The sequence below is a fragment of the Malus domestica genome, chromosome 12, assembly GCF_042453785.1.
Source record: "Malus domestica chromosome 12, GDT2T_hap1".
In the NCBI taxonomy this organism is placed as follows: domain Eukaryota; kingdom Viridiplantae; phylum Streptophyta; class Magnoliopsida; order Rosales; family Rosaceae; genus Malus; species Malus domestica.
The window spans coordinates 20,422,881-20,491,914 of NC_091672.1; the positions used below are offsets into that span (position 1 = coordinate 20,422,881).

At 38.0% G+C, this 69,034-nt stretch overlaps 9 protein-coding genes and 1 non-coding gene across 12 annotated transcripts in view; 4 read left to right on the forward strand and 6 right to left on the reverse strand.

The window, feature by feature from the left end:
* Window positions 1-6,776: 6,776 nt before the first annotated feature.
* On the reverse strand, window positions 6,777-11,458 carry LOC103450196 (ras-related protein RABE1a-like). Of its 2 annotated transcripts, none has more exons than XM_008389506.4 (9): window positions 11,164-11,458; window positions 10,951-11,070; window positions 9,314-9,386; window positions 9,117-9,217; window positions 8,159-8,224; window positions 7,806-7,903; window positions 7,658-7,720; window positions 7,484-7,576; window positions 6,777-7,076 (listed from the first exon to the last, which is right to left on the reverse strand). In XM_008389506.4, the coding sequence occupies exons 2-9, from the start codon at window positions 11,021-11,023 to the stop codon at window positions 6,993-6,995; spliced, it is 651 nt and encodes a 216-aa protein (XP_008387728.1). In that variant the 5' UTR covers window positions 11,024-11,070; window positions 11,164-11,458; the 3' UTR covers window positions 6,777-6,992. The 2 variants fall into 2 exon arrangements, with proteins under 2 accessions (XP_008387728.1, XP_008387729.1); XM_008389507.3 differs by having other exon boundaries at window positions 10,951-11,085; window positions 11,164-11,292.
* A 7,138-nt stretch (window positions 11,459-18,596) lies between these two features.
* On the forward strand, window positions 18,597-22,266 carry LOC103450198 (soluble inorganic pyrophosphatase 4). The gene is made up of 8 exons (XM_008389511.4): window positions 18,597-18,828; window positions 19,940-20,113; window positions 20,214-20,242; window positions 20,646-20,711; window positions 20,795-20,902; window positions 21,248-21,313; window positions 21,385-21,587; window positions 21,819-22,266. Exons 2-8 carry the CDS (start codon window positions 19,942-19,944, stop codon window positions 21,859-21,861), a joined length of 687 nt encoding a protein of 228 aa, XP_008387733.1. The 5' UTR covers window positions 18,597-18,828; window positions 19,940-19,941; the 3' UTR covers window positions 21,862-22,266.
* Window positions 22,267-28,410: 6,144 nt separating this feature from the next.
* On the forward strand, window positions 28,411-30,715 carry LOC103450200 (uncharacterized). The gene is made up of 2 exons (XM_008389513.4): window positions 28,411-29,135; window positions 30,478-30,715. The coding sequence occupies exons 1-2, from the start codon at window positions 28,543-28,545 to the stop codon at window positions 30,485-30,487; spliced, it is 603 nt and encodes a 200-aa protein (XP_008387735.2). The 5' UTR covers window positions 28,411-28,542; the 3' UTR covers window positions 30,488-30,715.
* Window positions 30,716-33,012: 2,297 nt separating this feature from the next.
* On the forward strand, window positions 33,013-33,675 carry LOC103450199 (histone H2B.9-like). The gene has a single exon (XM_008389512.4). It carries the CDS (start codon window positions 33,108-33,110, stop codon window positions 33,525-33,527), a length of 420 nt encoding a protein of 139 aa, XP_008387734.1. The 5' UTR covers window positions 33,013-33,107; the 3' UTR covers window positions 33,528-33,675.
* An 8,203-nt stretch (window positions 33,676-41,878) lies between these two features.
* On the reverse strand, window positions 41,879-41,952 carry TRNAN-GUU (transfer RNA asparagine (anticodon GUU)). Its single transcript has one exon. It is a non-coding gene; the product is annotated as a tRNA-Asn (tRNA).
* An 825-nt stretch (window positions 41,953-42,777) lies between these two features.
* Window positions 42,778-44,778, reverse strand: LOC103406255 (histone H2A). Its single transcript, XM_008345256.4, has 2 exons — window positions 44,301-44,778; window positions 42,778-43,216 (listed from the first exon to the last, which is right to left on the reverse strand). Exons 1-2 carry the CDS (start codon window positions 44,508-44,510, stop codon window positions 42,974-42,976), a joined length of 453 nt encoding a protein of 150 aa, XP_008343478.2. The 5' UTR covers window positions 44,511-44,778; the 3' UTR covers window positions 42,778-42,973.
* A 4,312-nt stretch (window positions 44,779-49,090) lies between these two features.
* LOC103450204 (uncharacterized) lies at window positions 49,091-52,008 on the forward strand. The gene is made up of 3 exons (XM_008389516.4): window positions 49,091-49,898; window positions 50,099-50,710; window positions 51,355-52,008. The coding sequence occupies exons 2-3, from the start codon at window positions 50,114-50,116 to the stop codon at window positions 51,769-51,771; spliced, it is 1,014 nt and encodes a 337-aa protein (XP_008387738.2). The 5' UTR covers window positions 49,091-49,898; window positions 50,099-50,113; the 3' UTR covers window positions 51,772-52,008.
* A 271-nt stretch (window positions 52,009-52,279) lies between these two features.
* Window positions 52,280-56,158, reverse strand: LOC103450205 (arginine biosynthesis bifunctional protein ArgJ, chloroplastic-like). Of its 2 annotated transcripts, XM_029089573.2 has the most exons (16): window positions 55,883-56,158; window positions 55,644-55,767; window positions 55,486-55,559; window positions 55,323-55,367; window positions 55,135-55,185; window positions 54,968-55,036; window positions 54,723-54,781; window positions 54,424-54,493; window positions 53,974-54,054; window positions 53,814-53,900; window positions 53,560-53,679; window positions 53,327-53,389; window positions 53,006-53,083; window positions 52,781-52,926; window positions 52,588-52,658; window positions 52,280-52,434 (listed from the first exon to the last, which is right to left on the reverse strand). In XM_029089573.2, exons 1-16 carry the CDS (start codon window positions 56,048-56,050, stop codon window positions 52,352-52,354), a joined length of 1,389 nt encoding a protein of 462 aa, XP_028945406.1. In that variant the 5' UTR covers window positions 56,051-56,158; the 3' UTR covers window positions 52,280-52,351. The 2 variants fall into 2 exon arrangements, with proteins under 2 accessions (XP_028945406.1, XP_028945407.1); XM_029089574.2 differs by lacking the exon at window positions 54,968-55,036.
* Window positions 56,159-63,193: 7,035 nt separating this feature from the next.
* Window positions 63,194-64,620, reverse strand: LOC103450206 (organelle RRM domain-containing protein 2, mitochondrial-like). Its single transcript, XM_008389517.3, has 3 exons — window positions 64,381-64,620; window positions 63,678-63,746; window positions 63,194-63,578 (listed from the first exon to the last, which is right to left on the reverse strand). Exons 1-3 carry the CDS (start codon window positions 64,496-64,498, stop codon window positions 63,337-63,339), a joined length of 429 nt encoding a protein of 142 aa, XP_008387739.2. The 5' UTR covers window positions 64,499-64,620; the 3' UTR covers window positions 63,194-63,336.
* A 1,194-nt stretch (window positions 64,621-65,814) lies between these two features.
* The window catches only part of LOC103430360 (uncharacterized), a 6,753-nt gene continuing 3,533 nt past the window's right edge, over window positions 65,815-69,034 (reverse strand). The window contains exons 10-19 of the mRNA XM_008368493.4: window positions 69,014-69,034; window positions 68,352-68,535; window positions 68,003-68,060; window positions 67,842-67,898; window positions 67,517-67,762; window positions 67,060-67,121; window positions 66,855-66,911; window positions 66,669-66,762; window positions 66,416-66,556; window positions 65,815-66,235 (exon numbers count right to left, since the gene is read on the reverse strand). The exon at window positions 69,014-69,034 is cut by the window's right edge and continues 158 nt beyond it. Coding sequence (XP_008366715.2) covers window positions 66,152-66,235; window positions 66,416-66,556; window positions 66,669-66,762; window positions 66,855-66,911; window positions 67,060-67,121; window positions 67,517-67,762; window positions 67,842-67,898; window positions 68,003-68,060; window positions 68,352-68,535; window positions 69,014-69,034 — 1,004 coding nt within the window. The 3' untranslated portion in view covers window positions 65,815-66,151. The remainder of the gene's footprint in view (window positions 66,236-66,415; window positions 66,557-66,668; window positions 66,763-66,854; window positions 66,912-67,059; window positions 67,122-67,516; window positions 67,763-67,841; window positions 67,899-68,002; window positions 68,061-68,351; window positions 68,536-69,013) is intronic.

The following is a 69,034-nucleotide window of genomic DNA, read 5'->3' on the forward strand; positions in this document are numbered from 1 at the left end:
CGTGGTCTCTGAGCAGCCCAGCTTTTGAGAAAGCGAGCGCCTCTTCAATTGATTCGGAGAACGATGCCTCTTCGATTTTTGAGAAAGCAATCATGCTGGGGGTCTGGCTCTCGAGATTCGGGGAGCAGTGTCTCTTCGATTTTTGAGAAAGTAATCATGTTGGGAGTCTGGCTCTCGAGATTCGGAGGGCGGTGCCTCTTCGATTTTGGAGCAAGCAATCTTGTTGGGAGTGTTTTCTCGAATGTGAGTAAAGGTTGGGCATGTTTGCTAGTCTACCTTGCCACGAAGCACAGAGGTTGACACACAGGGACTTTCCAATTATCCAGCAATGGTACTGTTCCTTTACCCTCTCTTCGATTTTTGAGAAAGTAGTCATGTTGGGAGTCTGGCTCTCGAGATTCGGAGGACGGTGCCTCTTCGATTTTGGAGCAAGCAATCTTATTGGGAGTGTTTTCTCGAATGTGAGTAAAGGTTGGGCATGTTTGCTAGTCTACCTTGCCACGAGGCACAAAGGTTGACACACAGGGACTTTCCAATTATCCAACAGTGGTACTGTTCCTTTACCCTTGTGGGTAATAATATGGTAGCTAGACCTTCAAAATTTATGGGTCTAAACTTTGTTAGTGCTGTTTCTTTGCTATTCTTTTACCCTTCTTGGTCAGAGCGATGTAGTGGGAGCTGCAAGCTTCACGTGCTCAACTTTGGCAGAGAACTTTGGCAAAGTTATCTGTGGTACCCATGAGCTATTGCTGCGTGTGGGAAGTGGGTGATTGGACAGTAAGATTCATGTGTTTTCTACTTCCCCAGAAGTCTTCGACAGAATACCCATAATTTCCGCAAAGCTGAGTGTGCGTGTGACAGGTGCTGACAAGGCTGGAAAAGTAGGTGCCTCTTCGATTTCTGAGATCGGCCCTCGTGGTCTCTGAGGAGCCCAGCTTTTGAGGAAGCGAGCGCCTCTTCGATTTCTGAGATCGGCTTTCGTGGTCTTTGAGCAGCCCAACTTTTGAGAAAGCAAACACCTCTTCGATTTATGAGATCAACCCTCGTGGTCTCTAAGCAGCCCAGCTTTTGAGAAGGCAAACGCCTCTTCGATTTCTGAGCAGGCGCCTCTTCGATGTCTGAAGCTCCGTCGAGTGCAGCTTTTTATAGGGGCTGGCATTAAGTTCCAAAGCACACTTGAATCTCCACCAGTAGAAGCTCCATTCTTGCACTTCTAAGATCTTGATTTGTCCGACCTCTTCTCTCTTCAATACCTTTGAAAATGTCTGGCCCCTCCGACCGTCGTTTTGACTTGAACCTTGTTGAAGAGGCAGCCCCGTCTTCTCCAGACAACATATGGCGCCCATCCTTCGTCTCCCCTACTGGTCCTCTTACCGTTGGGGATTCCGTGATGAAGAATGATATGACCGCTGCGGTGGTGGCCAGGAACCTTCTCACTCCCAAAGATAACAGACTACTTTCCAAACGGTCTGATGAGTTAGCTGTTAAGGATTCACTGGCTCTCAGTGTTCAGTGTGCAGGTTCTGTGTCTAATATGGCCCAACGCCTATTTGCTCGAACCCGCCAAGTTGAATCATTGGCGGCCGAAGTGATGAGTCTCAAACAGGAGATTAAAGGGCTCAAGCATGAGAATAAACAGTTGCACCGGCTCGCACATGACTATGCTACAAACATGAAGAGGAAGCTTGACCAGATGAAGGAAACTGATGGTCAGGTTTTACTTGATCATCAGAGATTTGTGGGTTTGTTCCAAAGGCATTTATTGCCTTCGTCTTCTGGGGCTGTACCGCGTAATGAAGCTCCAAATGATCAACCTCTGATGCCTCCTCCTTCTAGGGTTTTGTCCAGTACTGAGGCTCCGAATGATCCCCCTCCGATGCCTTCTCTTTCTGGGGCTCTACCGACTGCTGAGACTTCTCCTAAGCAACCTTTGTGAAGGCTCCATCTTGTTTGTTTATTCTGACTCATGTATATGTACATATTTGTAGCTTATCGGGGATATCAATAAATAAGTTTTCCTTCATTTCAACGTATTGTGTTAAATACACCAAAGCCTTCTTCGCTAAGTTCTTTGAATTTTCTTTTGTTGAAGCTTGTATGTTGACGCTTTCTGAGTGGAGCATGTAGGTTGGGGTAGTGTTCCCTTAATTTTTCGAGTGAGGAAAACTTCTCGGTTGGAGACTTGGAAAATCCAAGTCACTGAGTGGGATCGGCTATATGAATCTTAGAACGCCATTGTGCTCGGTCCTGTGTCATGTCCTTCGTTAGATCCAAGTACTCTAAGTCTTTTCTTAGAGTCTCTTCCAAAGTTTTCCTAGGTCTTCCTCTACCCCTTCGGCCCTGAACCTCTGTCCCATAGTCGCATCTTCTAATCGGAGCGTCAGTAGGCCTTCTTTGCACATGTCCAAACCACCGTAACCGATTTTCTCTCATCTTTCCTTCAATTTCGGCTACTCCTACTTTACCCCGGATATCCTCATTCCTAATCTTATCCTTTCTCGTGTGCCCACACATCCAACGAAGCATCCTCATCTCCGCTACACCCATTTTGTGTACGTGTTGATGCTTCACCGCCCAACATTCTGTGCCATACAGCATCGCCGGCCTTATTGTCGTCCTATAAAATTTTCCCTTGAGCTTCAGTGGCATACGGCGGTCACACAACACGCCAGATGCACTCTTCCACTTCATCCATCCAGCTTGTATTCTATGGTTGAGATCTCCATCTAATTCTCCGTTCTTTTGCAAGATAGATCCTAGGTAACGAAAACGGTCGCTCTTTGGTATTTCTTGATCTCCGATCCTCACCCCTAACTCGTTTTGGCCTCCATCTGCACTGAACTTGCACTCCATATATTCTGTCTTTGATCGGCTTAGGCGAAGACCTTTAGATTCCAACACTTCTCTCCAAAGGTTAAGCTTTGCATTTACCCCTTCCTGAGTTTCATCTATCAACACTAGATCGTCTGCGAAAAGCATACACCAAGGAATATCATCTTGAATATGTCATGTTAACTCATCCATTACCAACGCAAAAAGGTAAGGACTTAAGGATGAGCCTTGATGTAATCCTACAGTTATGGGAAAGCTTTCGGTTTGTCCTTCATGAGTTCTTACGGCAGTCTTTGCTCCTTCATACATATCCTTTATAGCTTGGATATATGCTACTCGTACTCCTTTCTTCTCTAAGATCCTCCAAAGAATGTCTCTTGGGACCCTATCATACGCTTTTTCCAAATCTATAAAGACCATGTGTAAATCCTTTTTCCCATCTCTATATCTTTCCATCAATCTTCGTAAAAGATAGATTGCCTCCATGGTTGAGCGCCCTGGCATGAACCCGAATTGGTTGTCCGAAACCCGTGTCTCTTGCCTCAATCTATGCTCAATGACTCTCTCCCAGAGCTTCATTGTATGACTCATTAACTTAATACCCCTATAGTTCATGCAATTTTGTACGTCGCCCTTATTCTTGTAGATAGGCACCAAAGTGCTCATTCGCCACTCATTTGGCATCTTCTTCGTTTTCAAAATCCTATTGAAAAGGTCAGTGAGCCATGTTATACCTGTCTCTCCCAAAACTTTCCACACTTCGATTGGTATATCGTCTGGGCCTATTGCTTTTCTATGCTTCATCTTCTTCAAAGCTACAACCACTTCTTCCTTCCGGATTCGACGATAAAAAGAGTAGTTTCTACACTCTTCTGAGTTACTCAACTCCCCTAAAGAAGCACTCATTTCATGTCCTTCATTGAAAAGATTATGAAAATAACCTCTCCATCTGTCTTTAACCGCGTTCTCTGTAGCAAGAACCTTTCCATCCTCATCCTTGATGCACCTCACTTGGTTTAGGTCCCTTGTCTTCTTTTCCCTTGCTCTAGCTAGTTTATAGATATCCAACTCTCCTTCTTTGGTATCTAGTCGTTTATACATATCGTCGTAAGCCGCTAACTTAGCTTCTCTGACCGCTTTCTTCGCCTCTTGCTTCGCTTTTCTATACCTTTCACCATTTTCATCGGTCCTCTCCTTGTATAAGGCTTTACAACATTCCTTCTTAGCCTTCACCTTTGTTTGTACCTCCTCATTCCACCACCAAGATTCCTTTTGGTGTGGGGCAAAGCCCTTGGACTCTCCTAATACCTCTTTTGCTACTTTTCGGATACAACTAGCCATGGAATCCCACATTTGGCTAGCTTCCCCCTCTCTATCCCACACACATTGGGTGATTACCTTCTCTTTGAAAATGGCTTGTTTTTCTTCTTTTAGATTCCACCATCTAGTCCTTGGGCACTTCCAAGTCTTGTTCTTTTGTCTCCCTCTTTTGATATGTACATCCATCACCAACAAGCGATGTTGATTAGCCACGCTCTCTCCTGGTATAACTTTGCAATCCTTACAAGTTATACGATCCCCTTTCCTCATTAGAAGAAAATCTATTTGTGTTTTTGACGACCCACTCTTGTAGGTGATCACATGTTCTTCTCTCTTCTTAAAGAAAGTGTTGGCTAAGAAGAGATCATATGCCATTGCAAAATCCAAGATAGCTTCCCCATCCTCGTTTCTCTCCCCAAAACCATGGCCACCATGAAAACCTCCATAGTTGCCTGTCTCCCTGCCCACGTGTCCATTTAGATCTCCTCCTATAAATAACTTCTCCGTCTGAGCAATTCCTTGCACCAAGTCTCCAAGGTCTTCCCAAAATTTCTCCTTCGAACTCGTATCCAACCCTACTTGAGGTGCGTACGCACTAATCACATTGATAAGTTCTTGTCCTATTACAATCTTGATTGCCATGATTCTATCTCCTACCCTCTTGACATCTACAACATCTTGTGTCAAGGTCTTGTCCACGATGATGCCAACACCGTTTCTCGTTCTATTTGTGCCCGAATACCAAAGTTTAAACCCTGAGTTTTCTAGATCCTTTGCCTTACTACCAACCCACTTAGTTTCTTGTAGGCACATAATATTTATCTTTCTCCTCACCATAACTTCCACTACTTCCATAGATTTTCCCGTTAAGGTTCCTATATTCCACGTTCCTAAACGCATTTTGCTCTCTTGAACTCTACCCTTCTGTCCTAGCTTCTTCACCCTCCCCCGTCTAATAGGATCAAAGTACTTCTTTTGTGTGTCCCGTGTAAAGTTGATAGGAGCATATGCTCCCAAACAACTTTGAGTGGAGTCGTTCGAAAAGAAGTTTCTACGGCCCCCTTGCTCATTTAACACTGCATCCGGGTGCCGATGGAGATACAACGACCCTTGCTCACTTATCACTGTGCTCGGGCCACACAGCGCGCCACTTACGGGTGACGCCCTAGCTTTAGCGCGATTTTGTTCTGGATTCATTTTCATAAGGATTCGATGTGATCATGGAGTGCCAGCTGTCGACTACCTGACGCCTTCCCCCTCCTACTCAAAAAAAATTATAATTCTTAAAAACAACTTGGATGAACTTCTTTCAAGAACAATTTTTTTTACAACCCAAAAACTTGTTTGGTATCTAACCTGGAAACTATTTTAAATCTTCAAGGATTTAGGCCATGTAACCCAAAAACTTGTTTGTACAAAACTATTAGGTGGCAATGGCCGAGGGAGGATATTAAGCTTGGGTCGGAATCCGAGAAGCAACCCGGAAAATACTCACCAAGACCCAATATCTTGACGACTTGATTTGGAACTCTCAATTTCACACTTCATACTATGAAGTCATGTTGTCTTCAAATGGGTTTTGTTCACACATATGGTGGTGGGTTGCTAATTTCAAATGCTGCCATTGAAATTGACCAAATTGAGTTTGAAATAAAGCTTTGGTAATGGCGGAGAGGTGAGGTTGGGGCTTGCGGGTGATTAGAGTGAGAGGACGGTGGGTAAGGGATGGTGGGAAGGAAATATCTCAATCATTGGAAAGATCCATGTCATGGTCGCTGGAACATCTATCTCAGTCGCTGGAAACATATCTCTCATCGCCGCCAGTTACTCTCAGTTGATGTTTGGTGACGCAAAGAAGAAGAAAAAAACAGTAAAAACAGACTTTTGTTGTTCTCAGATTTTAGGCTAGTTTTTGAGTTATTTTTTAGTTCAAGTTTTGCAAAACAGGCTTACCAAACAAAGTTTTGAGTTGTGAATTGAGAAACAGTTTTTGAATTAAAAACCTTTAACTCAAATAGAATACCAAACAAGCTCTAAATAATGCAGCTTTTTGGTGTAGCTCTGTGGGCAGCCGCAACATAAGAAGGTATACCCCAACGTCCTCAAAAATCCAAGTAAAGTTTATTCGATCCCAGTTTCGCAGACAAGACTTGTGGCAAACAGCGTCAGGAGAGTACATGTGTGATTCATGCCAAATGCACCAACAAGAGTCTTAACACCACCCGTGAGGCGAACAAAACACGGCCGTGTTTCGGAGCATTTTAGATAAGAAAACATATGTTGGCACAGGGATAGGATGACTTCGCACGCGGCACCTAAACTACTTACGTCCGGAACAAAAACAAACTAACATAAGTATGATGAGATATGCTAGCGTTAGTTGTTAGTTGTCCATGCTCGTACATGACTATAAACCATTGATTAGCATCGCCTTCACTTCCACAGCAATCAATGGTTACCACGAGGAGTAGCAAACCCAAAAGGATCATAAAACGTATGATAGTTGTCCACATAGTCTAATAACTTCACACAAAAAAGTTTAAAACAGAGGGTAGGGAATTTCACACATTTTCTCCAGGAAAATAAAGGAATGAGCGGGAAAGGAGAGAGGATGCTCAAGAAGATAAACCTAAATGAAAAATCAACTAATATATAATTGACTTCCCAAAGTATGAGGATCTACCATTCACACCCAAATCACAAGTACTTATAAAATAATGATAATAGAAAGCGATACAAACACAAGTAACATAGTTGTGACAAATCAGTTTTTCTCCCCAGCGTAGTGGTTGCGTTTGCCTTAAACATTTACCCATCGCATCATGTTCGACAGAGTTTTCCTAAGAACCGCAACACGCTGATTTTTGGGCAGCTTGAGCAGCCCCAGCTCCCTGGTCTGGTTGGTTAATTTTGATTGTCTGAGGCTGCCAAAATCCAACAAAAGTAACCTCAGTATATCATCAGAGCACGAGATGACAGATTGGGTTTAATCAAACAATCGCCAACCAGCTCTAGTTGGTAGCAAAGACTTGATAATGAAAAAAACAATTCGGCACTTTAGAGGGTGACTGACTTCCAACTGATATATGCACCCACTACACACTTTCATTTAATTCTTGAACACAAAGAGTTTCTTTGAGCCAGAAAAGGCACTCTTTTCCATTTAGTTATTAAAAAGAAAGCATTTCTAGAGATAAAAAATGGATACCATATATTTCAAGTATTAAATTAAAAAGATCACATAAGTACCAATAATTTAGTTATAGAAAGGAAATCTAGCTACGTACGTATCAGGAGAAATGTAGTAATATAAGTGACATGGACATTATACCTCAGCCCTCGAGTCAGTATCGGCAAGTCTTTGCTTGATATCCCTAGCTATTGAAAAGAAGACCTCTTCCACATTCAAATTTGTCTTTGCACTCTGTAATTCACAATATCTTTTCAGGAAAATGGGAAAAAACCAAACTACATTGTAAGTAAGAAGACACCATGAGAAACTCACGGTCTCAAAGAATTTGATGCCATATTCGTCAGCAAGGGCTTGACCCTTCGAAGTGGGGACAGCCTGAAAGAGGTCACTTTCGTCAAGACAAGATTGAAGAACCCTGAATCACACTCAAGAAACATACAAAGAAGGGATTGGAACAAACCCTTTTGCTTTCATCCATGTCAGCCTTGTTACCCACAAGGATCTTGTTGACATTGTCAGAAGCATGCTGTTCTATGTTTCGAATCCAATTCCTAATGTCTGAATACAGATAAAAATATAGCTTGATTACCATGTATATGTAATAACCATAACACGTAAAAAATAGACCATAAAAAATCACATATAATTCCAACAGTCCAAGTGTACAACCCCAATATCAAGAGAAATATACCGTCTTTTTTCATATTTTTTGGAAAAGGAGAAATATACTGTCATCAACAGAGATCTAGAAAGCTAGGGAACGGACAAATGATGAATATATGCATAGGGTGATGTAAGTGATGAAGAAGTTACTGTTAAACGATGACTCGTCAGTGACATCATACACGAGCAAAATACCCATGGCTCCACGGTAGTAAGCTGCAGAGACAGAATACAAGGTTATCAAAATTCTTAGGAAATGAAGGCAAGATTCCAAAAACTATCAATCTAAAAGGTAATATGAGATCTCAGCACAATTAACAGCTTTAGATGTATTTTGGAGCCACACTCAAAAAGGCGACCAAATATTATGACTTCATAAACTAAATGTGCTGAAACCCAGTTAAACTAAATGTGCTGAAACCCAGTTCCAACTCTGACCACTTAATGTGCCCACCGGCCTGACCCACAAAAGTTGAAAACTGAGAGAAAATAAGGCCTGCAACTGAACTGGCCCTAGTCATCAGGTTTACATAATTCTTCCATGCACGTCTCACAACTGTAACAAGAAGGCAACAGAGAAGCTCTGGAATTATACAAGACCCTCCACATTCAGATTGCCGCAAGCCAGCAACATAGAAAATATGGAAATATCTTAAGTTTAGACCAAACACCAGCTTATCCAGAGTATTAAGTTTCTTGCTAGTGGTTTGACTCCACTAATCCCAATGGAGTCAAACCAAAAATAGTATCACTATAAACGTACAACACTACAGTGACACCATGCCCCTTTTTTGACAGGAGACTATAGTAGTAACAGCTTCCAACCTACTCTTTAACGCTGAACTTGATCAAATTTACAGCTCCAAATTGAATTTCGGAACCAAATACAAGCCCTGCTGAGCTTGAAGACATTGGGTTGTTCTAACTTAAAAACATTAAGATCCAATTTCGGTTAATACATGCTCCTTCATGAAGATGCATAATTGATAAACGAGCTTGCAAACACAGCTGTAAGAAGCATACAATCAAAACTTCCATTTAGGAGAAAGTTGGACATGGTTACACATTCAAGTTCAATTTAAAAACAATTTGAAGCCACAGAACTAACCAGTTGTAATTGTTCGAAACCGTTCTTGACCAGCAGTATCCCAAATTTGCAATTTAATTCTTTTCCCATCAAGCTCTATGGTCCTTATCTTGAAATCAATACTGTCAAAGAATTACAACCTAGCAAGATTCAGAAAGCGTTGCAGAAAAATAGAGATAACAAAACCTCAATCACATTCAAGCACAAAAATTTCCTACCCGATGGTTGTAATGAAACTAGTTGTAAAGGACCCATCAGAGAAACGCAGAAGAAGGCAACTCTTACCCACACCTGTAAAGTCACATAACAAAGAAAACAAAAAGGAATTAAACTCAAACTAATGGTTGTGGTACATACAAGGACACATAAACCATAATTGTGAACAGGCTCAACATCCTTAATCAATAAAGATACGTCATCTGATCCTAGTAACCCTTGAAAGGCATTTGAAAACAATAAAATCATTGGTTGCCTGACGATTTTAAACAGAACTAATCAACCCAATGCAACAAACATTCCCTTAAATTTGGAAAAAGTCCGAGGTGTTAGATGGAACGACACCTTCAGAAATATCAATGAACTAGCAAATACATGGTTTACAAAACTACTTCATACAGCTAGTGCGTTTAGGCTCAACCATTACTTTATGTTATTAGATTGAAGAGGTGTCTCAAATATGCATAACTTGGCCTATTGGAAACTCCCCAAGGTGTGGGCCCCTAAAAGGAGTCACCCTGTGGAAAAGTTCAATCTTGCAACACTTGCTCAAAATAATGCACTGATGAAAATTTCCTTACAACCGGGAACACATTATCAAAGAAATTACGCTAAGTGGACTCCTAAGAAAGCAGCATTCACTAGATTGACCCGAACATATGCTTCAAACTCCAATAGTCCCGAACCACAACAGGATTACTTTGAAATGCATAAGGACTATACCTCAAAATACAGATACCACATGAAATTCTGACTCAAAGGAAGCTAACTTAGAACTTCAATTAACTAAATCAATCACAAATCTAACAACTCAGACTGCCTATTCAGAACATACGCCATCTGATCCTAGTAACCCTTGAAAGGCATTTCAAACAATCAAATCATCGGTTGCCAGATGATGGTAAATAGAACTACCCAACCGAATGCAACAAACATCCCCTTAAATTTGGAAAAGTCCAAGGATTTCAACGGAACGACACGTTGGGAAAATCAATGAACCAACATACACATGTTTAAGGCACCACATCAAACAGCTAACAGGTTTAGGCTCAACTATTGCAGACTCCCCAATGGTGAAGTTCAAGCTAGCAACACTTGCTGAGAATAATCCACTGGTGAAAATCTCATTATCAAATAGGTAAATTATGCTAAGCGGAGTCCTTAGATAGCGCCATTCGTTTAATACAATAACCCAAACATATGCTCCAAACTCTTATAGTCCCCGAATACAATGAAACTATTTATTTTGAAAATGCATACAAAATATACCTGAAATACACATACCACATGAAATGCTGCTCAAAGGAAGCTAAACTAGAACTTCAACTAACTACATCAATCACAAATCTAACAATTCCAACCGCCTACTCGAACGAAGAGGCTAACCAAACCGCAACCTAAAACTTTCACCTCCAATAAATTACGCACATCAATCATGTACCTGAATTAACAGCAACAAAAAATACGATCTACCAAACAGAAATCGAAATCACAAATATCCTAAATATGCACGTCATTAGCCCTAAATCAACCCTCACATTAGAACCTAAAATTCCCAAACAATATACGATCAAACGACGACGCAATAGCAGATTTCAGTCCAGGAGATCAGAAATTTCCTAGAGATGTAAAATCGTACCGCTGTCGCCGATCAGGAGGAGCTTTATGAGGTAATCGTAATCAGCTCGAGCTCTGGCAGGTGGAGCAGCCATGGCAAGAATCCCAAAGCCACAGAAAAATTACCAGTGACGATAAAACCCTAGAGAGGAAACCGCTGATTGGTGAATAAATTACAGAGAAAATAATAAAAAAATAAAAAGGAGAAATTTGATTCGAGGAAGGAGAGAAATACCAGATCAGGAGAGAGAGTGAGATCTAAGAAAATGTGAGAGAAGGAGGAGGGAAGCGGAAGCAGAGTCCCTGTTACGTCAGCAGACTCAGCAGCACAAGTCGGCCGTTGATTTTTTGTTTTATTTGTTTTGATTTTATTAGCAAGAGAAGTATTGTGGTGGGGTACGAGAGTTCCTGGCCGTTGGATTATAAGGGGAACGAGATCTGAGTAGATGAAAAGCGCGTCATTGTACTCGTGAAGAGCGTCGCAGATGTTATGAATCTTAACAAGAAGTTATTTTGAATGTGCATGATCTGGCTGAATATCAACGATATGGTAAGGACGTTGATATTAAGTAAATATTACATTGATATTTGATTGATACATATGACGTAAATAATTAGTATCAAAACGTTATAAGTTAATAGGACAAGGATTCTCTGTCCTTCCACTTCCGGTGCCCTCTCATGCCCTTCTATTTTGTGTAGTCACGGTTAAGTCACGTCAACATTTTATATTGTTTTTTTATAGAGATAATAAGAAAAAAAATGAATAGTAATATAAAATGTTGACATGGCTTAACCGTGACCACACAAACAGGAGGGCACGGGAGGACACCGGAAGTGAGAGGGCAGACAATCCTTGTCCAAGTTAATATAACGTTGTTGAGATGATATTAATATCGGTTGTCATATCAATAGTTGTGTCATTCACGTCAGATCATGCACAGTCCACGTGAAAATCATGTATATGCATTATGGTATATGATCGATCTCCACCAATTTCTCTTCCTTCTTCATAACAATTAATAATATAACTCACTAAACGCTAATGTTTGGCAAGAAAAAACCATTTGACAATTCTTAAAGAACAACAATCTATATAGAAAATTACAGCAATACCAAACTGACCCCTAAACTAAAGAGTTCCCATCATCTTACTAATCAAAAAAACGAGATGATGTTTCACGAACCTATGGAAGGCCGACCCACCAAAACTAGTTTTGATCATTTGCCCAAAAAGCGAATTTAAACCATATTATTGCTAGTTTATTATGAGGCTTAGCTTACTATCCTACCTCCTCTAATATAAATAATAAGGAAAACTAATGAAAAGGGTTTGAAAACTTTGAGTTTTAATGATAATGACAAAATAAAGGGTAAAGTGAATAGTACCATGATTGACTTTTTAGTGTAAAAATGTGGTTTTTCGTTAAAGTGAACAGTACCGGGTGCTTTTTGTTAAAGTTCCCAATAATATTGTTTCTTAAAAAAAAATCACAATTTGTTGAAACAAACCTTCCCCCTAATCCAAACTTGAGGGCCTTAAGTTTAGGGTTTAAGGGCTCATAGTTTAGGCCTTTCAAGTAATTGGGTTCATCATCTTTTTTGGAGTCCATGCCTTTAACAAAAAGGCTTCTATCAGGTGGCCTGCCCTTGATTTTGGAACAGATACCCTTAACAAAATAACTTCAATTTTTAAGTTTTTATTTTTATTTCTATATAATTTAATCGTCAACTTCAATTTTAAGTTGTTTTATTTTTTTATTTTTTGTGTGCAAAGATCTAGTTGTCATGTATGCCTCCTACCAACTAAGAGTGTAACACGCATTCGCACATTCTAAGAAGATTTCAGATCAAAATCAACATATAAAATATGCCAACTAACTAATAATTTTAAAACAGCCCAAAAATAAATCTCAGGTACCCTTCCACTTGCATTCCAAGGCTTCTGCGCACCTTCCAACTCTTATTAAAATACCAATTATAATAAATTGGCCACCTATGCATTCAGACAGTACGTCCCTTTATATACGTACGTGTGTATATATATTTTTTTTTTTTTTTAAATGCCCGAAATTGGAAAGGGAGAATTTTTTTTTCTTTTAAACAACAGATATTATTTGCACTAAGACTTGTAGAACCATCAAAGAGATAGGCCAAGGGCCTACTTCCTACAACAACTATAGTATCTTCAACTTGATAACTACCACCTGCATGATCTGTCAGGTGTGGATTTTATCACAAAAGATTTCGATGTTAGTTAGAGTGAGATTATGATATTTAAACTATTATTTTTGTTTTTCTAAAACTGATGTAGGATTTAACACACCATCTCACATGAGACCCAAGTACTGAGTCACACATGAAAGATCATACATCAACAAACACGTGGAGCTAAAGGGACTCACCCTACACGCAAGGCAAAAAGACCCACCATCATCGAATGGAGCCAACGGGACCCACACATCATGTGGCAGTACATTACGGGCCCGATCCCTAGCTCTGATAACATGTAGAATTATCAGAGAGACGAGTCATAAGCCCACTTCCAACAACACTGATATTATCCACAACTTGGTAATTACCACCTGCACAATCTATCAGGTGTGGGGTTTTATCACAAAAGACACCTGTATTAGTTGGATGCGGTTCAAATTCGTTTTTGGGTAGAATTGAACCTAAGACCTCTCACTCACAAATGAAGAGGAAAGTGAGGATTTAAACGCAAAGTTATATTGCTATTTAGTAATATGGTTTAGTGGTATTCATCTTCACTTATAAGTGGGAGGTCTTAGACTCGATTATCGCCAGAGACGAATTTAAAACATATTATTATGGCTAGCCTAGTGTAAGGTTGAGTCTCACTCCCCTCACCTCTTTAGCGTAAATAATGTCGTTTGTTTATAAAAAAAATGTACATTAATATTGAACTCATCATCTATATGAAGCAACTTTATTCGTTTACTTACAAATAAAATAAGAAAAGTAATGCTAGAGAGATTAAATTTGCAAACTAAATAATGTGTCATCAATAGGAATGAACACGTTTATCAATGCTTAAGTAATAAACCAATCATCAACTTCCATATCTTTTAGTTTTCAAAATTTAGTTTACAAATTTAATTCCCCAAGCATTACTCAAATAAGAATACAAACAAACTATAAGTTAAAATACTAGCAGTTTTTTAATTATAAATATTTGATACTTAAAACTAAAAGATGATGAGGTGCCATGTGTCAATCCCATCCTTAATTCTGCCAAATATAGAAAATTGATCATCTCTGGATCTCTTCCACCAAATTCACCCAATTACCTAATTCGGGCCCTTAAAATTTGATCTAACGACTAAAATTATTATAACTTTTAAAAGGGCTCTTGTTTGTAGTTGTTGAATCAAATTTTAAAGGTCCAGATTAATTGATTGGTTGAATTTGGTATAAAGGATTCAGACATGATCCATTTCCCTAATATCTGAAAGCCTTCTATCTTCTGGCACTTCCACTTGTAAGTTTGTTTTTATGTGGGAGTTGTGATGGACGGTCGGTTTTCTTACCAGTCAATTTGCTGTGTCGGCTGGCTAGCTCTTTCCAATCATACTTTATTCTTCCGCAATCCGCACAAAGACCCAAAGGCAATTCAAGACGCATTCGCCAATTTATGGAACAATTATCACTTCATCAAAAGGACAATAATTAGAATTGTACTTTAGAAGTTTAGCTGTGTAGTTCAGAAGTTTAGTTGTGGTAAGGTTAGTTGTTTACGCAATTTTTGATCGTTGATGTATGTGAGGTTTGCAGTACATTAACAGTTCGAATTCATCTATATTGTCAATATATAACTGACTAGGTTCACTTATGTACAAGTGGACCATTAAAATTACAATTTTTCTTTAGATTTTAATACGTGACAAATACGTATTTATGTCACTTCCTTTTCATGAATACGATTGATGTTACACATGTAAAACAAGATTCTTAGTGCAATATTTGTTGCCATATGAGAAAGATTCGAGCAAATTTTAATTTTTCTGATTTAAAAAATAAATGAAGAAAAAACGATATGAAATTGGTCAGCATATTTAAAAGCATAGAATTAAAGTGGAATATTGCATGGCGCAGGAATTCCGAAGTATCGATTCTCTAGATGAGGAAAAATCAAAGTTAGAAATTTGCGAGTAAGATTCCTCACCCAAATTCCGATCCCTTTGTTTTTGTATTGATGCAGGCATGTTCAAGTTAAGTTTTTCAAGGAATCCTTCTTCAGACAAATTTGAAATTTATAATCGAATAGATGTCTCAACAGATAACAACTTACACAGAACCAGTTTATTATATTTGTGGCGTCTCTAATATCGCATTGTCATGTAAATAAAAACTTACACATAACAATGAAGTATTGAACTTGAAGACGCCATCTAATAGTAAACTCGTTTCATTTAAGTTTATCTCACTAGCATGGCCACCATTTAGTAACATCATTTTCAGGTAAGTAAGTCAAATGCTATATATGGATCTTCACATCGGTTTCATGGTAACTTTACTACATCAATAAAAATGTCATCTTGACCTAAAGCATGTGATGTGTCGTAGTGTCTGATAAGTAATAAGAGAGCATTTTTCGTTTGGTCACATATTTTGTACCACCATTTGTATCATTTCTATTAGAGGTAGAGAGTCTACTAACACATCTATATCAAAGAAACAATACAAAGGATGGTACAAATAAATGATACAATCAAAATTTTCCCCTTGCTCGTCCTCGAGTGGTGAGTATAGTTGTTGGTATGGCTGCTTATTTCTTTTGCTGAGTTTTTTAGAGGCAAATTAGTGTATTCTTTGCGCATATTAATTTGTTGTTGTGAAATTAGATATTAAATTTAATTTGCTCTCTAGTTAGACACGTATATTTGCATATGTGGATTTATTTATGGCCCTTGTATTTTGTTATGCTGACCGCATAACAGCTGACCTGAACAGCGGATTTGCGAGGTTCATAGTGATTGTAGTGAAGACGATGATCATTTCCTCTACTTGGGCTTCTTTGTCCACTTGACCTACTAACAACTTTTCTTTAAGTTATCTCTTATACTATTTTCTTCTATATGAATGAAGCTTAATTTAGACAAATGAAAAGATGTTTGAGGTGGACATTTGTTGAAGTTAAACGACATCCTAGAAGGTATGAGTTCGATATTCTAAATTGACATTTGTAGTTTGAGTCCAAATCGATAAAATACAAAAGTTCATGCATAATCAAAACAAAATTTAAAAGAGAACAACTTATATAGACAACATAACGGTGCACTCGGCCATGTAAGTATTTCTCAAACCAAAGTGAAGAAGAAGAAAGAAAAAAAAAAAAAAGGACAAATGAACAAACTGGGTACATAATAGTTGGCCACGAAGAAGTCCTTGAGATTGACACGGTCTGTGTTTTATCTTTCCTAAAATCTATTTCTTGAACCATTCGCCAGCAGGTCAATTAAACTGACTTAATTCCAAGAGTCCGAATCTTATGTACCGAAATTCTACCATCATGTCCTGCATCGACCGAATCTATAACGTAAATTTTGACTATTCCACGAAACAGTGGCGAAAGAGTAAATTGTAGTTATAGTTTTTAATTTTAATTTAATTGGAGTAATAGTCTCTCAACTAAAAATTCATTACTATTTGTCCCTCAACTCATCAAAACGTGCAGCTATGGTCCCTTAATTAAACATTTATTACCATTGGTCCATCAACTTTAATTCAACTGAAGAAATTGTCTTCCAACATAACTCGTTTTGACAAAATTTTTGACGTAGTTGATAAAAAGGACCATAATTACACACTTTGATGAGTTGAGGGACCTTAATTATATAAATCGTTATTCCAACATAACTTATTTTGACAAAATTTTGACGAAATTGATGAAAATGACTATAGCTACACATTCTGATAAGCTGAGGGACCAATAGTAATGAATTTTTAGTTAAAGGACTATCACTTTAATTTGATTAAAATTAAAAGACTATTACTACAATTTACTCATATGTGAAATCTATCCAAAGTTATGAATAAAGAAAGAAGAGTGGTTGGTATTAGCAAAATCAAAAGTCAAACCTAACAAAAATGGGGCGTCGGAGCTTTTGGAGCAATGGATAGGCATTCCCACTCATCTCTTACACACCACCCACATGCCTAAGATAGAGGAAACGATGATCCCCCATTGGCTCTAGTTGCTTCTACATCACCTCTTTCATAAATGACTTTTAGCGTTTGACTGTCTCACTGATACATAGTGTTATCAATCAAATTATACATGTATATTTTATTATTTTATGTGTGGCTATTATATCGTTACTACTGTTATTATGATGTGATATGTGAAGCATTCAAGTAGATACATTCATATTTATTGAGATTAAATTTAAAATTATATAGCGGTTACAATCACTTGTCATATTATATAGTAAATAAGGATATGAAAATATTAGGAAGATAATATTTTTGTATCATATGATGTGATAGTGATATATACATGTCACGTCCATTAATGAGTTATTTTCATTAAATGTTAGTTGTATGCATCACTTGCATATGTGATAGTACACTAAATATGTACAAATGTGTGGTCTCTCTAGCAAAACTCATAAAAATATGTACAAATTGCTTTATTCTAAATTACACTAAGTGTTTAAGATATCAATATGTGTGGAAATATTGATATGAAAATTTGCAAAAATAGCGACAGATCAAACATTGGTTTGGACGAAATATAAAAGTTTTTTCGATATTTAACAGACGTGTCAGAAATATCGATGATATCTATCGATTTTAACCTAAACATAAGATTTTCTTCGATATGAGACTTCACCCCCCATTTTTATATCTTTCTCTAATTTTTTTTAACAATATTGACCTTATCGAATAAATTTTAAACACTAATTACACGTGAAGATATAAATTTTATTTATTTATGCCTTATACTAGATTCATACCATATTAACCATGCTGCCCATATCCTTAATATATCAAAGTAAATTATAATCATGCATCATTTTCTATTTTTGCACGCTTTTGTTTATATGGATTGTCAGATTCAATAAATTAAATAAAAATAATGAAGAAAATTAAATAAGAGTATATAGAAAAAGTCATCTACACCGCAATCTTATTATCCGTATTTAGATTTTATCTTTTTATCGTTTTATTTCCTTTTACGATCTCGCAATTTTATCTAATCATCAAAACTATCTACTTTTAGACTACCTTTAAAGATGATCTTTAAAAATAATCAAATAAAAATTTATTTAAGTGATAAATTAGACGTTGTCATATAACTTTTAACGTTTATGATTCTTCTATAACACCTACATCATCTCCTCTCCCACCAATCCAACTCTCCTAGGATTAGCGTGATCCGTCAGCTAGACCATCCCCGATTCCCCACCCACATAATCCCGGATACGTTTTGTCTCATGGAGACTACTCACCGTCCGATTCACGATGTCGCAGCGAACCCAGAAAAAAAGCCCTCACGACCGTTAGGAATACCGTCTCTGTCCGTCTGTGGGACCAAATACCTACCAATAACCACCCGCCACGTAGCACATCGATGCCAGCTGGAAACATGTTAATTTCGGTTGGACAGAATATCCGGATTCCATGAGCACCAAAACTTGGGAAATTTTCACTTTAACTTTTCATTTATTTTATTTTATTTATTTATTTTCCTTTAAATGGGAAAGCACAAAGAGAGCGGGAACACGTACAGCTGCTTCTACCTTTCATATTCTGCTTGAGCGCCCCATTCACCCCCACTTCCTTCCTCTCTTTCAATTTTTTAGATCTGCGCTCTCTTCCTCTCGAAGCTTTCTCCTCGCTCCGCCGACGGATTTTCAGCTCCGTTCCTCCGCCGGTACGTTCTCGCCTAGCTTTTCCGACTCCGTAACCGTCGTTTCGTTCAATATACGCTGCATTTCTCGCTGTTTTTTGCATCGTTTTGGTCAACCTTACTGTCGTTCTAGCTGATTTGATCGTCGTTCTTGTTGTGTTTGTGGATCTGGTTTTGTTCTCTTCGATTTTCCGAGGCAGAATCCGTCGACTTGGTCAAATTTATAATGCATTCGTAGCTTTTTTTTGCCGTCGTTTGGTCAACTGTGCATTCTAGCTGATTTTCGCGTTGTTTTTATTCTGTTCACGGATCTGATTTTTTCTCTTCGATTTCGTTATGCTGCTCGTATGCGTTTGCTTTCGCTGCGCGCGCTCCATGTTTGCGTTTTAATTACTGTTAATCGCCATTTAAAATGAATTATTGTGCCGAATTTATGTAAATTTCAGAGATCAATCTTTCTAGTTGTTAATATCTAAAATTGCTCTTTGTTATCGCTCTGAAATTGTTTATGTTTTCGGCTTCTGGATTAATTGCAATTTTCTTAATTTTTCAGTTAAGTTAAAGAGTTACTGTTTGGCAGGTCTAGACGCGGATTTTCTGTGTATTTAGGTCAAAAAGTTTTCCTTTCCGTTTCCTTTGCTCTTTGAAATAAAACGCTTTGCTGACGCGTTTCTGGAAACGTTTTCCTTCACAGTCAATTTTACGAGGCTATTTTTGGATTATTTTATTGAATTTTATCCTCCGGAATTGAAGAGAAAATTGAGCTTTTACAAAATTTTAGAGCTATGGGCATTTTTGGATTTGTTGTGAGAAAGTAATTCTTTTACTTACTGCCTTTTGTCATTTGGATGATTGGAATCTCATAGCTTCGGACCTTTAAATTGTGAAATGTTGCATTAGTTTCATGTGATCTCGGTCTTTAATTTCGAAGGAAAAGGTTTCAATTTGTTTTAATAATTTAGATTTTCAATCATAACTCATAATCGTATCTGACGGGATATAAATGATTATTCTAGATCTTAGCTTTTGATACTTGTGTTTAGTGCCTGTGTGGCACACTCCATGAAACATTATCGAAAAATCGCATTCAAAATATTTTGTTTTGCTGACTTCATGTGGTTTATGTATCTTGTAGATATGGCTCCACCAATTGAGACAGTTCAGAAAGTTGAGCCTCCTCAAAAAGTTGTGGAATCCCATGTCACCTATCATCATGATCACTCCTCGCATCCACCTCTTAATGAGAGGATACTTTCATCCATGACCAGGAGGTCTATCGCTGCTCACCCATGGCATGACCTTGAAATCGGTAAGCAGTATCTCTGGTAGCCATCTTCGTCGTGCTTCATTTCTTTTATCTTATTACCTGTGTCTAAACTTGTCTTCTTTCTTTTTCCATATCAATGCAGGACCTGGAGCTCCTAAGATTTTCAACTGTGTAAGTATATTGAATCATAATAACTGTTTGATGCATTAAATTTTTTGATGATTTATCTTCAGCTTTGCTCAAATTTTGAATTCTCTGTAGTCTGTACTTAAGTTGAACTTATAGTGATTATATCTTGACCTGAATGACTACCCAATTGAAAAAGGTAACTTAGGAAGTCATATTAGATTAAGTTGAGTTGACCAGCTATCCAGAATCTGGAGACATTCTTGACATTTACTGATATTTAATTAATCTTCCGGAAAATTATTGTTAACATTATTCTCTAAATAATCAGTTTCCATGTTGCAATTCTAATAGTTATGGCATCAATAGTACTTATTCACAAGAGTGTTCAATTGTGTTTGTCATTCTACTGACCATTGTTCTTGTGGAAACATGATTAATCATCCAGGTTATCGAAATCCCAAAAGGAAGCAAGGTGAAATATGAGCTTGACAAGAAAACTGGACTCATCAAGGTAAATATCTGTGCCAGGCTAATCTTCCTGGTAACTTTAGTACGTTGAGTGTGACTGCTTACGGGTGTTTTTTCTATGTGTAGGTTGACCGCATATTGTACTCATCTGTTGTCTACCCCCACAACTATGGCTTCATCCCCCGTACCCTTTGTGAGGACAATGATCCCTTGGATGTCTTGATTATTATGCAGGTATTTTTATGCTTCTTTCTGCTGCAAATGCTATATTGGTACTTTATTTCATGAATATCGGGCAATGAAAACCTGAATATGATATCAACCTGTTGGGCACATACTACCCATGTCCTATCATTCGCTCTGAGACAATCATATGCATGTCTCATTAAATAAATAATAATCAATAAAAAAATTTGGGCTTAATTTGCCATATTTGTAAGGAATCGTGTTTTTGAAAGTTTTGCGTTATCTTTGTAAGTAACTTTACACAGCTTCCAAATCCATTTGGTTTATTTTAAAGCTGATGCTTGTAAGCGGAACCTCAATCTGATTTGTTTTGACACTTGAAAAATCTTACAGGAGCCAGTTGTTCCTGGATGCTTTCTTCGTGCCAAAGCTATTGGCCTGATGCCTATGATTGATCAGGTAAATATGAAGACAGAACGCGTTGTTATCTTAAATTTGTCACAAAGGTTTTTAACTTTTCATTTATTCAGGGTGAGAAAGATGACAAGATCATTGCTGTTTGTGCTGATGATCCTGAGTACCGACACTACAATGACATCAAGGAGCTCCCACCTCACCGTTTGGCTGAGATCCGGCGCTTCTTTGAGGACTACAAGAAAAATGAGAACAAAGAAGTTGCAGTTGACGACTTTCTCCCTGCAGCTACTGCCTTTGACGCAATCCAGCATTCCATGTAAGTGTCAATCCTGTCTGACCTTCGCACACTCATATGACTACCTCTTTGTCTATGAATTAAACTGTCGATAGTCTTACAAGAATGTCGTGGATACAAGTTATGCCTCTGTCTAAATTTCTTTTGACGTCAACCAGTGTCCATGTGTATAACATTACTCATTCTCGTTGGTTTGTTTAGTTCTACGAATGGAGTATAATCTTAATCTCTCTCTTTGTTTCGTTGTGATAGGAACCTCTATGCGGACTACATTGTGGAGAGCCTCAGGCGGTAGTTGTTCGTGCAAGTGATGAAACATGGTGCTATCACTACTCTTATATAGGGAACGTTATGTATTCGTTTCTCTGTTATGAAAAATAACTGTATTATTTGGTTGCTAATGCAGACATTTATGCCTTATGCTCCAGACTCTAGTTGGGATTGCGTCTTAAACCTTTTATATAGTAATGGTATCGACGAAAATGATAGGAGAAAGGAGAAAGGAAAATAGTCTGGGTTGATATATATATTGGTTTATGCCTTTATTTTTTCATTTGGTATGTGACTTTTGAGTTGAGTCTTCCCTTTCTGTTTTTGTTGGAGAAACATGTTTTATTTGCTTTCTTTGTGTCGATGTAACGGAGCAATTCATTTTGTAAAATGCTTAATTTCAAATGTATCATTTGTTACCAATTTCAAATTATGATTTTCCGATGAAATAGTCGGTTCGAGGGAAGGCTTAACTCTTAGCCGAGATTGAATCTCAATATTGACCCTTTCATGTGATCCCATTAGTGTCGTACTTGCCAACTGTGCAGGTTGAATTTTAAACCTTTCATTTGTAAGTAAAGTGGAATATTGAGTAATATCTATTTAGTAGTGAAACGTCTCATGCCAAATGAATTCGTTCAGGTTTGAGATTTTATCTCAAAAAACGGTGATTCTATTAACAACAAAGCATCTACTTAATTTTAGCAATGGTCTTTAACTTTAACTCAATTGAAGCAATGGTCCTTCAACTAAAAATCCATTACTATTAGACATTAGTCTCTCAACTCATCAAAACGTGCATCTATGGTCCTTCAACTAAAAATTCATTACCATTGGTCCCTTAATTTTAATCCAACTGGAGAAACAGTCCCTCAACTTTAACCAAATTGGAGCATTGATCCCTCAACTTTAACTCAATTGTAGCAATGGTCCTTCTAACATAACTCATTTTGACAAAATTCTGACGAAGTTGACGAAAAGGACCATAGCTATATGTTTTGATGAGTTGAGGAACCCCAATTATAGCAATGGTCCTTTGAAGATAACTTATTTTAACAAAATTATGACGAAGTTGACGAAAAGAACCATAGCTACACATTTTGATGAGTTGAGAGACCAATAGTAATGAATTTTTAGTTGAGAGACCATTGCTCAAATTTGATTAAAATTGATGGATCATTGTTATAATTTACTCAAAAAAAAAAAAAACCACTTGTAATAGTATGTCGTGGAATCAAGTCCACCCACATCCGTTACTTGTATCAATCCACACACAAACAACAACAACAACAACAAAGCCTTTTCCCACTAAGTGGGGTCGGCTATATGAATCCTAGAACGCTATTGCGCGCGGTTTTGTGTCATATCCTCCGTTAGATCCAAGTACTCTAAGTCTTTTCTTAGGGTCTCTTCCAAAGTTTTCCTAGGTCTACCTCTACCCCTTCGGCCCTGAACCTCTATCCCGTAGTCACATCTTCGAACCGGAGCGTCAGTAGGTCTTCTTTGTACATGTCCAAACCCATTTGGTGTACATGTTGATGCTTCACTGCCCAACATTCTGTGTCATACAGCATCGTTGGCCTTATTGTCGTCCTATAAAATTTTCCCTTGAGCTTTAGTGGCCTACGACGGTCACACAACACGCCGAAAGCACTCTTCCACTTCATCCATCCAGCTTGTATTCTATGGTTGAGATCTCCATCTAATTCTCCGTTATTTTGCAAGATAGATCCTAGGTAGCGAAAACGGTCGCTCTTTGGTATTTCCTGATCTCCGATCCTCACCCCTAACTCATTTTGGCCTCCATTTGCAATGAACTTGCACTCCATATATTCTGTCTTTGATCGGCTTAGGTGAAAACCTTTAGATTCCAACACTTCTCTCCAAAAGTTAAGCTTCGCATTTACCCCTCATGAGTTTCATCTATCAACACTGTATCGTGTGCAAAAAGCATACACCAAGGAATATCATCTTAAATATGTCCTGTTAACTCATCCATTACCAACGCAAAAAGGTAAGGACTTAAGGATTGTTGATGCACAAAATCAGTGAGGACTTTAGTACAACAGAAAGTATTAAGTTTGTGATATTCGCTAGATTGCTCTGGTCATTAGTGTGGATAAGTATGTAAATGGATAGAGACAGGAAAGCAAACACAAGATGTACGTGGTTCACCCAGATTGGCTACGTCCACGGAGTAGAGGAGTTCTCATTAATTGTGAAGGGTTTACGCAAGTACATAGGTTCAAGTTCTCCTTTAGTGAGTACAAGTGAATGATTTAGTACAAATGGCATAGGTGCAAGCTCTCGTCTTCACTTGCCTTAACTGTCTCATAGGTAGATGTGGCATCTTCTCTGGAAGTACGCTTCCTCCATCCAGGGGTGGTATCTTTAACTGGTGGAGATGCACAAGGTAATGTATCAATTTCACTTGAAGCTTACTTGTAGTTTCAGGCTTGGTCAAGCGCGATACAAACCATGTAGTAGGAGTCCCCCAAGTCGTCGAGCTAGGGGATCTGCTAAAAGAGGTGACAGATAAGGTAAGCAATCAAAGCTCCAAGCAATCAGTCCCAGATCTAGAAGTTTGATTTCGAGTTCCGGCTGATTGTTCTCATTCTCCCTATCTTGCAGGCAGCATGAAGGATAAAGAGAAGAAAATGAGAATAGATGATATGAGATACTTTTGCTTTTGAAGAAGTAACTTTCCACAGGCTTATTCTTGAACTAGGCTGGAGGATTTTCTGGTTTCCTCCAGAGTATAAGGCCGACTGAAGAATTTGAGGGTCAAAACACGTCCATCAAATCTAGAGTACGTTCGACCCTGCTGATATGGGATACTTTTGCTGTTGACAAAGTAGTGGATGTATCGGCACATGTTCTGTTACGCTTGTCTCCACATGCTTCCTTGTATCCTTCTCACTTTCCCTATCTGTTCCTCAGGCAGATGTGGTATCTTCTCTGGAAGCATAAGATGTTGAAGATGGGTACTCGAGAGCAATGCCAGGTAAGTAATCAGGTAAGGGGTTCCAGGCAGTCAGTTCCTGACTGGAAGCTTGATTCCAAGTGCTGACTGATTGCTCTCTTTCTCCTTGTCTTGCAGGTAAGAACAAGGCCAAAGGAAAAGACAGGAAAAAGCATGATATGGGATACTCTTGCTTTTAACCCTGATGATATGAGATATTCTTGCTCTGGTGTAGCTTGTTTGCAGAGGTATTATCGGGGGGAAAGAAAGCTAAGTATTTCGAGAGGCTTCGTTGGGAGTGCCCTCTCAGATATGAGGGAGGGTTGAGCATTTTTACAGGTCTGCCTATCCGTTGAGGATGAAGATTGACATATATAGGAGTTTCCCTAACAACAAGTAGTAATGATATTCCTTTACCTTGTTTGGTCATAGCACGGTAGTGTGAGCTGCCAGCTTCACGTGTGTCAGAGCACTTTGAAAAAGTGGTATGTGGTATCTGGAAAGCTGATGTTGCGTGTGAAGATTACAGACAAGCTTTATCCAAGGAGATCTGGCTCTCGAAGTTGAGAAAGCGGTGCCTCTTCAGTTTTCGTACAAGCAATCTTGTCGAGGATCTGACTCTCGAGATTTGGAAAACGGTGCCTCTTCGATTTTTGAGAGAGCAATCCTGCTGGGAGTCTAGCTCTCGAGATTCGGAGAACGGTGTCTCTTCAATTTTTGAGAAAGTAATCATGTTTGGAGTCTGGCTCTCGAGATTCGAATGACGGTGCCTCTTCGATTTTGGAGCAAACAATCTTGTTGGGAGTGTTTTCTCGAATGTAAGTAAAGGTTGGGCATGTTTGCTAGTCTACCTTGCCACAGAGCACAGAGGTTGACACACAAGGACTTTCCAATTATCCAGCAGCGGTGCTGTTCCTTTACCCTTGTAGGTAATAATATGGTAGCTAGACGTTCAAATTTTATGTGTCTAAACTTTGTTAGTGCTGTTTCTTTGCTATTCTTTTACCCTTCTTGGTCATAGCGATGTAGTGGGAGCTGCAAGCTTCACGTGTCTAAACTTTGTAAGAGATCTTTGGCAAAGTTATATGTGGTACCCCTGAGCTGATGGTGCGTGTGGAAAGTGGATGATTGAACAGTAAGATTCACGTGCTTTCTACTTCACCAGAAATCTTCAACAGAATGCTCATAATTTCAGCAAAGCTGAGTGTGCATGTGACAGGTGCTGACAAGGTTGAAAAAAGCAGGTGCCTCTTCGATTTCTGAGATCGGCCCTCGTGGTCTCTGAGCAGCCCAGCTTTTGAGAAAGCAAGCGCCTCTTCGATTTCTGATATCGGCCTTCGTGGTATTTGAGCAGCCCAGCTTTTGAGAAAGCAAATGCCTCTTTGATTTCTGAGACCGGCCCTCGTGGTCTCTGAGCAGCCCAGCTTTTGAGAAAGCAAACGCTTTTTCGATTTCTGGGCAAGCGCCTCTTCGATTTCTGAAGCTCCGTCGAGTGCAGATTTTTATAGAGGCTGGCATTAAGTTCCAAAGCACACTTGAATCTTCACCAATAGAAGCTCCCTTCTTGCACTTCTAAGATCTTGATTTGTCCGACCTCTTCTCTCTTCAACACCTTTGAAAATGTCTGGCCCCTCTGACCGTCGTTTTGACTTGAACCTCGTTGAAGAGGTAGCCACGCCTTATCCAGACAACATATGGCGCCCATCCTTCTTATCCCCTACTGGTCCGCTTACCGTTGGGGATTCCGTGATAAAGAATGATATGACTACTGCGGTGGTGGCCAGGAACCTTCTCACTCCCAAAGGTAACAGGCTACTTTCCAAACGGTCTGATGAGTTGGCTGTTAAGGATTCTCTGGCTCTAAGTGTTCAGTGTGCAGGTTCTGTGTCTAATATGGCCCAGCGCCTATTTGCTCGAACCCGCCAAGTTGAATCATTAGCGGCTGAAGTGATGAGTCTCAAATAGGAGATTAGAGGGCTCAAGCATGAGAATAAACAGTTGCACCGGCTCGCACATGACTATACTACAAACATGAAGAGGAAGCTTGACCAGATGAAGGAATCTGATGGTCAGGTTTTACTTGATCATCAGCGGTTTGTGGGTTTGTTCCAAAGGCATTTATTGCCTTCGTCTTCTGGGGCTGTATCGCGTAATGATGCTCCAAATGGTCAACCTTCGATGCCTCCTCTTTCTAGGGTTCTGTCAAGTATTGAGGCTCCGAATGATCCCCCTTCGGTGCCTTCTCTTTTTGAGGCTCTACCGACTGCTGAGACTTCTCTTAAGCAACCTTTGTGAAGGCTCATTCTTGTTTGTTTATTTTGACTCATGTATATGTACATATTTGTAACTTATTGGAGATATCAATAAATAAGCTTTGCTATATTTCAACGTATTGTATTAAATACATCAAAGCCTTCTTCACTGAGTGGGGTCGGCTATATGAATCTTAGAACGCCATTGTGCTCGGTCCTGTGTCATGTCATCCGTTAGATCCAAATACTCTAAGTCTTTTCTTAGAGTCTCTTCCAAAGTTTTCCTAGGTCTTCCTCTACCCATCCGGCCCTGAACCTCTGTCCCGTAGTCGCATCTTCTAACCGGAGCGTCAGTAGGCCTTCTTTGCACATGTCCAAACCACCGTAACCGATTTTCTCTCAAATTTCCTACAATTTCGGCTACTCCTACTTTACCTCGGATATCCTCATTCCTAATCTTATCCTTTCTCGTGTGCCCACACATCCAACGAAGCATCCTCATCTCCGCTACACCCATTTTGTGTACGTGTTGATGCTTCACCGTCTAAGCTGTCTGCAAATTGGCATCCCAAATAAACAGTCAAACTTCAGAATTAGTACTCATCGGTAATATATTACCATGTCTTCCTTTCTGCACTTCAATTTTCTAACATTGATGCCAACGTGTTTTAGGGCAACCAGTCTCCGTTCAACACCCTTACTCTCACCGTACTAACAATGTTGTGCAAATGCTCGAATTGGACGATATAACTTTGTATGTAATCATCATGCTTTCATTGTTTTTTGTTTTGTTTTATGTTTTTTTCTCTCACGAGAGATCCAAATCACAGTCATTGTGGTATCATTCATTCATTTGTAGTAACACATTTTAGTTGGAGCGCTATCATGTCCACTCACATGAAAAAATAAAACATAGTGGACATAAGAGTACTATTTTATTCGTATTAATAGTTATGCCCTAAATTGTGAATTTATCTACTTAAATTATAACACTTGGATGGTAGAATCGCATGTAAAGGTTTGAGCTTGGAACCCAAAACTTAAGTCGGTGATAAAACCTTTTAAACTTAATACCAAATTAAGTTGTTCATTGTATAATTTAACCAAACTTCTCTTTCTTCTTCTAATGTAAAAATATCGATGTACTAAGAAAAAATCGACTTTATCCCAATTTCAAAGAAGGTTAGCCCACTTGATCACACCTATTCTAATCACAGTCGGAGGTTGACATTGTGATAAACGTCCAGGTCACAGCCACGATGTGCTTATCCACGAACTCCACGTGCTTCCATCGGAACTCTACACGTGGCAGAAACCCATCTTCAATCGTCAACATAATAAAAAAAATAAAATCCTTTAAATATTCCAAGCTCCAAGCTTAAGGCATAAAACCCTTCCGTTCCCATCCCGCAAAAACCCAAAACCCCTTTCCTTCCAAAGGGCGATGTTCTAAAACCCTAATTTCCCCAGTCGGAACCCAAATCCAAACACCATGAGCTCCTTCACCAACACCACCAATTTCGACAACCTCATGCTCCAAACCCTAATGGGCAGGCTCCAAATCCGACCCCCCACCAACAACTCCTTCCTCTCCCAAACCCTCGAGGAGCTCCTCTTCGACGCCGCCAATCTCTCCGACGACGACGACGATGAGAACAAGACCCAGCTCGCCAAGGAAGAATCCCGCCTCGAGAAGGAGATCATCCGGGTTGTTCTCAGCGGCAAGACCGATTCCCTCAAGCCCAATTCGGGTCAGGCCGTCACGATCGGGGAGCACCACATTTGCGTTGGGTTTCATGAGGAATCGGGTTCGGACTATCGGGTTTGGGAGTGGCATGGGCATATCATGCTCTTCGATGAAGAGAACGGGTACACCCCTGAGTATATATATGGGAATTACTTTGAGAGGCTGATTGGTAAGGCTCGTGGAAGTGGCGGCGGCGGAAGTGGTGGTGTTCGTGAAGAGGAGACCAAGGAGGAAGATAAAGAGAAGGTGACCACTTTGGGGCTCAGGGAGTTGATTGATGGTGTGGATTCGGGTCAGGGTCGGATTCTTCATCGGAATATCAATGCGGGTTCTACAAGGTTGATATGAATTACCCCCCTTATTTTTCTTGTGTGTTTTCATATGATGTGCTTGTCTTTGCATTGCCTTCACTTTTGTTGGTGCTCAGGGTTTTCAAAGTAGTTGTGATTTCAGAAATGGTATATTGCAATGTGATTACGCTACATTTTGTGTTGGAACTTATAGTTGGAGAGAGTTCGGGGCTGCATAAATTGCTCTTTTGTGTTCATTACCCTAATTGTTTAGCTAACTTCTCACATTGATGTTCGGAGTGAGCACAATCCTTCTTTCAAATATTAGAGTAAAGACTTTGGGAGGGGCACATCTATTTTGTTGTTAGAAATGGTAATAATTTTGATTTTTGTTGGTTTAAAGTTTTTTGTAATTTTACTAAATCAAGTTGGAAGCTCAAAAATAGATTTCACCAGCACTGTAATGAACATTTATGTTGTGGTTGAAACAACATAGCCGTTGGTGGCTTTGCTTTCTGATAGACAATTCTAGTGATGAGAAAACGTTTGTGATAAGACTGTTCAAGATGTCGACTTAAAAGCTTAAGAAGTTTCGCCTATCTTACCAGATAGGCTGAAAAAAAAAGAAAAAAAAAAGGCCAAGCCTTGATTATTATTATCTTGAAATTGGTTATGATATGGCTACTAGCGGCTGTATGAGGTAGGCCGGCATCTCACAAGGAATTAGAGAATGATTCTGCTACCACTTACTCTTACCATCGATTTGTTATCATGTTTGTAGTCTTTTCGATATCCTGCCAGCCACCTTGACTGTGGACCCTTGTGCTTGCTGAAACCAATCTGGCATAGGTTGAGTTAGACGAGGTTTAAAGTTCTCTTAGAATATAAATGTTCTCTGTCTAGATCTAGGAGACTAGGATCTTGTTTCAAGTTGGGTGCTCTCCCCCTATATACTCTTTTCTTCATCCCGTTGTCCGTAATGGATTTGAGACGCATCATGTGAAAAAAAAAGGGAGTTATAGAAGTAGAGTTCAATTCTTTAGTAAATTTTGAATGATTTTTCTGAAGTCTTTCTCCGATTCCTTCACCAAGCATTATTTAAGTCTACCTTGCATGTGCTTTTTTCCGTGTAATAAGTTTCTCCTATTAACCGCATCTTCATGTTTCACTGATGTTTATAGTAGGTTGTGACTCAGAACTCCAAAATGACGGGATTTTTCTTAGGATTCTACATTCTAGCTGGGATTTAACTTTCAACCTCAGTATTTAATACCTATACGTATAAACCTAAATAAAGATATGGTAGTATGTGCTTTTGTGTATAGGATCCTGCTGATCGTGTCATTTGCAATGATCTATATGTTTAACCTGATTATCCTTCGTCTTACAGGATTAATTAAAAGAAAGGCTTTTGGTTCTTAAGAAGTTTCTCATGTTAAAGAAGGAGCTGCGTTGAACTTTTCTTTTCTTTGGTACGTGGTGTGGAAATTCAGGACTGCTTATCACTTTACATGGTTGTAAGCTGTTTTCTTTTCGTTTTCGTTTGAATTTCCAATATGTAAGACGGTACAGAAGAAGGAATGTATTGTGAGACATCATTCTGTTAAAAGTAGTTTTTGATTAACTTATCAATGGACTAAAAATGGTGCATCGACTCTTTTATATTACTTGGTTGTAAATTTTAGTTATGCCTGTAAGCTGGCTGGTACAAATAATCGAGTTCCAAAGTTTCTGGTTCCGAAATGGTTATATTCTTGATACGCTAGGTGTACTATTTCTAATTTATTGCTTGACTTACTTCAATAGAGGGAGAATCACTTGCATGGAACAAGTTTACCATCACATGGTGTCTTGGTTGCTATGCACGACAATGCATTATTTGACATGGTAGTGAACCTGTTTAACGTAAGTTGCGCTATGGTGATTGAAAAGGGTCAAATTCTGGATTTTGGTGGCAAATTTGATGACCATTCTCATAATGACTATAAAATTTCGTGGGGATTTTGAGCCGTTTTCTTCATCATTCTTGTATTCCGATTCTAGGTTTATCAAAACAAAAGAACTAGGCACATTTGATGTTTAGGATGGCTTGGCTTGGACAACTTACTAAACTCAAAGAATAGAGTGTTGAATGAAATTTGAATGTTGACGTACGTATATTGTTCAAGTGCATGTAGAAGATGGAGAAGTCATAAAGAAAACTATGTCTATCATAATTCCCGTAGAAATGGGAAGATTGAGAGGGATAAGTGCTTTTGTAACTTCTCCATCTTCTACCTTCACATGAACAAGATATATGAAGTCTACAAGGCTATTATTCTTCTCATTTCTTGAAATTTCATGTATATTGTCATATACCAAAATTCAAATTTATTCAACAAAACAACATAGAATTTGTAAATTCTATCATATTCTCTATAAAAAAATTTATTGTTTGGAATTTTCGATCGATTCTCCCTACATAATTTAATAGTATATATAAATGATGAGGTTTCCATGCAACGGTTTATGAATAGACAAATTATCAACGCTTAAGTTATTATGATGTTTTGGTTCTCCCGTTTATTTTGCCTCACATAAATTCTGACTCCACCACTGTTCAAATACCTGTTATATTATCTACATTATGGGGTGAGGAGTAGGTTAAGGCTGACAATGGGCTAATAATAATAATTTGGTTCGAATTCACCTTTAACGATAATCAAACCTAAGACTTTACTTACAAGTGAAAATGACTACCAATAGACCGTAGTACAAATTGGCAGAAGGTAACAAAGTCTTTTAAGAGATCTTAGGTTTGAATCTCATGGATGGCAAGTTCACAGCCAATTTATTCTCTTACCCCTTAGTGTAAATATGTTGTTGCATAAAAAAAAAAAAGTTTGCAAATTCAAAGGTATTCAACCAAAATTCTAAATAAATTCATAAAACTCTATGGATACTCACCCAATGTTTTGAAAGAGTTTATAAAACTCCACACAAATCTAATTCAACGGAGTAGGATTCTCTCTCATCTTATTTTCTTCATATTCCCTCCCCTCTTCTCACAAATTGTTTTTTGTCTTCTTCTGGCTATTAAAAAATTAACACAACACGTTGATGTGGCTTAACTGTAACCGTTCAAATAGGAGGGGAGGGATAGGGAGGAAGACTAGGAGGGGAAATAATCCTACTCCATATTCAATATGATCTTTAAATAATTCATAACACTTCATGTGTATTCAATTAGGTAAAAATGTTAGGGATTTTATGAATTTGGAGGGATTATATAATGTATTTTAGGTTTTCGGAAATCAAGTCTCTCCCTCTAACATTTTGAATGATTACAGTCGGGATATGAGAGCATTCATCTTGGATGGGCTTACTACTTAGATGATTTCAGCAGTTATCCGCCCCGCTCTAGATTCGCATAGACATTCAGGAACTATTGTCCTAGGGGCTAGGGTTACGAACTTATAATCTATGATGATCTAGTCGATTAGGAAATAATTGAGTTAAGAGTTGCAGCTGTAAGTGCTACATATGGTCTAAAGAGAGGAATGAAAGTAATTGACATCGAAGCTCCTCTAAGTGTTCCAATCGGCGGAGCGACTAAAACAAATTTTCGAGCCTTTTTTCATGTTTGTCTCGAAGGTCTGGAGAAAGCTGCCGTCATAAGGAATTTCCTAATCCTCCCTTGCACACCCAATTGAAAAATGTAAAAATGTGTACAAGTTATCCTTTCCGTTCTCCATTAAAACTCCTTCAAACTCCGTTAATCGGTCTGACCACGACTCCAGTAAATCCAACCGCCACCACAAGTCCAAATCTATCCAACGGACGCCCAATCATACACGTCAGCGATCCTCGTGAAAACAAATCACCCAATCACAACTAACCACCCCCCACTATATAAACAATTCGCACTACCCTCCCCTCCACCAAAATCCCTGAATCCACTCCCTCTCCCCGCACAAATCCGTTTCAACTTCCCTTCGAGTCCGTTCGCATCCTTTCCGATACAACAACAAACCGCCCGAAATGGCGCCGACGAAGGCCGAGAAGAAGCCGGTGGCGGAGAAGGCACCGGCGGGGGAGAAGAAGCCGACGAAGGCGGAGAAGCAGATCCCGAAGGAAGGCGGAGGAGGCGTGGAAATGAAGAAGAAGAAGAAGGTAAAGAAATCGACAGAGACGTACAAGATCTACATCTTCAAGGTGCTGAAGCAGGTCCACCCGGACATCGGGATATCCAGCAAGGCCATGGGGATCATGAACAGCTTCATCAACGACATCTTCGAGAAGCTCGCACAGGAGGCGTCGCGTTTGGCCAGGTACAATAAGAAGCCGACGATCACGTCGAGGGAGATCCAGACCGCCGTCAGGTTGGTGCTTCCTGGTGAGCTCGCCAAACATGCCGTTTCCGAGGGCACCAAGGCCGTTACCAAGTTTACCAGTTGTTAATTTTTCATTTATTTTTTGCGATTCTTTTTGTTAATATTATTTTCGTCGTGAATAATATGCATGCAGTTGTATGGAATTGGTTTTGGATTTTTCCAGATGACGAATCTTGAGTGGTTCTGTTTATATAAATTTGTTCGGTTTTGATGAATCAGTGAAATAGTGAGCAATCCGCAGTTCCGCACCGTTGTGGGATCGAAATCTCTAATAATTTGCAGATTTCAGTTGGTGAAAAAGGGATCCACATTTTCCTGATGGTTGGTGGATTGAAGATTTTAATTACGTTCCATTCTTTTGTTTTTTCTAAACAAATGATATTATTTATGTGTGCGAAAGGGCTAAGCCTCACAATGAAATTATAAAAATATTGTTCATTTGACTTTGACACTAAAACGTAGTGCTAAGTGGCTAATCATCTTCTTCTTGGTATGAGAAGGTAATTAAGTTAAATTGCTTCAATCATGGCCCACTGAGACGTTTCTCTACAGTGTCTAGTGTCTACATGAAACGGTCTCGAGTGGTTGCAAAGGTTGCACATACAAAATTTGACTTTGTTTTTAGTAGAAGCAGTTTTAGGGAAAACTGGGAATATGGCCCGCGCATTGCTGTAGGATTAAAAATCGTATGGAAAAATATGTTTCAAAGCTATAATATATTGTTACAAAATGTTAATGTTATCTACACTGAAAGATGTTTGAGTTTTTTAAAAGAATTTTTACATGAAGAGTATAAATTGGGTGAATGAAGCTTTTGGAATTCTTTGAACCACTCTATGAATAGCATTACCTGTGATTCTGTGAATGATGAATTGTGTAACAAAAATTAGTAAAAGAGTGTAATATATGAAACTTTCATATGTATAATTCAAACTTCTACACATTTATCTGTACCCTACCAATTGTTAGAAACTGCTAAGATAACAATTGGTATCACATAATTGGTATGCTATTAACATAATGAATTTCGTGAAGAAAAAAATGATATGCAATTTCAACTTACGATGCTAAAGAAGCTCTATAAGAGTAGCCGGGTCCTTTGTGCTTTATCCATCAAAGACATTGCAACTGTAGATCCTGGAAACTATAAAAATTCATCCAGTCAAGAGACAAAATTCAATAGTTATAGGTAAGGTGAATATGGAACCACGAATGTAAGATATACTTGACAAATTTACAAATTCATTACAATTTCATAAAAAATACTAAAACTCAAGATCTTAAATTCATAAAATATCCAAAATTTGATAAGTTTGTCAAAATAAGTATTCATCACAACAATAGCACTGAAATTGAGTTCTTTTGTTTGCCAACATTTTTCCAGCAACCAAACAGATGAAATTATAGATAATGAAACAATCAATTCAATCAAAGACTTTGAATTAATCTCTATGACAACAAAAAGAAGACAAACAATTGATGTCGTTGTAGGTCATTTTAAATGAAACGAAGAACGTTGTCTTACATAGTTGGACGTAGGTAGCCAATACAAAATCTATCATCTATATATCCTGCAAAACATTGCGGAAGTAGTAAAAAACAATCCTCACAAATGACAGTAAAATAATAAGAAGACAGACTTGTACCAAACGTACAAACAAGATAATACATATTAAGGCGAAAATAACCAAAGAATAAAAAGATAAGGCTTTTAAAAGCCTACCAAATAGTATCACCAAGGAATTTTCCAAAGCATTAAGTGATTTTTTGTAACCTTTCTTCGTAATTCTACAAAAAAAAGCACATGAATAACCATATAAGCTCCTAATAAAAGCTAAAAAGTTGATATAAATTGAAATTAAAAGAAAACAAAACAAAACAAAATTAGCACAAAAAAGTTGATATAAATTGAAATTAAAAGAAAACAAAACAAAATTAGCACAAATAGAATGATTTAAATCTCTGTATATCTATAAAGTAAGGGTTAATCTCAGTTTACTACCCTAAAGTTTCATGGTTTTTAATATTTGGTACATGAAGTTTTTTTTATCCCAAAGTCATACATCAAGTCTTAATTGTGGAACAGTTTCATACATCCTTAAGTTTTTCGTTAGAACTTCTCTTAACTGATGACATGACGACCACGTGGACAATAACTAAGCATCACGTGTCAATATGGGCCCACTCCAATATTAAAAAATTAAAAAGACACAAAAACACCCACGAAAAAAAAAAAAAAAAACCCACCCGTCTTCGACCTCCCCAACCCCCTTCCTTCCTTCTTCCCTCTGCAACCCGCACCCTCTCCCCCAACCTTCCCCCACCTTCCTTCTTCCTTCTGTAATTTCTTCCCCCATCCCCTTCTATCTCTCTAAAATCCCTCGCCACAGCTATTAGGTAGGGCTCTTCAATTTCCTTTTTCTCGGCCTTGACAAACTGAGCTATGTCAAATCCCAAACCAGGTTTTCCCCTCACCGCAGCCGTCCGATTTAGGCCCCTGTAACTTCAAAGCACTAAGAACGAGGCGTTCTCTTCTTGGATTACGGACCCAAATCTCGAACCAGAGGAGGCAAAGACGAACGCCAGGTCCACTCTGGACGTGAGGCTAGACCGGTGCAACACCCTCAGAAACAACCGGAGCTCGGGTTCCGTGACGTCGTCGTCGTGAGGTGAGTGAATGTTCTCCAAATCTCAATTGTTACGTAGGTTTAAGAACTAAACAGTCAAAATGGTAGACGGGATGAGATCAGATTAAGTGGACAGAATTTTGTATTTATTTATTTTAATCTTGTAAAGCATTATCGATTTCTTGTTATAAGAGGAATTTCATATTTTTCTACCCAGTTTCACTTTCCTTTTATTTATTTTTATTTTTAGCTTGCGTGCCGGATTTAGGTTCGATTGTCACATCTCGGACCCGGGTCGACAACAAAAACTCGAACCCGAATCCGAAACATGAGTTAAAAACTCAATAAATAAAAAGAAATTGACACTGGTTGGAAAAATGAACTCCTCTTATTAAAATAATTCATGATTCTTAAACAAATCGAGAATTCTTTACAACCTACATTAAATAAATGAATAAACTTTCTCTAGTCCAATCTAATCCGATCTCATCCTACCTACCCTCTTGAATGTCTGGTTCGTAAACCTGCATAACAATAGAGGGATGAGCTTCAACAGCTCAGTAAGGACATAACCTTATCACAGTAAATTGACAATATTAAATTAAGTGTCATAAAATCATATAGCCAAATATCAAATCATTATTGATAATAATGCATGGATGCAATGCAACCTCTTCAATTACCCCCATTAATTTATATAATAAAACGCGTGGACTTGCACGTCCCATACCATGCATTTTACCCCTACATAGGTGGTTCAAATATTCTATTATAGAAACTAACCCCCATATGATATTCCAAGTTCATAAACCCCTTTTACTAATCATCTTATCTAATTCATTGATCTCCAACCCAAATCACCCACATCAACAATTCATATCGATATCCTATTATACTGTGCACATCGGGCTCGCCTGGAACTGGTTTCATAATGAATAGATTCAACTACACAAAAGTTCCTTTCCAACTACCCTCATTTCCATACTTCCAATCTGAATACTGAAATTCCCACCACATCAACATGAATGATGCACAAATAATATCAATTTATCTTCCACATGTATCATAGTATATTCTCAACGAATAGCATCCCAGCAATGATTCCATATCCAATAACAAGTAAACACTTAATTGAAGCAATTAACCAATTAATATTCAATCACATTAATCAACCAAAAAGATCAAGAATATTATACCACTTCACGAAATTTAATAAAATAAATTTCCATAAAGGTCTACCTTATTTCCCCTACCTGGATTCCAAAGCTTAAACAAAGATTCACGTCACTACCGGAATGGCTAAGCTCCACGTACTTATCCACGCCACTACTGAAATAGCTAAACTCCATGTACTTAAACAAGTTCCTTGATCATTCCTAAATGATCACATATTTCTTCTACTGTCTTTTATCTTCTAACTTCTCTCTCTAAACATATATGCATACACCTCTACGTAAGAAAAACACTTGCAGGCATAGCATGCATTTTTCAAAATCAATTTCACCTTTGAAAACGGTTGGAGGAATGTCCTATTTATACTAAAAGACAGCGGCTGCAAAACTTGGAGATTAAATAAAAATAATTACAAATAAACATCGGTCTTATCCTTGTGACACTTGTCAAAGTAATATAGATTGTAAAAACTATTTGGTGCCCCTGTCTTCCTCTTACCACGTCCATGCTATCTAATTGCCTCCTCATGCTAATATTAGGCTTTGAACTATACCTTGACACCTCCACTCAATAGGCTAAGTTAGTCAGCATCTACAATGCTTAGACAACACTCTAAACTCCCCACCGGTTGCCACCTATGAATAAGATTTCATGCATGTAAAATCATGCCACACACACAACTAACTTCAATGCTTACGAGCACCTCGTGTCAACCTAAGCTCTACAATATGTATACATACATATACATATGTATAAAACATACATATACATAATGTACTAAAGGGTAATTCTATTAACACCCCCACAATCTTATGAATACATCCCACAATTTTTTTTTTTTTAGTTAAATTTTCGTTTTTACCTTGACGATTTAAATTCTATAGTCCAAAATAAACTTCGTCTACCCTCTTATGCCGGTTGCCAAAATCTTCGTAAGCACAGCAATCTCCATCATCAACGATCCACTCAAATTGCCCACAAACCTGAAAAGTCATCAAATTCCGCAAAAACAAAGTTAAATTAAATTAACACATGTTAGTGAAGCAGATGATGTTAGAGAGAGAGAGAGAGAATAATAACTCTTCATTGAGACGTTTGTTTGGATTGAAGGTGTTGGGAAGAGAATCCACGGATAATCCATGGGGATGGGGTGGCTTCAGAAAAATGGAGGATAAAGTTGGAATTTTAAAGACATATTTTAGATGTGGGATGTATTCATAAAGATGTGGGATGCTAATAAAACAAAGGAAAACTAATGAAAAGGGCTTGAAAATTTTGAGTTTTAATGATAAGGACAAAATAAAGGGTAAAGTGAATAGTACCAGGATTGACTTTTTAGTGTAAAAATGTGGTTTTTCGTTAAAGTGAACGGTACCGGGTGCTTTTCGTTAAAATTCCCATAAAACAACCCTTCTTAAAAACTCTTTTAAATATAATATCTATATATATATATATATCTAAAATACGGATCTCACACGTCGTCAAGGATGTGGGCGATGACAAGATCGGGCATGGCTCTGGTGCCGCGGTGGTACAGACTGCCCATTTTCTGGAGGGCAAATTGGGACTTTAACAACTTCTGCTGTTTTTGCTTCCACATTTCGGACAACCAGGAGAATGAGAGGAGGGAAGTTTTGATTGGTGGGCAATTTGGGAATTTGGGTACTTTGGGATAGGAACCTTCTGGAAGGTGATGGGACGACGGCGCGAGGCTTGGTGGCGGAAGGTTCGAAGGTGGAGAGGGTGCAATGGAGGAGGGTAAGGAAGACGAGAAGGGCACATATGGAGATTGTGGATTGGGCTTTGGAGAGAATAAGGCTGTTGGAGTTGGGGATTTTAAAAAGAGAGGGGGATGGGGGAATAAATTACAAAGGAAAGAAGGAAGGTGGGGGAAGGTTGGGGGAGACTGGTGATGAATGAAGGCTGGGTAGAGGGTGCGGGTTGCAGAGGGAAGAGGGAAGGGAGGGGGTTAAGGGAGGTAGAAGACGTGTGGGGTTTTTTTTGTTTTTGTTTTTTGTTTTTTGTGTTTTTGTATTTTTTTAATTTTGAAGTGAGCCCATATTGACACGTGATGTTCAGTTATTGTCCATGTGAGCGTCATGTCATTAATTAACAGAAATTCTAACATAAAACTTAACGGATATATAAAACTATCCAAAAATTAAGACTTGAGGTATGATTCTGGGATGAAAAAAACTTCATATACCAAATGTTGAAAACCATGGAATTTTAGGATATTAAATTGAGATTTGATAGTGATTTTTTCTATTTGTCTTTACTATAGACTAATTCAAAGATCTGTTCTTCTTGGATATCTAGGGAAAGGAATAACATCTCTAATGTGGTCAATGCCGGTAGCAAATAAAACCATTCGTTCGAATCCAAAATCAAAGCCACAATGTTTGATGGTCCCAAAGCGCGGCAAGTCAATGTACCACTCATACGGCATAACAGGTAGACCAATTTCCTCAGTCCTGCAATAACACTTCCATCACACAATACAAACATTAGTCAGTTCATTCAAATATTATATAAAACTATCCACTCGGAAGTATGAGAGAAAAATTGTGGAGGAGATGACTCCACTGAAAAAAGAACAACAACAACAGCAGCAGTAGATAAAGTCACTAAAGCAGTAGATCCACTATTTCTGTATAAGCAATCCGTTTAAGGGGTGTTTTAGCAACCATTGTTGGACGATCAATGCAAGTTTTATGAAATTATTGATTGTTTTTCATATTTACAACACAACAGGAAACACCAAGTCATCCAACACCATCTAAAACCATAAAACAACATAACAAAGACACCGAAATCTTAAAAAAAAATTTAAAAAAAAACAAAGATCCCCACATATTCGACTTTCACACTATAGAAAACACAACTTCACAATATTTGGAAAAAAAAAATTGTTGTAGAAAATGTTAAAATGAAAAACTGAAATTGTTTAACTTGAGCATAAACGGCTTCGAAGCCGCACACAGAAGCCCCAAAAAACGAAGAGCAAAGTGTCCTGAAACAAAAAAAAAAAAAAAGCAAATTATACAACCAAATGACTGATATAAGGATATAAACAAAACACCCAAAATTACAAAAAAGAAATTCCAAAAAATATAGAGCAACGTGTTTTGAAACGAAAAACATAAACAAATCATACACCTAGACATCAGATCTATCGATATAAAACACCCAGAATTAGGAAAAAAATTCATACAAAAATCCCACTTGAACATGGAAAACTACAAAAAAAAAAAAAAAAAAAAAAATTAAAGCAGCAAAACTATAAAGGTTAAAAAAACTCACCACCAAACAGAGGTGGACCTCGGAGGTAACAAATCCACCCTGATAAAATCGAAAAACCAACAAAATTGGTACTGACCCAGGGGTTTTAAATGCAAGATGCAGCAACTATTTATTTTTCCAAAGGTTTTAAACGCAAGAAATTTGCACATATAAATTGGTTGAGAAAAATGAGAAGATCAGAAATGGAGAAAAATAGGGCTTGAGAGATAAAGAAAGGCAGGAAAAAAAGGACTTGGATTGTCTGCCCTCCCATTTAGGTGCCCTTCTCGTGCCCTCCTGTTTTGTGTGGTCACAGTTAAACTACGTCAATATTTTATATTATTTTTTTATAAAAATAATAAAACAAAAAGAAATAGTAATATAAAATGTTGACGTGGCTTAACCGTGACCACAAGAACAAGAGGGCACGAAAAGGGCACAGAAATTGGAGTGCAGACAATCCAAGTCCGGAAAAAAAACACACTGAAAATAAGGAGAAAGAAACCAAAACCAAAAACAAGGAAGGGTTGAGAACATTTGGAATCAGACCTACGCGTCGACATCCAAGAGAAGCAGGCCGACGCATGGATATCAAGGACAAACACGTAATTCTAGTGTGCAACAAAGAAAGAAAGTTGGAAACTGAGGGGCAAATCCATCATTTCACTCTTAATGAACAGTGCTCTCTCACACGATGAACAATGATTTTCTGCTGGCTTTTAGTAGATAGTGATGTTTGTGAGCAAATGTATTTTTTAGAGAAACTGTCAATATCAGCATGACATAGGCTAGCTAGACCAATGTGAGAAGCTTTTAGGTACAAAGAACAAATATTATCAAAGCTGATTTTTTTTAACAAATAATATTATATATACTAAAGAGGAGATTATGAGCTTTACTTCACAATGAGTTAGTAATAATATAGTTCAAATCCATCTCTGACGAGAATCGAACTTAAGACTTACAAATGAAGAGGAATACCAATAAACTTTAGTACTAAGTGGCACTTTAGTGATTTAAATCACAAAATAAAAAGAAACAAAAAAATAAAATCATGAAATAAAAATAATTAAAAAATTATAACCACAAAATAAAATAAAATAAACAAAAATAATAAAATCATGAAATAAAAATAATACAAAAAATAAAAGGAAAACTAATGAAAAAAGCTTGAAAACTTTGAGTTTTAACGATAAGGACAAAATAAAGGGTAAAGTGAATAGTACCAGGATTGACTTTTTAGTGTAAAAATATGGTTTTTCGTTAAAATGAACAGTACCGGAAGCTTTTTGTTAAAATTCCCAAAAATAAAACCACAAAACAATACGAAAAAATCCGCTAGAAGGAGGGTTCGAACCTCCGACCTTGTGGTTAACAGCCACACGCTCTAACCAGCTGAGCTATTCCAGCTCTCTGATATAATGTTGGAACTTTTTAATTTTAAATTACATCACTCAATTGCTCAATAACTCCCGGTTAAACCACAACTCATTTTGTCTTTACAAGCTCTCACCGACATTCAACCTTATCGAAACGCCCAAACGATTCTTTCTACCGTACAACAAATGTATGGATCATTTACAGATTAAATGCCATCATTCTATACTCTAGGAGGGAAAGATGACCCCGCCTCGTCTCGTGGTTAAAACAGCTAATGTATAACATACCGTATTGTTCGTTAATTGTGAAATTTAACTCATTTCTTATCTCTTTAGTGTAGATAATGTCATTTGTTTGAAAAAAAACATACCGCATTGTTGTATGGTAAATTTTTCCCACTCAAGCATCATGAAGCAGATGCTCTCAAAGTACCTAGTAAGATGTAAGTGCAAAAAAACACCAAAGCAAAGCAATAGTTATATAAGGGGAAATGATTGATACAAACTCTTTTTCTCCTCCGTCGCCGCCACCCCCCCCTTTTTTTTTCTCCTTGACAATGAATTGAACAAATCAAAGGAAAATCAAGGACCACAATTAACAAGGGGTGTAGAAAGTTGAAAAACAAAACGTGCAGAAACTGCTCTCACTTATATAAAATAAGAAAAACTAACGAAAAATTCTAAAAAACTTTGGGTTTTAACAAAAATAACAAAATAAATATGTAAGTGAATAGTATCAGAAATGACTTTTCAAGGTAAAAATATCATTTTCGTTAAAAGTGAACAGTAGTACGAGAGTGTTTCATTAAGATTCCCTATAAAATATCTCCAACTGCGCCATTGCAAAAGGCGAAAATTTAGAAGTCGGGTGAATTTCATTTCATATGAAACACAGATGTTCTAAGCGGATATTGAAACAGAGAGTGCAAAGAGTCTTAAGTCCTAGGGGGATAACGAAGGGGATAACGACACATGAAGGCATCCTACTAACCATGTACAGACATGGAGACTCCATAGACAGGTACTACCATAGACACTGCTAATTAGATCAGTTATGCCTTCTTAGGGGACTTGGTGGCAGCTTTGACGGGCGACTTGGGCTCTTTCGCAACCCTCTCATGCTTCTTTGGCAGAAGCACAGGATTGATGTTGGGAAGAACACCGCCATGAGCAATTGTCACACCCTTCAGGAGCTTTCCAAGTTCTTCATCGTTCCTCACGGCCAATAGCACATGCCTTGGGATAATGCGATTCTTCTTGTTGTCTCTTGCAGCATTTCCAGCCAGTTCCAAAACCTAACCAAATCACGTCATCACGATTAACACCAGTTCCTAACCAAATCATACTGTATATACTTGAACCCATTTGGCCGCTAATCAAAGAGATGGGGAATAAATTTGGGTTACTGGCTGTTATAGGACAATTATAAACTTCAAATAAGTAAATCAACACCAACGACATGATCAACACTAATTTTCATTGGAAACGTCTTAAATGCCCCATATATACCACTTAAAACTACACGATTAACACATGTTATCGACAGCTGCAATCGAATTGATTCATCCTCAGAATGCAAAATTCTCAATGTTGATCCTGTCGATTGTGCCAATCGCGTTGTTTTATATGGTAATATACGGGAGGATTTGAGACATGTCACGTGTTACGCTTCGTGTGGATCGTGTTGATTTTCTTATTCCAGCAAAAGAGATTAATAAAATTGTCCGATAACGGCCAACATTACAAAACAAATACACCCAAGAAGACAATTTTAGAATCTTGAATTCTGAGTTGAGGGAATGCAAACCAATGATCATAGGATAAACTACCAACCTCAGAAATCACATGCAGGAGCTCATCTATCTAACAGAAGTTAAGCCATCAAGGGCCTGTCTGGATTCCAAACTACAGTTAAATCATTTACAATCCTCTACAATTTAGAAAACCATGATTTCCTATTTCCTTTTTCCATCTTTTTCTTACCAACCAAACAGATCCCAACAGTTAACAAAAAGCAAAACCCTTTTCACCAAAAAAATTAAAATAAAACTTGGTTTTCGTCACTAAATAATTTCATATTTTGGCATAGGTCAATGTACATTTCATTTTCTAGCTGAGGTCAACAGAAACGATTTCCCCCTGCAATTAAAATCAACACCACTTGCTTAAATTTCTCCTCTTTGACATGCACAAAATGCAACTAAAATAAAAACCACTTGCATAAATTCCCCTTCGTCGACATGCACAAAATGTTGATTGACCCCAACCCTCATATCGAAAATACTCTGTGATCTCAAACAAATTACTTCAAAAATCTAATAGCAAAAACCCTAAGCAACTGATCGGCTAATTCAGCGACATAGAAGAAGCTGAGATTACCTCAGCAGCAAGGTACTCGAGCACAGCAGCCAGATAAACCGGAGCTCCGGTTCCGATTCGCTGAGCGTATCGGCCATGCTTCAAGTACCGGCCGATACGTCCGACCGGGAACTGCAGACCAGCTCTCACAGACCGGGTAACCGGTTTTTTCTTGGGACCGCCGGCTCTCCTCCCTCCTGCGCCTTTCTTGAACTTCCCACCGGTTTCCATCACCCTGCCCTCCGCGCTGGGATCAACTTCTGAACCGACTTTCCCGAGAAACAAACAGAAAATAATTAAATAAAATGTAGAAGTGAAATTTTGTGCACATGGAGCTTCAGTAAAAGGGGCAGGTGAGATATACACTGGGTTAGGTTGGAGCACTAACTACGGTTTGGAATCCGTGGACATCCACCGTTGGATTGGCTCAGATCGACGGTTGTAAGAAGCTGAGTTTGCAATCCAATTGTCTGGAGTGGACTCAAGTGTAAATTGGGCTGACTACTGTTTGCGTTTACTTTTTCTTATACAAAAGTTCAGAACCCTTTTCAAATAAAGGGGGATTCATCAATTTACCATTTGAACTTACAAGGATTAGCTAATTTCTCCTTTTAACTTTAATTTTGGTCAATTTCTCTCCTTGATTCTCATAATTAGTCAATTTGCACCTTATTGTTAATTTTTTTAATTTGAGTAAATTGTAGCTATGATCCCTTAACTTTAACTCAATTGGAGCAATGATCCATCAACTAAAAATTCATTATCATTGGTCTCTCAACTCATCAAAACGTGGAGCTATGGTCCCTCAACTAAAAATCTATTACCATTGGTCCCTCAACTTTAATTCAACTAAAGAAATTGTCTCTTAACTTTAACTCAATTGTAGCAATGGGCTTTCAACATAACTCGTTTTGACAAAAATTTTGATGCAGTTGACGAAAAAGATCATAATTACACACTTTGATGAGTTAAGGGACCCTAATTTGTATAAATGGTCATTCCAACATAACTTATTTTGACAAAATTTTGATGAAATTGATGAAAATGACTATAACTACTAGGGGTGGGTTCGGTACGGTTACCGTACTAAAACCCTTGTATCAATTACTGTACCAAACTTTCGGTTTGGTAAAATCTAGTACCATTACCATACCAAACTTTCGGTATACCGAAGTTCGGTATTGCCAAAAGTTCGGTTGGCATGGTATGGCAATGGTAATTGCCATTTTGTTTTGGGACAAAATCTGTTTTTGTTTTTTTAACCCAATTCATGGGCAAAACTTTTTTTTTGGTACCTTTATCTCATACATTATAGATTAAATTCATCATTCACAATTCACACACATAATAATTCAAATGATGCATCAAGATTCATCATGAAAATTAAGCTTACAATCCAAATAAAAGTTACGAACCAAAACAAATAGAAGTTAACAATCCAAATAGAAATTAAAGTTTCAAACCAAATGAAAATTGGAAGTAAACTTCAAAAAAGAGAATTCATTGATCAGTTATTCAAGCTTGAGATGTGGAAGCTTTTGGAGGAGACATTGAACATGTAGAAGATTGAGTTTGTGTCAAGCCTACATTACAAACAAAGAAAACATATTAATTAGTAGCAAGAAGAATTAAAGTTGAAAACCATTTAATAACAAATTTACTGAAAAAATTAAAGCATATCTTTCTTGTTTTCTCTTCTTCCATTTCCTTGTAAAATTGAAGCATATCTTTCGTTGATTCCTTGTAGAAGTTTACTTCATCTGCCCTAAGCCAACCACTAGTACGCACTAGTGCCTCCATTATTTTAGGAGTCAAGGATACCCTAAAAGGGTCCACAACCCTCCTCCTTAGGCTAAATGCATTTTTACTAGCAACAATAGAAATGGGGGTTACAAAGATATTTTGGCTATTTGTGAAAGAATTGGGAACTCTTTTTGTTTGATTTCCACAATTTCAAGAGATCAAAGTCAACAACAACAATGCTAATATAAGTAGGGTTTTATTTTCAAATTATTGGAATATTATAAATATGTGTTATATAATTATCTATTATATAATTTATAAATGATATATTATATTGTATTTTCGGTATGGTACGGTAATACCGTGGTAATGGTATCTATTACCAATACCGTACTATGAAATTTCGGTACGGTACAATACCGTACCATTACCGATTGGTACAAAAAATTTGGCACAAAATCGGTATGGTACGGTTGTCAATTCGGTTGGCACGGCAATTTGGCAAAAAAATCCACCCCTAATAACTACACATTTTGATAAGTTAAGAGACCAATGGTAATAGATTTTTACTTGAGAGACCATTGCTCCAATTTGATTACATTTGAGGAACTATTGCTACAATTTACTCTTTTAATTTTTCATATATACTTCTGTTAAATAGGTATCCGCATGACTGCCTTTAAGGGCAAAAAAGTCAGTTTACCTACATCTTCCGTCCTCTTCCTTTTCTCCAAGCCGGTTCCACACCACAACTGTCGTCTGCAACCCTCTGACTTTTTCATCAAATATGCCGCCCGGAACCGCTGCAAACATTCTCTTGGATGCAGATCCGTTTCTGTTGGAGCTGTTGCAATTGCCCGAAAACCCTCTGGGAGAGTAGAACTTTTCTTCCTTTTCATCTTCCTCATCATCTCGATTATGGGTCGAAACCGGTTTGGCATTCTCCCAACGGCTCAGCCTCGAGGTTTGCCGAACAAGCGGCGGAAGCGGATAGAGGTCCAGTGAGTCAACTTTTCGAGTTTCTTTTTGGGCCTTTCAACCAACACTCATCGCGTGAGTCAACTCGTTCCTCGAGTCTGCGCGAGTTGACCACTGTGCCCAGGTAGAGGAACTCGGAGCTAGTGGAGGAACCGGTCTGGACCTTGTGGGTACCACTGAAGGAGTGGCCGAGATTGGGCGCCTGGAACACCCTGCTAGTGTGCTCGGATCTAACATACGACTTTTCGTCCTCGTTGTCAGGGAAGTTGCAGCGGTTGTGGTGTGGAACCAGCATGGGCTCAGCTTGGAGAAAATGAAGAATAAGAGAAAGTTCGAAGAAAAGGAAGAAGAAAGTGAATGTAGGTAAAATGACTTTTTTGCCCTTGAAGGTAGTCATTCAGAATAAATGTGGATACCTACTTAAAGGGAGAATGGATGAAAAATTAAAAAATTTAACAGTAAGATGTAAATTGACTAATTATGTGAGTTGAGGGGGAAATTGGCTAAAATTAAAGTTGAAGGGGGAAATTGGTCAATCCTTACAGGTTGAGGGGGTAAATTGATGAATACCTCTTCAAATAAATTACAACATGTATTGGCAAATAGAAAAAGTCATATTGTAGATTTGTCTCCCGAATTTGTATAGAGCTGTCAATTTCCTCCCTGATTTTTAATTTTAGCCCATTACATCTGAATAATTATAATTAGCCAATTTCTTAAACTTTAATTTTAACCGATTATTCTCCTAAACTTTTATAAATAGCCAATTATCCCCTTGATGCTAGATATAAAAAATATCATTCAATTTTCTATCTATTTTGATCACTCAAATAACACATGACAACTGTATGGGGGCAAAAATAATGGGAAACTTGATGGATGAACAAGGGAAAATTGGCTAATTATAAAACTTTAAAGTGTAATCGGCTAAAATTAAAGTTCAAGGGAAAATTGATGGCTCTAAGTGGCGGTTGGGGGGGGGGGGTTGTAAGGATGGGGGACGGACAAATACCTCAAAGAAAAAATAATTGGGCCCGTTGTTCACTCACAATAATTAAGGTAGTTTATGTGCGTCCTGTAATTAAAGTAGTTTAGAGTAATTTACCTAATTTTTTAATGTGAGTGTCATACCACCAAATTATACTAGTTTTATTATTATTATTATTATGGAAGCCAAATGATACTAATGTAAAAACTAGGATCCTCTCCTGAGCAATTCCCTAGGGATCCTAGGGATCCCGCAATCTTGTCCGTTTATTTTATATCGTACGGTTAGTTTTCGTTGGGTACTATTCATATTTGAATTTTAAAATTTAAATTTTAAATGATTTCTTACCGCACGATATACGATAAACGGACAAGATTGCGGGATCGCTAGGGAATTGCTCAGGAGAGGATCCTGGTTCCTAATGTAATGGGTAAACGATACAGTTAATCATGAACCTTGGGTATTGTACTGATAAAGAATATTGAGACAAATCTCTCTAGTCTAATCATTTGATATCAACACGTTATCAACTATCAATATGTAATTTATATTATCAATCATATCGATACTTTAATTACATAGTTCTCCATATTTTTTATCATGGAATTCTATATTTCCTGACGGACTAGTCAAGCAATTTGACCTAACTTTTTTATTTCTTTCTATTTGTGTGGACTTACAACACCATATCATATTTGTGACAATCACACTTAAAAGCTTGTTGATAAATACGACCTGTTTAATGCTTATTTTATTCTTCAACAAATGCGAACCCTTGTTACATACGTTTTCATAAACATGAAATTAATTTTTCCTCTGACTTTATATTGTAATTATGATTCAAAATTACATTGTTTAAACGTCTAGTATTAATGATCAAAGTAACGTTATTGTTAAAGTTTGTGATTAAATCTCCACATAGTGTTGTTTAGTGATTCAAATTTAATTGTTACTTTATATATAAAGTTAGCATCCTAAAATAGTGAAATTTTCAAATATTGTCAAAATAAAATAATTTAATGAAATAGGGATAAAATGGTAAAATTGAGAACATTTCAATTTAGAAATAGAAAAATAATAAACAAAAAAAGATGCCATTTCGTGCAAACAGCCGTACACCTTTCCAAAAATATCCGCAGAGAGAAATGAAAAGGAGAATATGTTAGTTGACCCGGCCCAACCCAACTAAAAATCTCCCTCGACCGACTGAATGACCGGCAGTTCGCAATGGACACATGTACGTCCATGATCTGCTGGCCCGCCAGACTCGGCCGTGGACCCATTGACGCAAAGTATTACCGTCTTCCTCTCCTGCTTATATACAACAAGGAAGAGCCCCAAAAGTCCATCCGTTCTGATCTCCATTTCTGCGATCTCTGAATCTCCTTTTGACTTTTGACCCGCCACCACATTAGGCCGTCCCTCCTTTCTCCGCCATGCTCCGCTGCTAAGACCCCCGATTTCACGACGACCCTGAAGCCGGTTTTCTCAGATTTCGCAGCTCTGGTTCACGATCTGGGGCGGTTTTGCTGCGACTTTCGGGTTTAGGGTTTCGAAGGGCATACGAGAATGCCTTCGGTGCCCACTCACCTCCTCCTACGACCCTCGGTCCCTAACTTGACTTCCTTCCACGGCGGCTCTTGCTCTCATCGTCTGAAACGTCTCGAAAAGGGTGATCGGCGCGGTAATCTTAGTTAACATTCGGTTTTAATCTCACTTGGGTTCGTTTATCTTGTGGCTCTTGCTCAGCTTCCCAGTTTGTAGCGAAGGTTAGAGAGTTTTCGTCGAGATTTCTTCGAGAAATCTGAGGTTTTAGGGTTCGAAGAACTTTTTGTTCAGGCTTTAAGAAATTTGAAGTCGTTTTGTCAGATCTTGGTGCGAAGGCTTTCTTGCTGTTAACTTTTTTCGAGGTAATTAATTTTATGAATTTATGTTTATTTATGTTGATTGGTATTGTTTATATTTAGGTTCAGAGTATGAGGCAGCTGGATATTTTTGGATTATATATATGTAGTTATTTGTAGTTTATTTATGATTTGGTGAACTCTGTTGATTTGATTTCTCCGATGATGTTTGATGTTGTTAAAATGTGGATTCTGGCATTTTGTAGAATTTGTAATTGTAGATGGACATAAGCTCTCCTCGTGGGAAATCGGTGTTGCGAAATGTAGACAGTTTGCAAGGTTTGCAGCCCTCTGTGAACCAAGAGCAAATTCGTACTAGTTTGCTTGAAGATTATTCGGTAAGCGGTCTTGTAAGTGCTGTCGGTGAGTCCTTGAATATCAGCGTTGGAGAAGTCTCGACTGATGTTAAAGATGTTGGAAGAGGGTCGACTGATATCAAAGATGTTGGAAGAGAGTCGACTGATGTCAAAGATGTTGGAAAAGAGTCGAGGATTGATGTTAAAGATGTTGGAAGAGGGTCAATTGATGTCAAACATGTTGGAAAAGAGTCGATTGATGTCAAACATGTTGGAGAAGTGGAACATGCTTCTGATGGGTATAATACTATTGGTGTGGAGAAGAGAAACACACATGAAGATCCTAATGCACAGCAGGGAAAAGTCACTCGAAAATGCTTGAACAAGTGTGCAATCTTTCCTAATCCTACTGGCGTGCTCTCTCCTAATGCCTCCGCAAGCATAGTAAAGGAGGAACCTAAAGAAGCACTATGCGGGGATGAACATCATCACCAAGCCTGCTTGTGCTCGGTGTCTTTGCCTGTAAGTTATCTATATGCTTACTGGAAGAGCCTATTGTCCCCAGAGTTGTGCACTTTATTCCCCCTAATACTATGTTTTCTCTCTTGGATATCCCGTTAATCATTACCACTTTTGTTTTCAGTTGATATACTTAAGGAACCTGTTGTTATTGTAATGAGCTCATAGCCTTACACGGACTATGCCTAGCTTGATATACAGCACATCAAACAAAATGGTGAATGTGGTTTAGAGTTTCCGGTCATGCTCCCCCTCTTGGCTCCACTTCAAGTGTGGGAGGCGGAATGTGTTTGTTTCTTTGTGTTTTAGCGAACGTTCATTTTTATCCTGTTCATTATGCCTTGTCCTTGATGTTGGATGGTTTCTCTGTAGTATATCATGCAAGGTATAGAAGCGGCATATTTTTTCTGTGCATCTCCTCTATTAGGTTCTCCAGAAAATATAGACGTAAAATTTAGTGTAATTATATTTATGCATTAATGTACAACAACGTAAATTTGGCAAGTGTAAAATAGGTGGCAGAGTAGTATGCTGTCTTCTAGTTTTGGAATGATTGAACTGGCTACTTGAAAAGAAATGTTGTGATAGTCTAGTTTCCGATGATGTGCTCACTACGTAGGTCTTATGGTTCTTAATGCCTTGTGCAGGCTCCTACGAAGCTACTTTCTGCTCTGAAAGGTAGCCGGGAGAAAGAGGGCTTATCACCCGGGAAACTTTCTGTCACTTGGGCCCCTGATGTGTACGATCCGCCTGCTACATCAATGTCGCACACAGTTACAGGCAAGAAACAGCAGAAGTCAAAGAACAAGAAGAATTGGAAGAAAGATGGAAAGAAGGGGCAAAAGAGCAGCTCATCACGAGGAAAAGATAAGAAGCAATATCGCAAATCTGGGGCTTCTGAGAGGTGTCACAGATCTCTGGATCCCCGTGAAACATTGGTCGACCCAAACAATGGTTTTGGTGAGCTTGTGGTAGGCAGCCCAGACCAGCATTCTTATTGTGGGAGCTCCTTCTTGAAAAATTCGCTTACTAACGTGCATTACCCAGTTGCTGAAGCCTTGTAAGCAAACGTAATATCACATCCTACGCTGTGTGCATATAAATAAGTCACTAGAGACAATGTTATGTTTATGAGTGTCGGAGAAAACTTGGAACAATGTGCTACTCTATTTGTACCCAGTGTGGTGATTTCTTTATATGTTGTATCGTTGCTATGCTTCCTTCAGAGCAGCGTTTTGTAATTAGTATTACTGTGTTTGTGGCATGCATTTCTACTGTGAATCGGCTTTTCGCTCTCAGAATGCTATCTTCTTTGGTTGGCCCGATTATGATTTGTTAATTTTCTGCTTGGATTTTGTTTGCGTACTCTCCGTCAAGGGTTTATGAATTCATACATCAACAGCATCGTGGAACCCTAATTTATGTGGAAGTTCAGTTATGTTTGCTGTGCTTGGCGACGTTTTCATTTTGTACGGCCATTTCCCTTTTCGAGTATAACTGTTACTTAAGGTTGTGTTAGGGCCGTATAAATTGAGCTGGTGTTCTAGACCAACGGCTAAATTCAAAATGGAATTGAAGAGTTAACAGCCTGAATAATCTCATTTGGAATTCCAGTTGGGGTTGCACAATGACAAAATGAGTACTTTATGTTGTGTACTCGGCATTAATTTTAACATAATCGTAACTTAGGTCACAACCCCATGCTTGACCTCGTCCAGGGCCATCACCTGTTCAAAAGTAGAGGGCATATCAAACACGAAATATTTACAAAAATAGTTGAGTTTGCAGGTTTAGTAGTCAGTCAGATTAGGTATAAATTATAATCATGGTTCTAACTGAATATCCGACTTGAATCTCCTCCAAATGTTTCAGAAACTTACCTACGGATACACTAATTACAACTGTGCCGTGGATCTCACCAGCCTTCTTGAGGTAGTTACTAGCCGTACTCCTGAAAGAAATATAGCTAGTCAAACTACTAGGTTTAAGGTCGATCTCCTCGGAGGGGAGAAAGATGACGAGCCGAAAGGAAAAGGGAAATGTCCTTGACACAGAGCGAAACGATTTTGTTACCTGTCGAATAATTGTGGCTCCCCACCATTCATGAGCAGAATATCCCCTAGTAATACTTGGAGCTTGCTTTGGTCGAAAGGTATCCCTGCATAGCCTGCAGCAGCAGCAATTCGTCCCCAGTTTGGGTCTCGGCCATATATTGCAGCCTGATTGACATTTGGGAATTAAATTTAGTATTTGGTACACATGAGCATCAAAAAGTTAGGCCGAGTTCGGATATCATGCCTTTACTAGTGAAGAAGATGCCACCGACCGTGCCATTTTTGCTGCTTCAGCCTCACCGTCTGCACCAGTCACCGTGACCTGCACATCTAAATCCGGATTAGCAAACACATCTTCGAAATCATATATGAAATAACTCAATTTCATCATCCTCAAAAATGAAAGTGCAAACAATTAGCGTAGTCTTGTACTTACCCAGATCCCACACTGAGCACTTTACAATACTATGTTATACTTGTGAGATTAAAGAACAATTTGACTTTAGCTTGAAAATTAAAATTAGAAAAACAGTGAAAATTAGCAATCTGGAATAAGAATGCAGACCTCAATTAAGCAGGTTGCTCCTTCTCCGTCCCAAGCTATTGATTTGGCAAGACCTTGCATTACCTGCAAAATGACACAACAATTGCAATCCTAAAAATTGGATTTAGACCATACAACAGCTCAAATGGAAAACACAACTTTTTTTTTTCCATTTAATTCCTGAAATTTGAATCTCACTCTAGGAGATTTTTAGACCACAGAGGTTAGGTAAAAATCAAATGCGCGGAACTAACCACATCAAGGCATGCTTGAAGTTGGACTGCTTCGTTACTGTTGTAGGAAGATATCTTGGTTCCAGATAGTCCACTAGCTAACGCAATGACAGTATCATTGGTGCTTGTATCACCATCTACCTGCAACAAGAAAACACCTTAAGTGGGTTATCATACTACAAAAGAAAGATGCAGCAGCTTGATTACACTCTGTCGGGTGTTAGTCCCACTAACTATGATATTCCGAAAAAAGAGAAAATAGAAAGTTTACTTACTGTTATTTGGTTGAAGCTTCGGTTGACAGCAATTTGAACCATTTTTCTCCAAACATCACTGCTAACCATTGCATCGGTTGTTACTACCTGTTCCCATATAAAACTCTTAGTAACATTATGTACTAGTAACAAACATCAGGAGTAACTTTAGAAGACGTACTCCCAGCATGGTAGCCATATTTGGGTGGATCATCCCGGAACCTTTTGCCATTCCCCCGACCCTTATATTTGTCCCTCCAACCTGAGCAATCACCAGTTTAGTAAGGACCTGACTGATTTTTCAAAGTTGTTTTTATTTCCAATGTTGTTTACTTGGTAGTAATATGCAGAAGCTAGATCAAAATTAAAGAATGTGACATTAGTTTACATTAAAGAGAGTAAATATACTTGGAAATTGTAATGACAACGTTTTGGCATCGCTGATTATGCATAAAACAAAACTTCAAACAAAAGCAAGCAACATAAGAGTTGCTCCTGCTTGGGTCAATGGTACAGTGTCTTTATCAAGACCCGTACAAGACAAGCACTGAGCACATTAACAAAAACAATTCCAAAAAATAAAACATATATCTCATGCATCAAGGATATAAATACAGGAAACATTGCACACCTGAGACTGAATTGCCACACTCTTGCTAACGAGGTCGGTTGTTGTGATTGCCACTGCTGCAGCATTTGCCCTGCAGAACGAACCAAAATGGCACATCAGGGTGATAGATTTAAATTTTTTTTAATCCCCATAGTTTCACAACAAAAAAGAATAGCATGCACTCAAAAAACAAGAGAGTTAGTTTACATCAAAGAGAATAAAGTACTTGGAAATTCGATGCCGAAAATAAATACAACCAGGTACATAAACGTGAAAGTATGCCATTTATATGAGCTAAGTTTACAAGCATTAACATTTACCCATCAGTTGATGATGACAGTGAATTAACCAGTTTTGGAAGAGATTTTAGAAGTGCTTCCTGCATAAGAGAATTAACAAATGAATCGTTTATACAACACTAAGAACATGTCAAGTTATATATCTGCCATAAAAATATCATGTAACATTTATCAGTCAATCTATTAATATTCCAAGAAATCCTGTGCACATCAGTATGATTAAAAATGAGCAGAAGGAAACAGAAATATGGTGGCTATATATTAACCTTCTTTATCATTTGACCAATCACACCAGTGGATTCAATCAGCACTTCCTCTTGTCTCAAATGAAGCAGCTGCAGTACAAAAATTCATGTTGAACTTGATAAAAAAAAAAAATCCAGCCTATGCGAGAGTATCTATGAGATTCACGTGTTTGTCGCCCTCCACATACCTTAGCAAGGCTGCTGGAGCACTCTATTACATCTTGATATCCTGCATCACCCTGGACAGAATTGGAATGTATATCATCTGTGCAAAACTTAACTGTAACAACATACTCGGAGAGTGATTTAACAAGCTACAAAGTTTGGAAGACAAAATAAATAGAAAATTGACAATAGGCATCGATAAATGTCCTACCGTTGCTGCATTGGCTTGACCAGCATTGATCAAAACTGCTCGTGCCTAGCAGATAATCAAAAACACAAAAATGATATCAAACACAACAACAAATTTACAGTAATCCCAGCATCATTAGCTAATAAGTGAAAGAAGCATTGAAACAAAAGACAGTCAAGCACACCGTTTCTGAAGTCTTTAATACAGATTTGCAATACAACACCGGCGCAGCTGCTACCACATTCGTGGTAAACGATCCTGCAATTAATCAAACTTAAAAATCATTACAAAAATGAAAAATTACACAGAATCAACTAGCTCAAGATGAGATTAATTACTCACCAGCAGAAGTGGCATCAACATCACAAGTGACAAGTGCGAGATCAGGCTTGTCACCTCTGGCACGAAGACCGCCATACAATCCTGAAGCTTTGAATCCTTCTGCAGCTGTAACTCCGCCGGGAATCTACAGAATCACGAATAAAGTCACAGTCTTGATCAATATTAAAGAAACATGAAAACGAAATTGCACAGAAAAATGCAAGAAGTAAAACAAAAACAGCATCGTGGAGAAGGTCAACCTGCTTCCAAGGTCCTTCTGGAAGGAAAATGGGGGCTGCCGGAATGTGAGCGGAGACTTCAACTGCAGACATGGAAATAGCGGGAATTTTGAAGTCCCGTCCAGACGAACCGAAACAAGGGATTGCTGAGAATTTGACGGAGATGGATTGAGGAGCGAAGAGATACATTTCGGCAATAACACCTTGGAGTTGGATTTGAAAACGGTGGTTTTAGGGTTTTGCGGCTGTTAAACGTATTCTTTCTATTTTTTGGGCGGCCGAAATGTTTCAAACAGTGTGGACGTAAGAAGGAGAAAGTTTTAAAGGGTTAATATTTGGGAACTAATACTTGGGTACTCACTGGTGAGTACCCAAAAAATGACTCTTTGAAGTGGTCCAATTAAAATTTTACACCTGTTATGTCCATATACTTCCAAACAGATTTTTCAGTGTAACCGTCACACGAGGTGGTACACCACATGTTTCTATATAAATGGTGGTTTATGTGTGTTAAAATGTTAATAACTGAAAAATTAAAATTTTCCAACACTTACATAAAAACACATGGTGTATCATCCGTGTTTTCGTCATAACTAAAAATTTCTCCTAGATATGGAGAAAATTTTCATTTTTATGGGAACACAAGTGGTACACCACATGTTTTAATAGAAGTGGTGGGAAATTTTATTTTTTAAGTAATTAACTTTTTAGCACATATATCCTACTATTTGTATAATGACACGTGATGTACCATTCGTGTATCGGTTACATTGAAAAATCTCTCCTAGATATGCTCATACACAAACATCCCTCATCTTCCTCACCGTAAACCCATCTCTTCTCCATCTGCTCTGATCGTTTCTCTCCGACAACCCCAACCCTAATTCCATTTATTTTCCAACAACCACCTCTAATCCTTCGCTTCTCTGGCAATCGCCTCCGATTCTAATTTTTCCGGCAACTGCGAATAGACGGCCTCCCGCGATGGACGTTGTTGTTCCCCATCGGCCTTAACCTACTGCTCCCCGATGGATGCCCTTGATTTCAATCTTAGGAAAACTAATGAAAATGACTTGAAAATTTTGAGTTTTAATGATAAGGACAAAATAAAAGGTAAAATGTGATAACAGTATACAAAGCAAGCTTAACAGCTTGTGATCGTGTGGTTGTAATAGTGACAAGTGTAGTCATCATGTAATCTTTGTAATAGCTTAGAAAGTAAGCAATCTAGTTAGATATATACTCTACATAACCATCATTGTAAACATATGAAAAAGTCAAGAAATAAAAAAGCATCTTTTCTGCCTAAAACTCTCTTTCTCTCTCTTCGTATACCTATTTCTTCTTATGCAAGAATACATCTTCTCTGTATTTGTTGGTATCTTTACATGGTATCATTCGCCGGAAAAGCTTCGTGCTTGAAGGTTAATTGATCTTGGTTCTTCTGCTTCCGCTCTATCTCTTTTATTTCTCGATCTTTTTAGGGTTCTCATTCCCCTATTCTCATCTGGTTCTCGATGGTTGTAATTGTGCACACCAGGTGTTTGATCTTTTGTCTCAGTGAAATTTTCTTCGAATTCTTGATTCATATTGGATCATGGTGACTACGCAATTGCAAATTCTTCAATCTCCTATTACCTCTCTCATCTCATCAGTTTCATCCTCTATTTCTGTGAAACTTGATGATTCTAATTACCTCACATGGCATTTTCAGATGGAGCTTCTTCTCGAAGGCCATGGTATTATGGGGTTTGAGGATGGTACAAACCCTTGTCCTGCGAATCATAGCGATTCAATTGAGTCTTCCAGTGATTTGCATAACAGTGATGCTTTTAAGATTTGGAAATGCATGATCGGGCTCTCATGCAACTCATCACGGCCACATTATCTCCTACTGCGATTTCGTGTGCTATCGGTAGCACTAGTGCTCGAGACTTGTGGGTGCGTCTTAAGGAACAATTTTCCATTGTTACTCGGGCCACAATCTTTCAGATGAAATCTGAGTTGCAGAATATCAAGAAAGGTACATATTCTATTTCCTTATATCTTCAACGAATTAAAGAAGCTCGTGATTACTTGGCTGCGGTTGGAGTTCTATTTGCTGATGATGATATTGTGATTCTAACTCTTAATGGTCTGTCTTCTGAATACAATACATTGAGGTCTATTATTAGAGGTAGGGAGAATGTTATCTCTATGAAGAATCTTCGCTCACAATTGCTTGTTGAGGAAGCAATGCTTGCTAATGTTCCTGTTACTCCTTTCCTATCTGCAATGGTAGCTAGCAATTTGTCTGATGCGTCTAAGCCTCCGCACTTTGAGTCCAATTCGACTCTTCCTCATTACTCCAGCAATGGTTATTCCTCAAATGGCGGTTCATATAGTTCTTAGGGAAGCTTTTATTAGTCCAATGGGTCTGGTTCTAAATCTACTTACAACAACAACAAGGGTAAATGCAAGTATCACTACAATTCCTAGTTTGGTAATGCAAAGCCTGGTTCTTTTCATAACAATGCTCCTGGTATTCTTGGTACCTCTCCACCAAAGGCACAAGGATTTTTCCAAACTCTATGTCAAATTTGTGGAAAATTTGGACATCTAACTGTTACTTGCCGGTTTCGAAATACTGAGAACTCTATTCCCGAAGGCTGTCAAATCTGTGGAAAAAGGAATCATAGTGCTCTTTTCTGTCATTTTCGAAATGCCAACCTACAAACTCAGCAAGTGTCAGCTATGCATGTTGCTACTCCATCATCTGTTCCCAATGCTCATCCTCAACAAATTTGGCTCATAGATTCTGGGGCTACATCTCACATGACTGCTGACCTAAATCAGTTGTCATTGGCTTCTCCATTTCCTTCCAATGAGACAATTCAAACAATGGGTGGTGGTGCAGGTTTATCAATCTCCCACATTGGTTCATTAACTCTACATACACCTTTCAAACCACTGCATCTTAATTCGGTTCTATATGTGCCTAAACTAACTCAGAATTTGTTATCCATGCATAAATTGTGTCTGGATAATAACTGCTGGTTAATATATGATGCTTTCTGTTTTTGGATCCAGGACAAAGCCACAAGGAGGATTCTCTTCAAGGGACATTGCAGTAATGGATTATACCCTATTCCCCTACCAGTTTCATATCATTCTTCCTTACCCAGAGTACAAGCTGCTTTCCTTGGACAACATGTATCTTCGAGTCTATGGCATAATAGATTAGGCCACCCATCCAATTTTATAGTATTTGCAATTTTAAGAAAATGTAATGTATCTGATATACCTGATCATAAGTCTAAGATGTGTCACTTTTGTCTAGAAGGGAAATTTTGTAAATTGCCATTTGGTGACTCTGTCTCTAAGTCCATACATCATTTTGATATTGTTCATAGTGATGTATGGGGTCCTTCCCCTTGTAATTCTGTGGAGGGTTTTAGATACTATGTGACATTCATTGATGAATGCACTAGACATTGTTGGCTCTTTCCTCTCATCAATAAAAGTGATGTTTGTTCCACTTTCATTGCCTTTTACAATTTTGTGTTAAATCACTTTGCTCTTTCTGTTAAAACTTTACAAAGTGATGGGGGAAGTGAATATATTAGCAAGTCATTTCAACAGTTTCTTGTGACCAAGGGTATTAAACACCAACTTTCATGTCCATACACCCCTGAACAAAATGGCCTAGCTAAAATGAAGCATAGGCATATTGTTGAAACAACCATAACCCTTTTGCAAACTACCTCATTGCCTCCAAAATTCTGGTATTTTGCATGCCAAGTTGCTGTCTACCTTATTACCAGAATGCCAACACCTGTTTTACACAACAAATGTCCATTTGATTGTTGTTTAAAGATGTACCAGCTATCAATCATCTTCGGGTATTTGGTTGTTCTTGTTTCCCACTGTTAAAACCTTACAATAACACCAAGTTGCAACCTAAAACAACAAAATGTGTCTTTTTAGGCTATGCTTCTAGATACAAGGGCTACCTATGCTGTGAAGTGAGTCAACAAAAGATGTATATATCTAGGCATGTTATTTTTTATGAGAGTGAATTTCCTTATGCCATGTTGTCTTCCAAAATCTCAAATTCCTCATCTTTTCCTCCGTCTATTTTGTCATCCTCTATTTCAATGCCTTCTGTTACACATGATAATTAGGTTGTTTCCATCTCATCTGCCTTTAACTCACCTACACTTGAGTCTATTCCTAACTCACCATACCCTGAATCCATTACTGCAACACCAACACAGTCTATTCTACCTTATTCCCCTGTGGTTGCAGAATTGTCCTCTGGATCTAATCATCATGATCACACTGAGTTTTCTTCTGAGTTTCAACCTGAGAGTTTGCAAGTGGTTCCTTCTCTCTAACCTATGAATACACATGCCATGCAGACAAGATCCAAAAATGGCATCTTCAAGCCTAAAGTTTTTCTCTCAACAATTGGAGAGGATAATCCTCTTGATTTCACTCAGGTGGAACCTTCAACATACAAGTCTGCTCTTAAATCCTCAGTATGGAGTGCAGCTATGAAAGAAGAGCTCTCAGCTTTACATTCTCAAGGAACTTGGTCCTTAGTTCCTCTTCCTGCAAACAAGAATTTGGTAGGGTGTAAGTGGGTCTTCAAGATTAAAAGAGATGCAGATGGGAACATTTCTAGATAAAAGGCAAGACTTGTTGCCAAAGGCTTCAATCAAGAAGAGGGTATTGACTATGGGGAGACTTTTAGTCCGGTTGTTAAACCACAACTGTGAGGTTAGTTTTCGCTTTAGTTGCACAGTTTGGTTGGTCTTTAAGGCAACTTGATGTGAAGAATGCCTTTCTTCATGGCATTTTACAAGAAGAGGTTTATATGTCTTAACCTCTAGGTTTTGTCAACTCTCACCAACCCTCTCATGTTTGTAAATTACATAAATCCCTATATGGCTTGAAACAAGCCCCAAGGACTTAGAATGAGAGGTTTACCAATTTTTTGCCTTCTCTGGGTTTTCTTACAACATATTCAGACTCCTCCTTGTTTGTGAAACATGTTGGACATTTTGTGGTCATTCTCTTGCTATATGTGGATGATATAATCATCACAGGCAGTGCTACTGCAACTATTACTGATGTTATACAGGCTTTAGCTCAAGAATTTGATATTAAAGATTTGGGACCCCTCCATTACTTCTTAGGGATCCAAATTACTCATCATTCTACTAGATTATTCCTTTCATAGTCTAAGTATGTTTCAGATTTGCTTCACAAGACTGTATAGGTCTTTCAAAACCGTGTAATACCCCTTGTCTGCCTTATACTAGGTTACTTAAAGATGATGGAAAACCCTTTCATGATCCAGCATTGTATCGAAGTGTGGTGGGTGCTCTGCAATATCTTACATTTACAATACCCGACATTGCTTTCTCTATGCATCAAGTGTGTCAGTTTATGCACTGTCCCATGGAATCTCATTTTATAGCTGTGAAGAGAATCCTCAGATATCTGAAACCCACAATGGATTATGGTGTTCAACTAAGCAAAGGGGATTTATGTTTAACTGCATTCAGTGATGCTGACTGGGCTGGGGATCCAAATGACAGACGGTCTACTACATGTTTGGTGGTCTATTTAGGGTCTAGTCCCATCTCTTGGTCATCCAAGAAACAAAATATCGTTTCTAAGTCCTCAACTGAAGCTGAGTACCGAGCACTTTCATCCACAGCTGCAGAGATTGACTGGATCACTCAACTTCTGAAGTTTATTCGGATTGATGTCTCATGTCCAGTCACTCTTTTCTGTGACAATCTTTCTGCTATAGCCTTGGCTTATAATCCAGTTATGCACCAACGGACAAAGCACATTGAAGTTGATATTCATTTTGTTCGAGAAAGGGTTGCCAAGAAGTTCCTTCAACTTCAGTTTGTTTCTTCCAATGAACAATTTGCCGATATTCTTACCAAGGGATTGTCTACTCCATTGTTTAGGACACATTGTTACAATCTCAGGTTGAGCAAACCTTCTCCGGTGATTGAGGGGGGATGATAACAGTATACAAAGCAAGCTTAACAACTTGTGATCGTGTGGTTGTAATAGTGACAAGTGTAGTCATCATGTAATCTTTGTAATAGCTTAGAAAGTAAGCAATCTAGTTAGATATATACTCTACATAACCACCATTGTAAACATATGAAAAAGTCAAGAAATAAAAAAGCATCTTCTCTGTCTAAAACTCTCTTTCTCTCTCTTCGTATACCTATTTCTTCTTCTACAAGAATACATCTTCTCTGTATCTGTTGGTATCTTTACAAAATAAATAGTACCAGGTTTGACTTTTTAGTGTAAAAATGTGGTTTTTCATTAAAATGAACAGAACCGCAGGTTTTTCATTAAATCTCCCTTCAATCTTCTGTTGTGTGGTCATAATACCGATCTTCAAGCCATGGTGAGGGCGATGTTTGTATAAGTTGTTACCGTTGTTTGGTTACATGTTTTATATAACTTAAACTTTAACAGGTGTCCTATTTACACCACTTCAAAGAGTCACTATTTTGTGTACTCCATAGTGAGTAGCCAAGTATTGCCCTGTCTTGCATGTGAGTACTACCGTCAATGCCACATATAACAAGTTCAAAGACAAGATAATGAAAGTGTTGCCTCTTAGTACTACAATTAATGGTAATGTTCACAAGTTTAAGGTTCGGTTAATGTTCTTATGCTTTTCTTTTTCAAGCATCTTATTGTGATAATTTTTTCACGGTTATGTTACAAACTATTACTTGCTCTCTAACAACCCAAGTAGTCAAGGTTTACTCTTTATCATGAAAAAAATAATCAACTCGGGTTTTTTTTTTTTTTTTTTTGATAAAAAATAATCAACTCGGGTTTGTAAAGAAAAACACTCCTCAAAATCCATATCGGTGGATATCTTCGTAGGGAAACATTCTGTTTTAATAATTTGTCAAAGCTAAACAGTGGTGCAGCAAGATCACGGTGTTCCACCATTCGTGCCTAACAAATATCACCCTTAAGATTAAAAACTGAAAAAAAAAAATCAAATTTTCGAAGTGCATGGTTTAACAGAATCAGTGTAAGTTTTTTTTCTTCTTTTTCAAAAGGGGAATCAACTAGTGGTAAGTCATGATTATCCACTCATTCCCGACCTGGAAGAGCTATGGGAAATTTCACGTTTCCCGTGACCACAGTCAAGTAAACTCACCAGCTCGGAGCATCGAATCCGGAACCTCCCACATTTTTTTGTTTATTGGGGAGCCGCAGCCCGCCAACTTACCACTGGGCCACTTGCTGTGGTTTCAATGTAAGTTCCATAGGTAAAATGTGCCAGAAAGGTTAAGAGAAGGAAATTTAAAGCACGGATAACCGTGTTTAAATAATTCAAGTGTTTCATATTTCTCAATACAAATAACCAGAGAGAGATTAGTGTTGAAACTACCCTCCACAATGAGATTAAACCCAAGCAACTTATGCAGTCATCATCCACACCATCCAATCGTCTTGTTTGATCTGAAGCCGGTTTCTGAAGGGTCTTGCGATGCTTGCGGTGGAGGGGCATATCTAGGCTCCCTAGGCTTGGCAGGGTCGACGAAAATAACCCACCCATCCAAGAACTTGGCATTCATTCCTTCTCTAGCTTTCTCAGCTTCTTCAACTGATGCGTATGTGATGAAACCGAACCCCTTTGATCTTTGAGACACCCTATCCATGACCACCTTAGCTACATGGCCAACAAATGCAATGCGTTCGGGTTAAAGCATTGTAAGAAAGGTTGTTAGGACTTAGGAGAGCAAATGAACAAGCTAGAATCGACTTTTACCATCTACAATCTGTCCAAATGGGGAAAATGCCTCTTTAAGCTTTTCGTCCGTTGTTAATCTCGAAAGACCTGCTCATTGCAAATAACGAAACAATAGTAATGATTCAAGATTCAACATATTCGCGTCTTCAAGATTCTACAAATGGTAATGTAGTCTCCTCAGGAGCTCAACAGTTCTTCGGTAAACAGATGGCATATTTACAGCCATATTTGTTCTGTTTTCTTTTCGATCAATTAGTCAAAATATTCGAAATTATTGGATTGAACCCTTGTTATTAAATTAAAAAATAACAACAAATAAACACAGATTGAGGCACAAGAATATGCAATTACAAAAAGGCCTAATCGCTTATAGACCACAACAAACATACACAAAAAGTCTAAAGGAGCACCAAATTATACAAAAAGGAGCACCAATTATATAAACTCGCATAATGTGGGTGGAAACCACAGCCATTGATCGTAATGTGTCAATGTTTCATCGACAGGTCGTCGATATTTAATTTCAGCCAGTGGGATTTGATTTCTGATCAATTTCGCCAAGTTCCCAAAAAAGATTCAACCTTTGACAAAATAAGTGAAAAAGAAAGAATTTTCGAAGCAAAGAAATGAAAACAAAGCATGGGTTTCTGCAGGATTCGATTGAATTTCGCACACAGTGAAGAACAGAGAAAATAACGGAGTGGGTGAGATCGAAACATACCGCTGATGAATAGCCTGGGGGATGTGAGAGTTGAATTGTGACGAATGGCGGCGAATTGGGAGTGGAGAGCGGAGGAAGATCCGCCGAGGACGCGTTGGAAGGTGGAAATGAACGCCATTTGAATTTTGAGGTGATCCGACTTCAATGGACAGTGTGTGATGCCAGAGTTGGGGGATTTTGGGGGTTTAGGGTTTAATGAGCAGAGAGAAATATCAGGTTCGGGTCGGGTGGGAGCAGAGTTCCAGAAGCTTCTACTCTTTGTCCAAAACCAATAGGCCCGACCGGGCTTGGCCCAATTTGGATTTTTCCACAAAAGTGAATGTCACGACTCACAAATTTAATAAAGTTCCGAATATGTCCCCGATCAGACATAGTGGAAGTTTAGAGGGTCGGATGGTCACATGGTTCGGTCGTCCGTACTTTAGAATTTCTCGACATAAAAGTTTATGGGAATGTAATACTGGAGTCACCAATTACATTTCTAATTAGTTTCATGGTTTTTGTGGAATAAAATTGTAGCCTAATCTAGCATCAAATAAATCTTAAATAATTTTAAAAAATATAAACAAATACCGAACACTAATTTTTAATAAAAATATAATTGGAAACACTAAATAAACAATAATTCTATCATGATTTATTGCCCCTTAATTATCTGTTTAGCGTCCTTGAATTATTTATTTATTATATGTTTGTGAACAGGTTCTATTTTTTGAGACGAAATGATAGTAACTTTATTGATAGGATTATAAAGAATTACAGTCTTGAAAAATATGGTTCTAAATAATATCATGAGACTTCTCAAATCAATACGAATCAAGATCTGAAACAAAAGTCAACTTAGCCATTTATGCATCACAAAATTAGTGGTTCTATGAATATGACATACAGTTTATCCAAATTTTGCAAGCAAGCTCGAAAGTCACCGCCTCTAAACCCAGCCAAAGCCATCACCGCGGAGGCTGCCCAAAGAGTTCACAACCTGAAGGGAATTGGATTCCATCCCGATCCATTTTCTAGGGATCACCACATTTCAATAATTTATTGTGTATCATGCGATCAGAAATCATTTGACTTTTTTTTTTCAAAATCAAACACAAACAATATTTAATAAAAACTAACCGTATAATGTATGATAAACGATTAGGACATAAAAATCCCTGAGATTCTAAAGAGGATCCTCTTCCAACCTGAAGGGAGTAACTTTTAAGTACAAACATTCGACCATCCCTTCTCCAAAGCCAGCTGCACACTTTCTAGCAGCATGGAACTCCACCACATCGAGCACTGTTACAGGTGGGATTTTCAGACAAAACCTCCAGCATAACTACCGGCTTTGCAACCGGTTTTATTCGAGAACATTTCACATATTCATATTTTATGTTACATGAGTTACCGTCCATAGTACTAAATCCCAAAGTGGTAGAAGCAAAGTGACAATTCAAAGTGAACACAAATGAAAAATGTGAAACATCATCGTCATACGGTAACCAAATAAAAACGTGGGATGGATGCAGGATAAAAGGTCAGCATGCACTTCTTTTTCTTCTCTTTTTACGTACTTTCTTCTTACTCATCTTCCTCCTTTTACTCTCGAATTCCAGTTTCTCCAATAATATTTTTCTATAAAAAAAATCCTCAAACTGCTGCTTATTGGAGAGGTGAATCAGTAACGATATTACATGACAAGTGAAGCGCGAAAAAAGAAAAAACTAACATGTAAAAGAAAAACTAAATCTAACTTCGAACATCACGGAAAATTGACGAGTTGTCAATCCGTCAACTTCACCACCTTTTCTAGCATTGACGTCCCCCTGAAAATTGTCAACTGCACTTCCCTCATGTATTTCGATAACTGGCAAATAAGAGAAGTTCAAGCGGTTAGGGATTGTTAACATTCACTAGCTGCTAACATCAAGAAGATTGAAAACAAGAAGAGCCCGCCTTGTAATACCTAGTTAGAAAAATCAAATTCTCTGTAACTGCGTACTATCTGCAGATAATATATGCAATTCAAGTAACTGTATTCACTTACCTGCTCGTCTCTCATCTTTCTAAATCCTAATTTCCTCGTCCAGATTGACTCAGCTTCCTCAGCTGCGGGGAGAACCAGTTTTTCTACTTTCAGGGAAATAAGTAACCTCTCTATGCATGAAAATAATGCTTGGAAATAACCCTACAAACACCAAAAAACAATGAGGTCAAACTTCAAAAAACCGGTGATTTTCATAGAAAAGAAAACTGTAGTATTATCAGATAAACGCTAGCAGATTCTAAATCCAACTTACTTTTCCTTGATGTTCTCTACTAGTAGCAACAATAGGAAGCTCAGCAACCTCCCGACCAAAAACCCTAAGGAGACCAGCAGATACAACAACAGACCTGTACATAAACGAAAACTATTACTAGTGTAAATTGGTGTGACAAAACCATCAAGTACTAGAATTCGTACTAACACCGGAGGAGCAACGTACCCCACTATTAAAACTACACAGTACATGCCTCCAAACTCTTGACCTGAAATATTTCTCCTGAAAAATGCCAGAAAAAATAATTGATTCAATAATATTTTTGTCAGAGAAATTGTATTGGATGAACAAACGCTACACAAAAATACATAATTCCAAGAAGCAACAAATAACTAAAAAACAGTGGAACAAATTAAAAACCACCACTTACCCATATACCATGACAGGGATCAAGTCACGACCAGATTGTGCAACAATAGGGTCAAAGCACTCCTGCCAATTGAGCACAATCAATTTGAAGGTGACAACAGCGATAACTATTCCATATAAATTTGCCCGCACAACCAATTTGAAGTGACAACGTATGAAAGATACACAATTGACAACTAAGAAGTGACGGAAAAATACATAAATAGGAAGCCTAATCTAGAACGCCAAGTGACATACGAGAGAAGCCATTCCCTCAATATATTTGTCCTGTATAAGTTTTGATGACTGAAACATAACTTACCAGTTCTAAAAGTAAATTCTATTTCTTTGTGAATTTTAAACATACAATTGGGAAAGAATAAAACACCAAAGTCCAAGTTCAGTGTCATACGTTGAAAGGCATTAAATGAGCATGAAAGAATAAGGGTAACAATTCCAACGCACATATATGTACTTACTCGAAAAATAGCAGCAGCCCTTGAAAGGAAGGGTAGGTGTTCCGGATAGCGCCTCTTTCCACTGAAAACTCGCCATTGGACATCTGCCATTCCATCAATAAATATGCCTCTGTCTGCATGCTTCCGGATTATTGTATCTGATAATGGAGCTGGAACATGCTCTGCTTCACTGAGTACTAAATTCTGTAAAGCTGCATGAATCCTGTTACAGTCATCACAACAAAACCATTTATCTTTGGGGAGTTCCTGCAGTAAGACAGCAAAAAATATAAATTAGCATCCCAGAAATATAAAAAATTTAACCACCACAAGGTTCAGAACATACTTTTAAGTCACATAATCCACTGTTTCGTAAGCAGCCAACATGGAACTCCTTCTCACACTGAACAAGAACCAAGGGTAAGAATAAAACGATGATAACTAAAGAGAGAAAATTTTGACAACTCTCGTTGTATGTGATCAAAAGAATGAAAATGAAAGTCATACCTGATCACAGATTATTACAGTTCGTTCATCAAATAAAGCCGCACTGAAATCATGGCTCCTAAAAATACAAAATAATTTGTTACCACCTATGAGTTATAACCAAATGGCAAACATCAAGTGAAGGAATTATATCACAAGAGTCCTCAAGAGAAATTATATAAAAATATTGCAAAGAAATTGGGTAGAAACCAGGGTACCACATTTCCAACAAAACAGTTTGTAGCCATAAACGTTGACCATGATGTGAGAAACTCAAAAAAATCAACCGACTTAATAAAACCTTATTCACTTCAGGCTACTTAAAATGCATACAAGAAATAAATGGAATTCATACACAAGAGGAACCAACCTGCAAACAACGCAGCCACCAATTTCATACTCAGGTGCATTGAAGACCCGTGTCAACCGTATTACAATAGGTCTTCCAAAATTTGAAGATTCCCCAGCAGCAGCTTTTCTACCAGGTTCAAACTTATCTCTACAATCTGGACAATGCCAATCACCTTGAGGAACCCGTGGTAAATCCAAACAAGCTGCAATATAAACAAAGGTTAGACCCAAAATAAAATGAAACACCTAACAACTACTAACTTGATTGACTCATAGGGATATTAAAATTCTTAACAACCTGATCAATATATAAGATGACTTTGTTTCTCAACAAAAGAATTGAAATCAGTTTATTTTTTTGAAGCATGAGTAATATTAGCTGTGGGGAGAATACATCCTATCATTCGATTGAGAAGACAGTGATGTGGAACAAAAAAAAATTCATCAAACCATTAAATTGTTCAGTAATTTCAATTCAATAGCACTACAAAAGCATGAGGAGTGATGAGGAACAAAAATCATTCATCAAATCACTTAAATATTCAGTTAAACTGGGGAAAGAACAAAACGGAATGTATCAAATGTGATCTTAAAAGTTGATGAGCAAGCCGTAAGAACACAAAGCAAATGTATACATCCACAAACTAAAATCAAATACCAAAAATTAGAAACAATATCAACCTGAATGATAAGCACGAGGGC

Bases quoted from the DNA above. Each gene is read 5' to 3' on its own strand.
- LOC103450205 (XM_029089573.2), bottom strand. From the start codon at position 56,050: ATGTATCTCTTCGCTCCTCAATCCATCTCCGTCAAATTCTCAGCAATC. The intron at 55,560-55,643 runs GTGAGTAATTAA...GATTAATTGCAG, and splicing joins TGTTGATGCCACTTCTGCTG to GATCGTTTACCACGAATGTG. The intron at 53,390-53,559 runs GTTAGTTCCGCG...GTCATTTTGCAG, and splicing joins TTCAAGCATGCCTTGATGTG to GTAATGCAAGGTCTTGCCAA.
- LOC103450204 (XM_008389516.4), top strand. From the start codon at position 50,114: ATGGACATAAGCTCTCCTCGTGGGAAATCGGTGTTGCGAAATGTAGAC. The intron at 50,711-51,354 runs GTAAGTTATCTA...TGCCTTGTGCAG, and splicing joins TGTGCTCGGTGTCTTTGCCT to GCTCCTACGAAGCTACTTTC.
- LOC103450200 (XM_008389513.4), top strand. From the start codon at position 28,543: ATGAGCTCCTTCACCAACACCACCAATTTCGACAACCTCATGCTCCAA.
- LOC103450199 (XM_008389512.4), top strand. From the start codon at position 33,108: ATGGCGCCGACGAAGGCCGAGAAGAAGCCGGTGGCGGAGAAGGCACCG.
- LOC103450196 (XM_008389506.4), bottom strand. From the start codon at position 11,023: ATGGCTGCTCCACCTGCCAGAGCTCGAGCTGATTACGATTACCTCATA. The intron at 7,721-7,805 runs GTTTGTTCCAAT...GACCTCTTTCAG, and splicing joins ACATGGATGAAAGCAAAAGG to GCTGTCCCCACTTCGAAGGG. The intron at 7,077-7,483 runs GTATAATGTCCA...GGATTTTGGCAG, and splicing joins ATACTGACTCGAGGGCTGAG to CCTCAGACAATCAAAATTAA.
- LOC103450198 (XM_008389511.4), top strand. From the start codon at position 19,942: ATGGCTCCACCAATTGAGACAGTTCAGAAAGTTGAGCCTCCTCAAAAA. The intron at 21,314-21,384 runs GTAAATATGAAG...TCATTTATTCAG, and splicing joins TGATGCCTATGATTGATCAG to GGTGAGAAAGATGACAAGAT. The intron at 21,588-21,818 runs GTAAGTGTCAAT...TCGTTGTGATAG, and splicing joins GACGCAATCCAGCATTCCAT to GAACCTCTATGCGGACTACA.
- LOC103406255 (XM_008345256.4), bottom strand. From the start codon at position 44,510: ATGGAAACCGGTGGGAAGTTCAAGAAAGGCGCAGGAGGGAGGAGAGCC. The intron at 43,217-44,300 runs GTAATCTCAGCT...TGATTTGGTTAG, and splicing joins TCGAGTACCTTGCTGCTGAG to GTTTTGGAACTGGCTGGAAA.
- LOC103450206 (XM_008389517.3), bottom strand. From the start codon at position 64,498: ATGGCGTTCATTTCCACCTTCCAACGCGTCCTCGGCGGATCTTCCTCC. The intron at 63,747-64,380 runs GTATGTTTCGAT...TGCAATGAGCAG, and splicing joins CCCCAGGCTATTCATCAGCG to GTCTTTCGAGATTAACAACG. The intron at 63,579-63,677 runs GTAAAAGTCGAT...TTGGCCATGTAG, and splicing joins ATTTGGACAGATTGTAGATG to CTAAGGTGGTCATGGATAGG.